Source organism: Tinamus guttatus, unplaced genomic scaffold, assembly GCF_059628265.1.
Source record: "Tinamus guttatus ecotype Peru unplaced genomic scaffold, ASM5962826v1 Tinamus_guttatus_pri_ptg000314l, whole genome shotgun sequence".
Classification (NCBI taxonomy): domain Eukaryota; kingdom Metazoa; phylum Chordata; class Aves; order Tinamiformes; family Tinamidae; genus Tinamus; species Tinamus guttatus.
The window spans coordinates 10331798-10403293 of NW_028288848.1; the positions used below are offsets into that span (position 1 = coordinate 10331798).

The window sequence follows — 71496 nt, forward strand, 5'->3', positions numbered from 1 at the left end:
TAACAGCCAGAACTAGCTGAACAATTTCCATCTCGTCAACAATTTGCTGGAAAACTCTAGAAGGCCGAACCTGAGGCATTTCTGTGGAAGCATATGTGATTTCATGGGTTTGCCCTGAGCTGGTGCTGTGTCACCACACATCATTATTACCCTGGCAGAGTAATTCCTATGTCCCCAGGAGACACAGGGCTGGTGGGTGCCCTTCAGTGGAGTGGGCCTGTGGGTCAGCTCCTGGCTTGCTGAGGAGACCAGCAGGCTGCCTGTGCTGTGGAAAAGCTGGAGAAATCAAAGGACACTAGGAGAAAGAGGAGAGTTAATGATAATTCTTGAGGTGCTGCTCAACTCCCTCCTGTTCCCATAGCTGCTTCATATCTGTGATAGATTAGAATCAGTCATGTAGCTAAAGAAAGGGTTGTAGGGCCAAGCTCAAGCTAATATCCTATCAGTTGCTCAATGCTATAGAGACACAGGGCATAGAAGGAAACTCTGGACTATTCTCTTGGAGAAGATACTTCTAAAGCTACATCAGCCACCCATCTGAATGCAGGGTGGGTGAGCTCTGTGGGTCTGTGTCCTCATTGCTTCCTGCAGAACATGGGAAGGATACAGGCACTTCTGTGCCTCACTCTGTGAAAGACAGAGCTGGGTGCAGTGACACATCTGGGCAGCACTGAATATACAGCAGGAGCAGTGGTGCTGTCAGCCCAAGATTTTTACCTGAATTCTTACTGCTACTTTTATGTGGCTCTCAGGCGATGCTATCATTATTCACCAAGATAAGAACAAAGTCAAGCAACAGCTTGCTAGTAACTAGGAGCTCAAAGCTTAACAGATCTTGTTTTAGGATGAAAAGAGTTTGTAATTAGCTACTTAGCATTTCAACTACAGAAGTGGACCAACTCCAGCCCAGCAGGGTCCTTTGATTCAGGGTCACAGTAGGTATCAGTAGACTTGTTACAGTCTGTCACCAACCCTGTCTAAAGGGTTAGACTTCAGGCAGTCAAAATACAGTGCCATTGAGCATGTCCTAGTGAAAGGATAAAAGCACATGGCTGGTGAGTTTTAATCTCTCTCAAAAGGGAGAAACACCTTTTCCTTGTGAGGTGCAAAATGTCACTGACTTGGGTCTGTTGATTTACTAGACATTTGCTGCACATTTTCTTTTGAAATACCTGGCAAGGTGCAGATGCAATAAGCCAGCCTCACCACTTTGGAGGGCATAGGTTTTGCAGAAGCAGTTGCATGAGATTCCTAATTGCACTCCAGGAATGAGCTAGGGGAGAGGGGGCTATTTAGTAGCCAGAGCAGCCTCTTACCCAGACTCCTTCTTTAGTTACTTGGTGGTGTCACTGAGGGACTGCAAGCGTGCTGGGATTGTCAGGCACTGAAATCTTACTATGAGCCTGGCAACAACTTATTTTACAGCTAAGCAGGCTGCTGAGGAGCATGATCTTCTTTTAATAAAAGTATGCTGCCTTTTTCCCTCACCCATAGCCTTGAACATGGTCTTATTTTGATTGTTGTGGTCCCCTGAGCATCTGGATCTGGCTGGTGACTCAAAAGGCTATTTTCCTGCCACATGCTCTTGAATAGAGTTGTTTAGCACAATTTTAGCCACTTGGGGCTCTGAGCCCAATTGGAAACATGTGTGGCATTTAGGGGCAGGTGGAGGGATTTCTTTTGTTAATTAGGCCTTGAATTCCATTGTTTTTCCTGTAACCAATGGCCCAGGCTCAGATCTTGGTAACAACAGACCAACTCCATTAGTGAAGCAATAACCCTAGATCTGTAATGCTTTTAAACCTCAAAAGTTTTTTTTTCTTTGTTTCTGCCTAAGATAGTTGTACGTGGCATTGATTCTTCCCAAAACAAAAGCTTCTTCAAGCCTGAGGGGGATGAAGAGGCACTTTCTGGGGCCTGCGGGGCTGCACAGCCCAAGCTGAGGTGCTCGGATCAGACAGGAAGAGCAGCAGCTTCTTTCCCACCAGCATGGTGCCCTCCCTCCCCCGAGCCGGCCTGCTCGCCCTTCTGCTCCACACCCAATTGCTAATTTGATCTCTGAATCTGTGAGCTGGCCTGGCGTCCTGAGCTAAGAGAGGAGCTGCGATTTGCCCTGTAGGCTCAACTAGTAATTAGAGTAACACCTTGTGTAATGGTTTAAGTGACAAATTCCCATAGCTCTAGTTTACCTCAGATATACCTCAAGTTTATTATCACTGTCGGAGCTCTGACATCAAGTAGTTTTGGTGCTAAGTTGATGGTTATGGAGCGTGCATGTATGTATGTCTGGGGAAGATAGCACAGGAAGAAACAGGAGCCTTCACAGAAACTAAGAGTTAAATCAAAGTGGGGATTTTTTTTTTCTTTTGGTACTTCAGGGGGCCTCAGTGAAGCCACAAATGGGCCACCCAGCTAACTTAGCTGGCCCTTTCTTTTGGACAGATGGCCTCAGGCTGAGCTCTTTAAAGGCATTTAGTCCCTGAGGCGCAAGAGGTTTCACTGCGTGTTGGACGCCTGAAATATATTTACTCACTTGGCTCTCAGGTACTTGCTTCTCATTAAAATCAGCACATCTGAGGAATCTACCTCTGAGCGTCCGGCCCCCTCTCTCTCAGGCTTTTGCTCTGGCTTCCTGTCAGCACTGCCTGACAAAGTTGCTGGTTGTGCAGAGAAGCCTCTGCAGCCTCGGTCTGCCCTTGTGGGGATGGGGGCTGGCCCAGGGCCTCTTGCTGCTCTGCCCCTGCTCTACTGTCACTCCCTTGGCAGGACTCATATTAATCCTGCCTGACTAGAGGGAAAACGGGATTTGGACCCATGCTACTGCAGGGAAGGGGAAGAAAAAGAGTGAGACTGAAGCACTTGTTTTAGAGGCCATCTTAAGAGGTTAGGACCATGTTGGAATTTGTCTGAGTGTTTCAGGTCCCTTTTCACTGCATCACTCCTGAGTGCCATCCAGGCAGAGGACAGGGATGGGAGGTTAATTTTCAGTGTGGGTGTGCCAAGGGGCAGTGATCGGAGGGGCTGCCATCAGCACTAAGATGGAGCAAAAGATGGTAAAACTTTCCCATTTGAGTATCTGTCTCCAAATGTTGAGGATCTTTGCAGATTGGGCTATATGAGAAAAGGAGCTAGAATAGAAAAGCCAAGTTTTGTGATGAGTCATGAGCCAAGTTCCAGACAAAGTCGCTGGGCTAAGCCTGTCTAACAGGAAAGTGACAAGGCAGTGGAAAAGGACCCACAGAAGTGCTCAGAGTGACAGTAGATGTAACATTTATGTGCTAGATCAGTTCAGAGTGCAGGTCCCAAAGAAGCCTAGGTAAGCTGTCCATTGAAATGCCCCTCACCCTGAGTGAGTTTTTGTAGGAGGGAGGATGGTGAGAGTCCTGCCCCAGCCTCATGCTTGCAAGCTGAGGAAGTTCTCAAGCTGAGAACTTCCCTATGATCTCTCCCCACTGTAAGGGGGAACTTACACATAAGGAAGGATCTCACAGTTCCTGCCTGTGTTGCTCCCATGGTTTGGGGCCCTGGCATTGCGACAAGCAGTTGCCTTTCACAAATATTTATCCATCTCCAAGGACCTCCAGCCTGAAAGCTCAGCTTCTTCGCTCAACTCTCTATCCAGACTGTGAAATAGGTCTTATTTCTAGTATAATGCACCCACTGCAAGGAAATGGTTGACATTTTCCATCTAAACTACTTTTGTTTGGAGAATTTGGGACTTAAATGGGAGGAAAATTTCCTGGGGAAGGGGAAGACAACAACAACAAAAGTCTGCTGCCAGCAGAAATTTATTTGTCAAAACGTGAATTATTCCTGATCTCTTGAATTTTCCGCAGTTGGTTATTCTGCCTGAGCATAGTATCTGGCATTTGTCATGGAATTACAACTAGGCAATCCTGAAATTACTTTTCAGGAACATTTTTTTGTTTTGTTTTGTTTTTTAAATTTAAATCTCCTGTCCACCCTCTGTTATCTCTGTTCCATCTCACTAGTTTGATTTTCAGGCTTTGTAAGGATAATCCCTTTTCTATTGACAAAAGCACAGGTAAAATAAAGAGCAGTGCCAGAGCTAGAATAGGCTGTTGAGTAATCCCTCTTAATATATCTTTCTAGGATGATCTAAGCATTTAATAACTATTCTCAGATTTTTTTAAAACCATTTTGGCATTGATTCTTGCATAGTTCCTTTAGATTGTTTCCCTCATTTGTTTATGAAAATGTTACATAGCAGAGTGTCATAAGCCTTACTGAAGTAAAGATATGTCATCTGTCGCTTCTTGCTTCGCACTTAAGACCTGTTACCAAGACAGGCTAAAGGTGAGAGCACCACATATCATAGGATATTTTTTCCCTCTAGGCTCCTTCCCAGGAAGATAACGGCAGTGCAATTACACAAAATACACTTTCATGGCAGGGCTAGTAAGACTTCTAGCCAAAGATTTTCAGGTTTTCGAGTTTTATCATTTAAAAAAAAAAAATAGGTGCGAAGAATGTTTTTTTTTAAGTAGCTATAATGAGCCCCCAGGCCCTGTATCCACATGTTAACTAATAACAAGTCCTCTATCACTGAGAACTTTAGTACTCTGATACCCTTGGTCCTTGGTGTTTGGTAAAGTGAAGTATGTATCAACACACGGAGAGCTCAGACACCTTATAAGGGAAGCTGTCAGTGACAGAGGTGTTTTCAACTTCTTCCATGATATGAAACGGCTACTGTGCATATATTTTCTTCTCAGTTCTGGCTGTATCTGGGACTCAGTATTTCAATCCTGTGGTGGATGATCACACTGAAATTTATCCTATTGTCCCCCCATCTGTATTTAATCCAGGTAATGCAAAGCCTGTTTCCCTGTTATCAGAAAGAAGAAAGTGTACTTTATAAGGGATGTAGTCAGGCAAAAAAAATTTGCTCAGCAAACAGTTAAAATGAGTTTTTAGGAGTACAGCAGAACTTTGGTTATCATATGTACTGCTGTTATTCTTGTTCAGCATCTAGGCTGTTTAGTACCTTTGGGACACCATCAGTCACTCAGCCCTGACTTTAACTGGAAGGAGGCATAGCAGGCCCTGCAGGATGCAGTTCCTCCATATTTAGGGGAAGGAAAAAGGGCAGGAAATGGCCCCCAGCTTGAAAGCTATATTTCTGTTTAAAGAAAACAACCAAAGAAGAACAAATGTAAAAGCTCCATCTCAATGCGTAAAACTTAACAGTATTTTTCATCTTCAACCTACTTGCCTAAGTAAGACTGGTGCAGAAGGAGCTGGGAAGGTCCTCCCAGCTGAAGGCTGGGAGAAGGAAGTTTTAGTTCTTCATTGGTTTATTACTTTTCTAGACAGGAGAGAAACTGGGTAGGAAGGAGAAGGATTCATAAGAGAGCCTTCATATGTAGTATCCTGTATTCAACCAGTGGTTTTTCAGAGCCATTTCTGGCAACACATGAAGGTGCAGGAGAAATGGCTCCAAAAAAGGCCTCTTGATTTTGGTCCTCTTCTGACAGTGGGGTAGATAAGACCACTGGTTGCAGAAGAATGGCAAAATTTGTATCTCCCAAGAGCCATCAACTTTGCACTGCAAACCAGAGCTTGGGATTTCTTATTTTTCAAATAAACCTGCAAGGGAAATGACCTGCACTGAGAGCACAAGTGGAGGGGGATGCCTCCATCTGAGTTTATTTTGCTTAGCGGGTAAAATCAGAAGAGGTCTAAACAAGGCTCTTTTTTTTCAGCAACACTGACCGTCTGCTTTGAAGTAAGCGCCAAAGAAAACAAACTCCCTCCTTCATCCCAATTAAAAAGCAATAAAGTGTTTTGTTTTGTTTTTTTAATTGAAGGTAGGAGATGTGCCAAAGAATCCATTGCCTTCATAGAGGGCAGATGTTAAATATTGTGTGGCCATATCCTCATCTGGTGTCAACCAGCATCAGTCCATTGAAGTTTGTCCAAGCTGTTCTGAGTTGTACTCTTGAAATATCTGGCCCTTCATCTTGCAATGCCATTCAAAGATGTAGTTCCTCAGAACTGACTTGACAAGGTCATACGCAAACACCATTTTTAGAGATAAAGGCCCAAACTCCTTCCAACAGTTGTACCCAGCCTTCTACTTTTTGATTATATCCTTTCTCATCTTGAAATTCCAGCCATGCAGAGCAGAAGCTCTTTCCAAACAGTGAGGGGCACTGAGATGATTGTTGCAACCTTTTCCTAGTGCCTGGCACAATTCAGTAGAGTTAGAAAAATCAGTCAGCTAAAATAGGAGAGGTCATGGAGGTAAAAAATAGCTTCCCACACTGGGATGTAGCTAAGAAATTGAAGTTGGCACCCAGTTTACAGAATGTCTCTGTGTGATTAGGGGTTTAGTTATAGCTAAGAGTAATAAATCCAGTTTCCTGCTGTCTTCAAGGCAGTTGTTCCTTTGCTTGCAGTGTATCTAGTTCCAAGTTTGTGAGTTCTCTGTGGCTGCACCTATTAGACCCTCCAGGGAGAATATAAATGTCTTGTAACTTAACTCTTGCAGTGAGCTCCTGAATAAAGGCCTGGAGAGCAGTGAGCATAAGAGAAGGACTGGGGTAAATGATGGATAGGAGCAGTCTTCCCTACAGTCATGACAGACTACTATTTCCAAGAATTATTTTTTTTCTCCAAGTTTCTGTGACTTCATAATTAATCACGGATGGTCCTAAAGCACATCTTTCAGGATAGCAATTGGTACCAAAGTTCAGTGAACCCCTCTCCTGTTTCTTTCTTTCCATCTCCAGTCCTCTCCTCCTGAAGCAAGAAAACATTAATGCAGCCATCCTCTGGTGGCTGGATGGAGTGATAAGGCCCTGTTAGTTCACTAGGGTAAAGCAGCAGCCATGACTGTCTTTGCTGTTCTGAGAGAGGTCTGCAAATGCTCCTTCCACTCATCCTCATGCCAATCAGCAATTAACCTACAGAATTCAGCAGAAAAGCACCAAGCCAAATCCAATAGGAGAGGAGAAGCAGAACAAATGACCAGTGCTCCAGGTCTATGTTAATTCCTAATAAGAAACCAGACCTAGTCTGAAATTTAATATAAAATCTGAAACAAACTTTAATATTTTCTGAGCCCCTGCAGTGATTTTTGAAGGGTACTTAGCGTCCATTCGAAAGTTACTCTGATGAGAGAGCACCAGATTGCTAGAGTCAGAGGATCATGATCTGCTACTTCTTCAGTTATTCTGTAATCAATAAGAAAAAAAAAACCTACAATAAAACTATGTGACTTCTATCTCATGTTGGCTTTAGATGCAGGCAAATGAAAACATGCATAAATCTTGCCAGTTTTTAGTGTCTAACTCAAACTCTGTTCTTTCAGTTGGAGTCAGAACTTAGGCTAGCAAAGCACTACTGTTTCAATGGCATTTTCAGCCTGAAGCAGGCTCAAGTAACATAAATAGAATCAAAGAATCATAGATAAATTTAGATCAGAAGGGACCTCTGGGGCTCATCAAATCCAGCTGTCTGCTCAAACAAGTCTCAACTTCAATTGAGGTTGATCAGGATCTTATCCAATGCAACTTACTTGACTACTCTCCCTATGAAAGGTGTTTGCCATATATTCAGTTGAAATTATCTGTCTCTTGTCCTTTTAACGTGCACCTCTGAGAATAGTCTGATTCTGTCTTTCCTACCAGCTCCTTCAAGTAGTAGAAGATGCAGATAGTTCTCCCGCTTTCTGACCTTCTCTTTCCAAACCTGGAAAACCTGTTTACCTCAGCCTCTTTGCTCTATTTTCAATGGTCTGTTCTAGACCCTTGAGTGACTTAACAGCATTGTTTTGAATTCTCTAAACGATGTCAGTATTTCTATTGTATTTCGTGGCCCAAATGTAGGCATTTCATATTTTGATCCAGATGAAATTACACCAAAGTTTTGTGATGTTCATCCATCACTTGTTGCATATGGAAGTCTTCTAGATGGTTGTTTTCCCTGTCTTAGTTTACCCTTTGTTCTTCTGATAATAAAATGTTGAGGAAACCTAAAATAGCTAGATATGTGATCTTTAAGCCACCAACAACCTCTGCACTGATAGCATCACTATTTTGCATATCTCTACACAGTCTGGATGGAGATGAACCCTGGTGTTGTCCTGAGATAAGCAAGAAGAGTATCAGACCCATAAACTGAACAGGATGCTAGGAAGCGGTTGGGTGCAGGCATTCCTCTCCCTCCAGTCCCCCTGGGTTATTTTTTTTCAGAAGGAAGCCATTGATCTTTGGCAGGCGGACACGGTTGGGCATTCAGTCAACCTACAATTGACAGGCTAACATAAAACAGTGGTAAACCGCCTCCAGCGATCTTAGGGCTGGGCTTTCTGGCTGGAGAAGCACAGATTCTGTGTTAATTCAAACTAACCTTTGAGGATTTTTTTTTTTTATTACAGGAAATAACAATGATAATCTGGGGAATCTGTCAAGGATGATCCTGTGGATAATCTCATGCCAATGACATCCTGGCAGGAGGCTCTCCTCCTTCTCCCCTTGGTTTTGTTCATTTACATAGACCTTGCAAGTCTCCAGAAATATCTTTTTTTTCTTTTTCTGAATAGAATTATAGCATCTGTAGTGAAATACACAGTAGTAGTGATTGAATTCACCTCTTATATAAATCTGAATGAGCACTCCCAGATGAGCCTGAATTTCAGAGAAACCTGGAGATGATAGATAGCAAAGTCTTCCTGGGATCTCTCTGAAGCTGAATACAGCTTGCTTTTTCCATCGTGTACATCTTTAGTAATTTCTCCAGTCTAGTTTTATGTATCTGAAGCAGGGAGGAGATTATTCCACAGAGTAATATCAGCAAATTCCTCTTGATAGTCATGCTGTTTTATTAATTTCCTTTCTTTATCCCTTCTTATCCATCCTTTTAGCACCTCAGTGAATTTGTCTGTCCTCCATGGTACTTGCACACAGACTTTCAATATCTGCAAATAATTGCAGTGTCTCCACACCTTCCTTGGGTGACTTTGCCAAGCTAAGCAGCCCCAACCCCAACAGAACATGACTGCACCTCAGCATTACAACACTATGGCTCTACCAAAGTCATCACCAAGTGATTATGTGATGAAGGACTTTAGTGGTTAATATGTACAGGTTCCTCTACTTGATTGCTTTTATTCAAGCGCAGGTCTATCCTTCCCAGGACAAGGTTGCTCAGATGCACTGAGCTGCTTTGTGGCCACATGTTGACCGTTGACAATTGCAGCCTGCTTGCAAAGTTACAGCTAGGCCAGTTTCAAACTCGGGCTGACACGGGGTGAGGTTGTGTTGTGCCTCCAGATGATACAAGCGCAGTCTCTGGGAAGGGTCATGGAGCAGCTGCTTTGACCACATGCGTGCCCACTCAGGTTCAGCGCGCTGCGGGAGCTGGAGGGGACCCTGCAGGAGCTGAGACTAAAGTCAAGGCAGCCACAAGTGAACGTATGTTACCAAGTAATGTGTAGCTCAGAAAGCTCTTACCACTCCTTAGGAAGTAGAACTGCCTAGCACTTATTTCTAATACCACCAAGCTCATCTGGGACATATTTGTTGCAAGAGCAAGGAACTGTAGGGGTTAGCCTGGCTATATAAGCAAGAATAAAGAGGAGAGGCCAGCAGGACTCTCTGGGCTAGAAAATGCTTGGATTCTCCTAATAAGATGAGGTAGCTGCACTATGGCTCCCATGGCATAGAATGAGGGAAACTTTAATAATCTGAGCATGTTGGACTGACTACACTGGCTTTTCTATCAGCAAGCAAGGACAGGGGATGAAGGCCAAGGATGGCACCCTGGGTTCTCTCAGCCAGCTTTTTCAGTTTGTGAATAGGATAGAGACATGGCTTGGTGGACTTGATGGTAGGAGGTTCCTTACATTTTGGGGGTGATTTTGAAGAATGGACTAATCTGGAGACTCATTCCTGATAATGAGAATGTTCATGGACAGTTTCAGAGGGTGATGCTGATGGGTGGTCACTTTATGCCTTTTCATTTTTCCTCCTTTTAACTGATAGAGTCATGGTCTGATACGTGAGCATGGATGCATGTTTATGTATTGATGGATCAGAACTATCTGCACAGGTTGTGTGCCTAATGGCTCTTCTTACACTTTGAAGCTAGTCCAATTGCATATGATTATGATCTAACATCAGAAAGAAATGGTGCTAAGTTCTCATTACACATTTTTTGGGGAGAAACCAGTCACATTACACCAACCTATGGGATCAGACTCCTTGGAACATAAGATGTGTGTGGGTGAACTTGGCCAAAGAGGCAGCCAAGAAGACAATTTACTAGCCCACCCCTGAAGAACACAATGGGACTCCAGAGGATGGAACCGGGAGGCCTGCACAAATACTTAGAGAAGTTATGAAGTTATTAACTTTTTTTTTCCTATTTCAGTGCTAGAATTTTAAGCCTCATATCAATTATCCTTCACCAAAGAGTGTTTTACTATGGAAAAACAATTACTTGCATAGTGGGAGCTTTCCCGACTCTGAACCGAAGCAGCAAGGGTGTTGAAATTTTAATGAGGACCTTCTTTTCATGCAGGATTTCTCAGGTGTTGAGTTAAATTACTGCTAATAAAAAACAAACAAAACCAAACATGAAAAAATGCCAAAACCCTAAATCCACTCTCTTTTTAAACCTGAGACAAGAAGTTAGTATCTTACACCATCCTAGCTATGAAGTTCTTATGTGGACAATGGGTCAGGCACATTTTCCTGTGCAGGAGAATAGGGATACCTTTTGTCTGATCATGCAGCTAAAAGTTAAGTTCCTAACAGTGTGTTTGTTTTTGTCCTTGATCAGTGTAGACAAGGATTGACACTGAATCAACGTGGAATCACTTTCCAGGGCAGCGCAACAGTTTCCATCAGCTGGCACCATCCAGATGGAGACACCTTTGGTAAATAGGCTGCAACTAGGTGCCTCATTTTTAGCTACCTGCATTTGGACTCTCAGGCTGTCAGACTAAAAGGGAGTGTTGGTCTTTGTCCAGCAGCTGATGTGCCTTGGAGTTTAGATTCTGCTGATTTTCAGTTGAGTTTAGGAAATGTTCGCTGCCCATATAATCTCATGATCATTCAGGATGCGGGACTGTAAGACTTACAAACACCTAGACCCAGCAGTTCCTAGTGGAGCATTTCAAAATCAAGGCCTGTGCTCTCCAATATTTACATTATTTTGAAATTTTTATCCAGAATACATATTTCTGGAACATAATCCTAATTCTCCGGAAGTCAACAGCACTTTTGCCTTCAGCTCCAATGATATCTACATGTCATTCCTTACAAAGAAATGAAATGAAGAAGTTAGGTTTACTGACTTGGAAAGATATCAGCTCTATTGTATCAGTAATAAAGAATCAAAAGTTAATTTATTTCTTTTTTAAGTAATTTTCAGGCTATTCATAAGCAAAGGAATTTACTAATAAGCTTTATAGATGTTACCTGCTTTTGATAAGTGTTGGATTCCAGGACACTGAAGGCGTATGAGCTTTTATCATGCGCTCTTGAGCCTTAGATCACTGAAGTCTCAAAGGTGAGAGGAACTGCTTATTTGACTAATTCAGAAATAACACTGTTTGAAATCAGTACTGAACTCACACACTTTAGTAGAAATCAGAACATTTTCCTTTCTGCTTCATATCTAATCCTAAATGATGATTCATGTAAAATAAGGTTTGTACTAAAGTCAGTGTTTGTCAAATGAATCTCTTCATTCTTCTTTGGGAACTATGAATCTAATATTTTTAGGTTTTGCTGTATCCAAAGAATATTGTCCCATTAAATCTAATTATCCACCTCTGGGAAAAATAGCCTATACCTTGAGGCTTTTGAGGAAGGGAAAATTCCACAGATGCACCTGGTCAACTGGTTACACGTGAAGGAAATGACCTCCTGACCCTTTTGGGTGTTCTGAACATAAAACTTGTTTAACCCTCTCCTACCTGCACAGTCATAAATAGTATTGCTGCTCACAAATCTATGCAAATCTTGAACAAAATCATGACAATATTTGACTGACCTTCACCAGCAAAGTTTCTTCTAGGTGGTATGAGGAAGAGCTTCAAAAATTAAAATTGACTTAATTCTGACATTCCTAAAGGGATAGGACCTGCCCTACGCTCTCTGTATTGGTGCAGACTTCAACATAGCAGGATCCTGGTCTATTCTGGAACTTTCTGGGATGAGTCCTGTGCACATGGTGCAAAGTCAGCCAAACATGCGCTATAGCCATGCTGTCACATCGAGAAGGCCGTCTTATTGCTCTTTCCTATGTGATGATAGTTTCTTTTTAGTATATTTTTGTCCTGATGAGGGGATCTGGTGGTTGAAGGCAGTAAATTCATTCTGAGTAATTTGACTAGTAGTTTATGGCAAAAGTACAACTATTGCAAACCTTTGTATGAGAAAAACAAAGCTGTGTTTTAAAGGAAGGCCTGGTTAGAGAGGTAGTCCAAATTTGTATGTCTCACCTTCCTTCAGCTCCCATATCGCATATGACACGGTAGAAGGTCTCTCAGTACTTTTCTGTTATTACTTCCACTTTGGCTCCCTTACATCGCTTATGAATCTCAGCTGAACTAGTTGTGAAATTAGGAGTTTGTGTAGCTTGGTATTGTTCATCACCAGAACGGGTCAGAGAAGTAAAGTGTAGAAAACAAGAGAAGAATGAAAAAGATGTCAGTCTGAGAAATCTTTCCTAACTGAAATTAAATTCCTAACTGAAATTAACTAATTATATACCCCAGGTATATAACTGACTGTTTTGCATATCTGTCTGAGGCTGTAAATGAGTGATAAAAAGGCATTAAGAAGTCCAGCTTACACTGTCTTGCACTTCAGCCTTAGAATTTGACCCACATGAAGAACAGAACTCTTATCACTGTCTAGAAAGAAAGAAAAAAAAAGTAAGGAAAAAAGTATTTTCCCATATAACCAAAATATATACCTCAGAATACACATGAATAATGAAGTATGAAAGCCCAGCAGTCAGGAGAGAAACTGTGAAGATGTGTCAGGCAGTCGCAACCCATTCATCGTGCTCTCGCGGCAGGGTTACAGGTCTGTGGTTTCCCATGAGACCCGCAGTGTTCTCAGGCTGCCAGCGGAGAGCCCGTCACGCAGGGCAGGCAGCATCGGTCCCGCCTGCGAGGCGCAGGCGCTGTCACTGCTTCCAGTACTTCTGTCTCGGCGTCTGCTGATATGGCTCGTCCAAGCATAGGGGATCTTGAGGCACAGGCAAAACTTCCTTTCCAATGGAATCTTTCATAGAAGGGATTCAAAATAAAATGAAATAAAACATAAAATGCAGCCATTCCCATCACAAAGCTCTCCCCATGCAATCTATGGTGACACTAAATGCCATATCTGGGAAGAGCTTTGCAGCACAGCAGGGAGCAGAGGGGCCTTTCTTGAGCATGACAACACTTGCCACAGCAGATGACACCAGCTGAGATTAGATTGGTACCTTTGGTGCTCTCTGCTAGGTGGCCAAAGGAATGTGGAGGGGCCACCATCACTGCTGACCGAGTGTGAGAGGCTGTGACATGGATGGTTCCGATCAAGTGCAGACTCCTCAGTGGGGTAAAGAGCTGAAAACTCACTGTTGCATCAAAAACATCAAAAGTTATGTCATGAAGCAAGTGCCTTTATGGAATGGTAAATTCATGAGCCAGCTGGAGACCTGTGAAGGTACCCAAGTGCTCCCCTTCATTACTGAAAGGCAGCTGGGGCTCAGTGCTTCTTCCCTGCTCAGGCCCACATGCACTAATGAGTGGACAGTGGAGGAATGGCGTGGGTGAAATTGTTTGCAAAGCAGTAACAATGTTGAGAACTCAAACTATACACAGCTCATTTCTATAGGATTTCTAAATCCAACATTGCAAACCTGGAGGGAGCTGGAAGATATGAGGCACTGTGAGGTTCTTTTTCAAAATGCATTCCTCATCTGGTGGGAATGAGGGGACTTGGACTGTATCTTCTGTTTGCTATATTGTACTTCTCTTCCCTCTAATACGGAGTTTCAGAGGTGAGGGAATGTCTTCTGATAATCCCAGAGTACAAACTGTAAGAACAACCTAAAGATTGACATTCAGTACTGAAAAGCCCCACTTTCTTAGTGCAAGAAAAAGAAGCAGCAGAACATTATGTCCCTCCCATCCCAACAAAACATTATGCTGTCATAAAAATGGTTATACAGGTTCCTTCGTAGCTTGGATATCTGACTAGCACGTGGACGTGGTAGAGCAGCTGGCTGCTCTACCAACATGAGTAAATATATTTGGAAATAAATGTGCTATTGCAACGCCTTACAAATACATCAAAGTGTGCTGCAGTACAGCTGGGATTTCTCTGCCTGCCTTTTGCCAGGAGCCTGTCAAGGGTTCCAGCTTCTTCTCCTCAGTCTCTTCATCCTAAATGTGTATTTCTCAGTCCTTTCTCCACCATTCAGAAAATAAGCTAAATACCATATTATTAATAATCTTTTAGTTTAATAGTCATACTATTATGGGAAGTCTGAAGAGAGGTTATTTCATATGTCAATAATTTGCCCGCTAATTCTTTTTCCTTAGTGTCACATGAGCATGCAAAGTATCTTTATTACTATTTCTGTTGAATGTAGTTCTCAGGAAAATAAGAGGCCCTGACTAGAGCTTGGGGATAGTGCTGGCAAGGAAAATGAGAAAGAAAACGGCATTTCAATCTCAGTCTTCATATTTAACAAGTGATATCACCTTGAGCTGTTGGCTGTTTTAGGACTGGCCCAAGAGCCATGTTTGGAGAGGAACAGGAGAGCAGAGCTTTGGGGGATTCTGTTCTGGACCAGGCACAGAAATTTTCAGGTCTCCTGTAAAAAATTTTAACGCTACATTGCAAATGATTTCCTGTAATCTTTGTGACAGGGTTTGCGCACCAGGCTCTTGAGAATCTCTGTGTCCAAAAAACTTCCCTTGGTAGATTTCTAGTGATGCAACTGGGGGGGAAATGGGGTTCATCCCATTTGTAGCAAGAATTACTGCAGCCTCCGTTAATTCTCGTTTCCTATGCTAATCATTTCTTTCTGACAAAGTGCTCCGTGCACTCTTGCAGCATAAAGGGATATGTTGTTAGCCCCACTGCCTTGGATCTGCTGCCCATTTCTGCTGAGCCAGAGTGAAGCTAGAAGCACGCAGCTTCTGTCAATCTAAACTTCTTGAACAATTGGTTTGCCCTATATCCTTCTTGGATAGTTCTTACACATTTGAAATTCAAATCTCAATGTTTCTTATGCTGGGACATACCACTGGCTCCAAGTACAGTTCTGCATGCAAAGTACATATAGAATTGAATGCAGGAACCAGGAGTCCTTAAATGCTTCTAGAAGCATCCTTATCTACTCCAAAGCAATGGCTAAATTTCTGGACTTTGGAAGCTTGTGCAAACTCTGGATTCATTGTAGGTACCCATACAGACCTCAATGATTTTCTTTTAGCTGACTTGCAACTATTGAGAACAGTTCCCTGTCCTCAGACATCCCCTGTCTGCATCAGCCTTGAAAAATTCTGCTGCAGGCAAGGCCTGGAGCAGAAGAAAGTTTCTTAGGGTCTGCAGGGAGACGATCCCCAGAGTGCACTAAAGAGTGGATCTTCAGGGTTCATTCTTGCCCAAATTGGGTTGCTTACAAGGTTGGTTATGATTAAGAGGAGTATTCATAAGTTTCCTATTGTGTAATTATCACTGACACTAATGCAGATGCCCCAAGTCTGCCAGGTCAAGGCTGCCTTTGCAGCGCCCTGTGAGTAAATAAAGAGGTGTTGCACTAAACATGCTCTAGTAACTGCCATCGGCTGCTGAGTCTCAGGTACAGTGTAGGTCTGCATTTCAGAGCCACGAGCCTCTGCACAGTGCCCATCTATAAGGACTGGTAGCAATTTCAATGTGTATTTCTGAGCAATGCTCTCTCTGAACAAGTGCCTGCCCAGGGTTTGCTGATTTCCTGGATCACAACTGTTCATTCCGAATAACTGCAAATAATTGGCTAAGGTCAGTTCGGAGTGAATGCCCTGTCCCCTGGGTTTACACTGGTATGAGCAGTGCAGGATTGTACCCACTGTGCTTAGCTCTGCTCTCAGATATTGGTGTAAATTAAGAGGGGTGTCAGTGGAGGGAAAACCAGATGGAAGTGAGATCAAAATAAATCATTCCACTTTTTCATTTCGACACTTCAGATCACAGATGGGAGAGCTGGGATGAAGACAAAATATGACAGGAGGTTACTTGAACATCTGGACCCAAAACAAATGCTTCTTTATGTAAAATACCATTTAGCAAAGGATGCCTAGGAAATATGAAAACTGGACCCTATTCTGGTCCCACGCTCCTGTTCACGTCAGCAGTCCTGTTCTGATGACATTATAAATGTCGTGTCTGAGGTACATCCGACAGTAAATGGAATTTTAAAAGCTTTCCCTGAATCTTTTCTGGTAGGATTGGCTTTGCCAAAACAAACTTTGCAAGGATTTTTCAGGCAAGACTCAACCAATATTTGAATTCTCTCTTCAAAACCACAAATATCTGAGGTGTCCAACTCCTCATGAGAACCACTAAGAAATGGGTGCCTAATTTTGACATAGCTGTTAAAATGACATGGCAGTTTGTCACTGTTGTCCAATTGCTTGTCACTGCACCTCTTTCAGTGAGAAGCGACTACTCCCCACAGAGCAGCTGGGATTTGGACGAGCACTCTTGACGCCTTTCAGCACAAAGCTGCTGCTGCTACTTGGAAATGGTGTTAGTGAACCTGGTTGAGCCCGTTCACATGGGCTGTTCTGGCAGTTGAATAGTAGGGGATACCACATCTGGCACAGGAAGCAGTACAAACCCGTGGAGTAAGAACTTCTTGCAGCGTTTTCTACTATGATTTACTGATACTAGTAAATGTGCCTCTGCTAAGAGCTTTTCTAGGTACTTTTTTGTGTAATCTGTATGATGAGGTAACTCCCCCATGGGTTTCTCAGGGTAGGGGCCTGTTGATCAACCCCTCTAGATCACAAGACACCGGTTTGAAACATAGACCATTTAGCTCAGCCAAGTGATACGTATGTTTTCAGAACAAATTGGACACATGCTGTTGAAAAGCTACTGCCTATGTAGTGGTACTCATATTCTTAAACTGAAACTCAGCATCTGGCCTTGTAGGGGCATAAAATAATCTTGTCCTTTTGGCTGGGGCTCAGAATCATGCCCACTGAATGTTAGTTACAATCTCTGCAAGTTACACTGCTGTCCTTACCCAAAGGACAATGTCTACATGGAGCCACAAAAAACAGCTTCCTTGAGAACCAGATTTTTTCAGAGCAGTTATTTGGGAAAAGATGAGAATAGGATGAGAACAGAACTTAGTTTGTATACATTTTTAGGAAACAACATGATAATAAAGAAGATCTTTGGTTTGCAGTGAAGGAATTTGGATAGCAGATTAGTGTGGACCAGCTCTGTGTATCTGAGTATGTGTTTATGTTTATACAGAGAAGGACAAACAGGCAGCCCAACCTCTACCCAACTGGATATCTGTATGTGATTAATGAAAAAAGTTGTGCTCTCCTCACTACCGTTAGCAGGGTTCTCGAGACTCTATACCACTGTCATTGACCAGGAACTGATTTAAACCATGGGCTGTAGCCAATAAGCTCAGATGATTTAAATCAATGCTTTGTGCCTTTCTAAGATATTGTTTGTTACTGAGGAATACTTAATACTGCCTCTTCCACCTTGGCTTAGGGTGGAGGCTGAAGCAACACTGACAGAACTGGTAACAAACGGTGGGAGTTATTAAAGTATTAAAGTGCCTGGGACCCTGCACTGCAGGTGACATTCTGCACGCACGTGGAGAAGGAAAGTCCTGTGTGCTGAAGGTCAGATACGCATCTGCAGACATACACAGTCAAACAGCTGATGAGCTGTGCTCAGGATTTTCTGCTGGTTAAGAGGTAGGGCGACAGAGCTTCCCCTAGATTTACACCACTGTAGGGGACCTGGCAAACCCAACTGGAAATAAAAGCTTAGCCTGAAAAATCGCAGAATGAAAAAAAAAACACAAATATGATGTTAGTACCTTGCTCTTTTGGACGCTCAGACATATATTAGTAAGACAGTGCTGATCTTGTAGATTCCTTAGGCTTGGATAGTTCTTTAATCTTTTGGTGGAACTGCCTGAGGGTTTATATGCTTCAAATTCGTAGATCACTCTTCTCATTTTGATGCAGACTTTTAAATAAGGAAATTGGATGAAATCTAGATTTCAGGAAGCTCTAGCTGAGGAATATTCTCAGCTGGATGCTCATTCAATTCCTGAAAGGGGCAGGAATGGGGAATTAGTACGGAGAACTTTTTGCTTGTTGCTTCTTCAAGTACAAAATCCTTGGTGTGGCCCAAGCGGAGATGCCATGTTATGCTCAGATGCCGTTCAGAGGAGGCACGTGCCTGCAACTCAGGTTGTTTCATGGTTGCTCATTCAGATTCAGATATAACTGCCTTTTTATTTTGCAGTTCAACTGCTGTCTATTTAAAGCAACCAAACTTAAAATACATGAAGGCCAAAGGTAGGCTCACCAGAAGAGACGCGTTGTATACAGTGTATGCCTGTTGTTAAATGCTGTTAATTGCCTTGACGGAGTACCCTGATGTTCTCTGATTGGTTTCTGTTGCAATCCCAGCCTCTGCTCCTTTTCTGCAATGGAAATATTTGTTCGTTATTTATTTTTGCGTGAGAAAACATGTTTCCATTCTGAGCCTCTAGATACTGCTCGGGTGCCCCCCTGACCTCTCCTTGCAGGCCCGGCCTGTGTAAATGACCAGATGAAGGAATGTGAATGAAGGAAGTGCCATAAATTAGAAATACTGCTGGCTCGTAAATTCCCTCCACCACAGCAAGATTTCAAAATAAACACAGCTACAGTCACATAGGACAGCATAACTCTGCGGTGCAAAAGTAATCACAAGCTCATGTGAAGGAGAGAATCCTAACATTGAAATGAGGCTCCTTCAAGAGTTCCTTCCTTGCATAGTCTTCTGCCCAAAAGGCCTACCAGTGTGAGTCCTTGGACTGACCTGTCTTAAACCTCCTACCAGTTTCACTTGTCACCTCTCTTCCAACAGTCACTTGCTTTTGATATGTCTTCCAAATAGCAAAGAAACCAGTGATATGGAATCTGGATATACTTCCAGTGTAACTTGTTTAATTTAGTATCATACACACGAGAAGTGCTCATAAACAACGTGAGGGAAACCTCTTCACTTGGCAATCTCAGGACAACATCAAAGCCAAGTCCTTCACAAGAAGTTTTGCCTCAAAAGCTGAAGTGAAGACAGATAAGGGTCTTTGTCCAGCCTTCCTCAATTCTTATGTACTCCACTAAAAAAAAAAAAAAGAAAGAAAGAAAGACAGCATGAAAGGCAATGACATATTTCTTCTAAGACCTCCTCACCTCCTAAGGAAAAGATTGTATTAGTCTGTATAGTGTTGCCCTTGTCTTTAAGACCTGAGAAGCGCTCGTCTGCCAGCAACCCTGTCTGTTTCTATCAGCTCTACCAGCTGGTCTAACGAAAGTCTTTGGTTTCACTGCAGATATCACCTGCTTTGCTCTCTGGGATTTTTCTGAACTCCACAGTCCAAATCAAACTGACTCCATCCAAGGTTGAAGCTGAACTACAATTCCTACTCAAGTCACAGGGATTTGGTGACCCTCATATTCTGGAGGATATTTTTAATAATGCCCAGGTTTTTATTTAAATGTGTTTCTGCAGTCTGTGCCATGTAAGTATGTATGTCTCCAGTGTTTGGAAGTCTGAAGATGAGTACTACCAGCTACTGGTAGCAGCTGATCAGAATTCCATAGGCAGATTCAAGCATCTTCTCAATGTTGAAACTGCTCAGCCTTCCCTGCCCAGCAACACTCTTGTTCTGCTCCAGAAAAACTTCTGTATCTTCTTATGAAGGCTCAAGGTCTCCTATTTCTGAAATAAGGTTACCCAGATACAAGAGAAATGTCATCTTCCTTTAAAAGGAAGTAGGGTTTGTGTACAGCACTTTTTCTGAGCTTCTAGATGCAGTATTCTGCTGCATCCTTCCATGAGAATAGGTTTCTGCTTGGATTGGGAGCTCTTGGAAGAGCTTTCTCCTAATATGACGAATGCCCAATCTGATGGGAAACGAGCACACACCCAGCTAACAACTTCCCCAAATGCCATAGGATGTTGAGAATTGTGTCCAAATTGAGTTAAATTCTGCAATATAGGTAAACCCATGTATTGCAACTTCAAATTCAGACACAATCCCAGTCAGAAACCTGTATTATTAATAGTAGCAATGGAATTAAACTCTCAAACAGAGAGCGATTGTTATTTTCCAACATTTTTTGGACGCTAGAGATTTTCAAAAGTTGATGGGACATTTTATGAGCTCCTACAGTTCATTGAAATTAGACAGAAAAAAAATATTCCATTTTGACACAAAACATATTGGGTCTCCATGGAAAGGCAGTATCCTCCCTCTCTTCTCCCCTGACTCTGCTGTTTTTATCTAAAAATAATTTGGGTTGTTTACTCAGAGAAAAATTTAATGTTTCGAGGACACTAAGACCTTCTTTTTCTGTTCATCCATCCCCCAAATGTCCACTGAGAAAGCTTTGATGAGAAATTTTCTATCAACTCCAATAAAAAAGAAGAGATGGGGGAGGAAACTATGACTTTTTTTTCTTTTTTCTTTTCTTTTTTCTTTTTTTTTGGAGGAACACACAGAGTTCCTTAATATCAGTTGTGGGAATTAAGAAAAAAGTGTCCCTTTGATCTGAAAGGAATCCTATAGTTTTCCTGAATTTTGCCAGCTGCTCCAATTCTGCACTTCCACTCAGACAAAACCCTACATTATGATTGATTCTGAAACCAACATAAACATTCCTGTGCCCTTTTAGCCCTGCTGTTAGAAGATAGAGTATCCGTGGAGCTGAGAATTTACTCAGTACATCTAAATGAAGTGAAACCTTCCAGAGTTCGATGGCACCATATAGATAAGCCCGTTCATGTGGCAATATGATGAAGGATGACAACCAAGATCGCATGATAGGGCCATAGCTAATAGGTCCTCTTGTAATTTCTGTGCTAATTTCTGTACTAATGCTTAACTAACTAATTTCTGTATTAACAATTTACTAGTAGTACTAGCAATTTTCTATACTATTAATACAGAAAATTGGACATACAAAACCCCAAAAGTTTGTAATTGCTAGTGCTGCAAAACCTCACAAAAGACTAGCTAAAAGACTTCCTCTTTAAATGAGGGAGAAGGATTTTTTTTTCTGCCATAGAATGTATCATGCAAGAATAACTGGGGATGAATTGAAGAATAAATTGAGTCAGCAAAGTAAGAGAAAGTCCATAACCATTCAAGTGTCCTGGCTCTGGAAGAGTTCTCCAGCAGGACTGGAAGATAGAGGCACAGAATCAGAGGGATCGTGTGACTGCCAGGCCTGGACTCAGCCCAAAAGATCCCTCCCTGTACTGTTATCTTGGAGTTCACAAACCTTGATGTACAGTTTAACTCACAGTTGGATTGTTCTTCAAGTGTTAGCTCATCTGAGAATGTCTGGATTATAAATTAGATGATTTCTGAGAGAATGTGAGAAAGGAGCTAATGCAATCTGGAGATCACACAGGGATGCCTCAAGAACCTCTGACAGGACAGAGATACTCCCACCGACCAGGTGATACAATCACCTCCTTTTCTGGGAACAGAGATTTCCAAGCTCCCCTTTCCGAATGCAGGGTCATTTTCTCATGCTTCCCATGGGAAATCATGAGCAGCAACTTGGAAGGGTGCAGGTTTGGTGTGCCCCAGGAGAGTACCAATTCATACACATCTCCAAGGGGCCACGCAGGACCTGCTCTTCTAGGAGGTTCTTCCAATGAAGGGGAGCACCTAGGAAGTGACTCAGAGAAAGAAAAGGCTCAGAAGAAATGGAAGAGGTGCAGAATGGTGAAATGGGCTAGAGCGTGCTGCAGATGAAAAAATGGAAAGGCAGAGATGGAGTAGGGCAATACAGAGAGAAAAAAGAGGGATAGGGAGAAATGAGAAGGGGAAAAAAGGGGGGGAAAAAGTCAGAAAACAGCAGAAAATAAGTGGGTAAAGTAGATGAAGGGGTGGGAAGGGGGAGGAGAAACTGAAAGAGATGGAAGTGAAGGAGAGTGGTCAGAGAAGCCAGCTGCTGAGCACGTCCTAAGCAATGGCTTCGCTCTCTGGCAGTGGAAATGGAGGCCAACATTCGTGAGTCAGGTGCCAGTGCAAGTGCCATGGTAGCTCTTGTCCAGTTGTCCACACTCCTGCCACACAGCAGCCTCCTGCTTGTTGCTCTGTGCTATTTCTCCTGGCAATTGGGAGCCTCCCCCTCTCTCTTCCACACTTACAACCCTGACGGAGGAAGTGCTTGGGGAATTCCTGTTCCTCTTGCTCTGCAGCATCTGGAGTTAGGGCTGAATAAAGCCCTTCAGGCTGGGAGGTTTTGGAAGGAAGCCCCCCACTCACTGGGCCCTTTGCCAGTGAGTTAATCTGTTCTGTATTGACCCTTCTAGAAGCAGCAGTCCCAGGCCACCAAAGATCTGATAGCCTTGAACTCTCCGTGCCTGGAACTGCGCTTGCTGCTTTGGAGTGTCGATCTCTTCCCAGCAATTTCCTCTTGAGGCCCCACGCGGTGGAGCCGGGGCAGCAGATTTCAGTCATATCTTTCTTCATTTTCTCAATCACTGCTCTGGTGCGACTGTCATTGTGTCAATCAGAATGGCAAAAATTGCCATGCGCTTCGGCTGCCTGTGTTTCTGTTGCTGCTGCCTTTGCATATGTACCTGCAAGAAACCCTAGCTATCAACTTCCCTGCAGACATCCAAAACACTTCTCCAGGCCATTGGATGTAAGCTGGGGAGACCATTGCAACACCCTCCGCTTGGCCCATACATGGAACTAAAATTAATAGGACTTGGACAGAATGGAAGGTAAACAGCAACTAAACTCTGTTTGCTGTGCTGTGTGTTTAAGGGTGTGTATGTTCCTGGAAGTTAAAAGAAGCACAGACATGTTAGATATTAGGAAAAAATTCTACATGGAAAGAGCAGTGAAGCACTGGAACAGGCTGCCCAGGGAAGTGGTGGAATCACCGTCCCTGGCACTATTCAAGAAATGTGGAGATGAGGCACTTAGGGACATGGTTTAGCAGGCGTGGTGGGGGTGGGTTTACAGTTGGGCTTGATGATCTTGAAGGTCTTTTGCAACCATTATGATTCTGTGTTCAGCACAGGAGTGCAATGTGCAAGTGCCTGCATGTGCTGTGTGGATGCTTCCCCTGTGTCCCAAGGAGGAGGGGGATCGCGGGTGATGTTAGGGAAGTTGCATATCACAAACCGGCTGCACAGGTGGGGAGTGTGGTGGGGGGGAGCCAGTTCCACAACTTGGAATATGTGAATGGATGACAGAATATTAATTATCCCTGGCACCGTCTGCAATCTCTCGGCTTTCACAATGAATCTTTCTAGCTGAGAATAACTCCAACTATAGCAGTGAACTGCATGAGAGTCCAGGGTTAACCTCAGTCTTTCGGTGTAATCCCCAAATCCATAAATTGCTATTAGTGCCATAGTGCCCCTTCAACAGCTGCTTTCCAGTGGTCGGAACACTTGTACCAGAAACTGAGGTCAGCTGGAGTTTCCAACGTTAAGCACCTTTAGCGAGTGAGGTTTAGCCTCCCAGCCACCGCTTCACCCAGAATGAGAGGACGCTCTCGCAGCCATTCTCCAGAATGAAGCGCTGCCTCAGTTCCCCCCATCCTCACAGTAAGAATAAAAGGCCAGGACAGAATCACCTGAGATTCAGGTGCTTAGACAGAGGTTCCAAGGGCCATTTGGAACAACTCAGATATCCAGCATACTGATGTGGGTCTTACAAGAGAAGACCTGAGTCTTTCTGGAGACCAGGCAGGCCTACAGTGACTAGATGTCTACACTTAGGGAACTGACCCCATCTATTAAGGTCTGTGTTGTGCTAAGGCATTGCCATAAATAATGCTGGAGCAATGTGTACATAAAGACATATTTTATAGAGCTAGTCCAGCTGAATTATTTTTCCATAATAGTGTAGACAAGTCTCAAGCAGGTTTGTACTCACTGGCGCTCGTTACGAAGGGTGCAGAGATGCATCTGCCACCTGTTTTCTTCAAAAATAAAAGTTGGGCCCAAGGGGTTTTATGACCTTTAAACAACTTACTCTTGCTCCTGCATCCCAGCTGCAGGCGGTCCACCTGGTTGTGCTTGGGAGGGAAAAGCTACCTTCTGTGGGAGATCTGAAAGGCTTTTGTTTCACCCTTTCTATGTCAGATGTCCTGTTTGAGAGTATGCAACACATCCAAGAAATGTAAAAGAGAAAGCTACAGCCCCCACAGAAACAATGAGGCTGTAAATCCAAGGACAGCCTTCCTGTGGCATTTAAGAGCTAGTATATCAGATACTGGCCAGTCATGTGCACGAAGGGTTGGTCTAGACGCATCCCTTTTCCTCCTTTCCCCAATTACAGGAGCAAAGAACATTTCCAATGTTGTTGTTTTGGGAACGGGGATTGTGAGGAAATAGCATTTGTGTCCTTAGATGGGCACACTGCAGAAGTTCAGTAGACTCTTTACAGCAAAGTATGGTTAGCCGCAGTTTGCCAGCTGGACACAGGAGGAAATGCCATTATAAACTCCTGGATTTAGCATTCTAGGACAAATTGTGAAAACCTGTCCTAAAGGCTCCCTTTGCTCTGAATTTCCTGGTTATCTGTCCTGGCAACTCTCCCATTTTAGCTTTCCCCAGGAGGTTATTGATTGGTTCGTTATTGCTGAGGGATACTGCGGTCAGCTCCTGCCATGAGGAAGAGGAGGGTACAATATTACTCTTGTTTCCAGGTGTTCCTAACTTTATCCTCAGGGCAGACATTTACCATTTCCACAAATTCCTTCTTCAGCTTTTCAGTTATTGTAGGACCCAGAAAAGGCTATTTACAAACAAGGGGGAAAAATTAAAGAGTCTTTTGTTTTTTTTCAGCCCCAGTGGAGCAAAATAGCTAACTAAGGGGGTTCATAGACAATGGTTTGTTTTTTATTTCTGCTGACATTTTCCATTCCTCACTGAAATCAAATAATGTGAAATGCTGAGTTAGGAGCTGCAGACGTAGAGCTCTTAACCTAGACTCTCGGCTATGTGTGGAGAGGGCATGCTGCAGGTAGTAGCAACCCTGCTTGCCCGCCACCCTTCAGCATTTGCTGCTGACGATTGCTGGGGACAGCACTCTGGACTACGTGGACCTTTGTCCCGAAACGGTGTGGCCTTTATACTGCTCTTACACACCTTCCTCTTTGTTCTTTGCTTCTGCCAGCTCTAGTGCATGCCAGCCAGCCATGCCCTGTCAATGACATCTCCTCCTTCTCAAGCCTCTAGTGGCTGTAACATGGCAAGCCTGGGTCAAACAGCAGCCCTGCCTCAAAGCACTCATCGTGCTGGGATGTGCATCAGGGCAGGATGAGAGCTCTTGCACCAGCTGAGCTTGAGTTGGGCACTTCACAGCACATGGCGGGGTTCACCAGCAGAGCTCCAATGAATGTCAACATCTGTGGGCTGTGTTTGTTCTGCAGAGCTGGAGCTAGGCCAAGGATCGGCTTCTCAGCCTGGAATATGCAGTCAGAGCTACATGCACATACTAAACTAACACACACCAGAAATAGTTTTAACTCAATTGTGATACAGATGTTGAGGAACTGATAGCATGCATGTGTGAAAGGAGTGACTATTCCAAATTTGAACACCTACTTTATTTTCTTGGGGGTAGCTAATGTCATAGAGCTTGGCTTAATGTTTCTAAGATGAAACAAGATTACTTTCACACATCTTGTAAGAGGGAAGCTCCAGGGTAACACGCAAGCGTTCTGAGCTATGTCTCTTTACTAAAAATGCGAGCAAACACTGCAGAGTGGAGAAAAGCAAAATTACCTCACAAATTTTCATCTAGTTGGCCATGTTGTTTAGATCTCAGCATGTTCTACTAAAAAAAAGCAAGTTTGAGGATCCAATTACAGCACTCATGTGGTTATGAACATATTGAGGTCAGAAATTTTGAATTTTTGCAACCTCTAAAATTGAGATTACAGGCCCTTCTCATACCCTTCTGACTCTTCAAAAACATTCACCATTTGCATGACTGTGTCCTAGTCTAGTTAACTAAACTAATAGCTAAACTTCTCAGCGTAAAAATCTCTCTAAATGAGTCTTTTACCTGTGTGCTCTTTGCAAAATTAAAACCAAACTGCTTTTAGAGAGTTAACGAAGCAGTGAATGCCTAAAAATATACAAACATCTCCATATCAGCAAGTATCAGACCCTATTTGTAAACTGAGATGCAAAACCATTTTGGGGGACTTGTGATATAGAACAATGAAATAACATGGACAGTTATGATTTAGCTATGGGGGTCAAAGGGAAAGGAATATTGTAAAACACTAAATGAGTATAACTAGAAATAATAATAACCACAAATAGAGTTAAAAGAGACGTTAGAGACATTAGGAAAAAAACAAAGACTACTGATGGTAAGGCCTATTCGACTTCAGAAAGGTCTCTGGAAGAAAGAGGTAGAAGATGAATTTCTAAAAACTTCTAAGAACAGATTACGACAATGGTAGTAAGTAGTCAGTCAGAAACAACCCTGCACTGTGAGAAAAACTGTATAAATGGCTTTACTGTCCTCCTGATCTTGTAACTGCATGACTCTGATTTTCTTTTTGACTGCTTGAATTTCTATCAGCATCTGGAGATCCATGAAGATGAATGATAGAATAGTAGTATCAGCTGGTTTCATTCACTGTGCAGCCCAGTATGCATGGCCATGATCCCCTGAAACATACACTCAAGTCCAAATTCTGAAGCAAAAGTTAAGAAGAATTGCTACAGCCCACAAGAGCAGACTCTCATCTGAAAGCATAGAAATGAGTAGTTGACATATCTACTAATATTTTGGGTGGAGATGGTGGTTATTGGTGTTCATTTCAGGGACTCATTTCTGACTGAATTATTTCTCTCCAAGTAAGGTAAAACTGGTTTGTTTTACGAGCTAAAAAAATTGAAAAAATTTGGTTTAGGCAATCAGCTATCAGTTATATGAGCAGATACCACTCTGAGTAAGATGCAGGTCTTGTGAGTAAGAAAATCAGAGGATTTGGCATGTCAATCTCCCAGAACCCAGTTAGGTTCAGCCCTGTAAGACACATGTCCTCCCTGTATGACTGACACATATGTTAAGTGATGCTAATGGTTGTTTATTGCAAACTAAACATTTTTACCATCTGGCAACTTTAGATGACAAATGTCAGAACAGTTCCAGCAAATGAAACGTTTCCGTCATCATAAACAAGCCTTTTGTTGGATCTCACTTCACTGTGTGATGAATACAGCTGCCTGCAGCCAGGAGAGCAAAGCTGTAAATACAGAATAGATGTCGTTTGCGTTAGGAAAGCCTGTGACTGGGGTCACTTCTGTGACTGGGGTCTCTTTGGGGCAGCCCCGCTCCCACCTGGCCACCCTGAGTGGCACTGTGCCACACCCACCATGAGGGCCTCCCTTCCCAGCCAATCCCCTGTTAGCTGCCCGCTTGCTGGCCAATCCGGGGCTGCCACCTCCCACCTGCTAACGAATCAGCTTCAGGCACTGGCAACTAGATAAGCTGTGTGGCAGCAGTGCAGGTGTGAGCTGTGGTGCAGGGCAGGGTAGTGCATCTGTATCTGCCTGCAGCAGGCAGAGCTGCCTCCCTGCGCCAAAGGTGCAGCAGCCCCACTCGCGCTGAAGCAAAAAATGCTCCTCATTGTGTGCTGTAGTGGGGAAAGGCCTTTCTAGAGTAGCCAAAACACTTTTCTTTCCGGTATCTCTGAGTACCCGGGGTAGCAAGTGTCCAGCAGGCTGCTCACCATGGCAGTATTTCCCACTGTGGCAGTGGAAGTCGTTGGCATCAGAGCTGAAAGAAAGTCTTTAGTCCTGACCACAGTGGCCTTCCACCTTCCTTAGACTACATGGGAAGTGTAACGGGTATTTCATATGGGAGAGCTGATTATGACCTGGTTGATTCTTTCGGGGAAATCATAATGGTTTTTTATTTAAAAAACAGAAAAAAAAAGAAATAATAAATACTTGTTTCGCTCCTTTTTTTTCTACCAAATAGTTTGGCTTTTATGTAGTCTTGTTCAGTGGTTACTTCTTTTTACAAAATCTGTATTTATGGATCTGTTTGTCAGCAAGAGCTCTTCAAAACTCAGCAGTGAAATAATGATTCTCTTTTAAGCCTTATAAAGCAATCTTTTAAAATCTAATTTTGAAGATTTTTTTTCTGATTATTCTTAAAAAGAAAAAAAAAGTCTTTAAAAAGCAGAAAAGACAAAAAGATGTTTTGGACTGCTCCCAAATAGTATAAGTGTGGTTTATAAAATTCGGTTTTAAAAAAGCGTCCAGTCTCCAGTCACTAGAGGGCACCATAATACATCAGAATCAGCCAGCGGCTTCTCCTCCCCTTAACCATGACCACGCTGTGCCGGGTTGGTAGACCTAGTTCTGCGGGGAGGCCATGGAGCTCGTCTTTGTGGACTCAGTTTGCATCTGCGTTAGGACTTCCTTTGGGAAGAGGATTGTACTTTTGGGATGGACTTCTTGAAGTGATATCGCTGTTTGCTTTGTGTCACAGAGCATTCTCTGAATGTGTGAAGCAGATTAGTTTTGCATGAAGCAAAAGATGAGGGCCAAAAGTTTATGTAGTCTAGTCACTAAATAGGCATCCAGTCTTTGAGACCAGGTTTCAGGTAGACTGAAGTAAACTCCTGCGATGCATTTAGTGTGGACCGATTGTTTTCCTTTGTAGAGCTGTCCATCTTGTACCACACAAGTTGTTAATGTAGACAAAACTTTGAGGCCCCTAGGTTTTGCTGAGAGAGAAGACAGCTGGAAAATTTGTTTCTGAGCCCAAAAATCCCCACTGTGCACAGATATTTAGGTCACGACTATTTAGATTCATGCCTATCTTTAAAAAATCCCAAGAGACGGACAAGGCATGTTTGATGAGGCAGAGAAAAGATAAGGCAAAGCCTGAAGGAAGTGAGATGGTGCCACAGGATCTCTGACCATTTTAACCTGTCTGGTCTCTGTGCTGTTCTGGTGCGCTGGTCTTCTGTGCATCAGTTTCCCATGGAGAGAGCATGAAAAGAGCTGAACTTTCCCCTGGCCAAGGAGACCTGGATTCCCAGGTTCCTCTTTTTGCCAGGAATATCGAACCTTTTTTGTTGAGGATGAGCTTCATCTATGTGGCCTGCAAGCTCAGTGAACCTGAAAACTCCAAGCGAAACCCAAGCAAAGCCACACAGTTTTGAACACTCTTGGATGGAATAAAATCCCCTCCACAGTGTCAGCTTCATGCTCAAGGGAGGAGGTGGAATGCTCCAAACTTGGCTCTGCTTTACCCCAAGCTTTCTGGAAACTCCTCACAGTGAGGCCAAGAGCTATGTTTGTAACAGAACTTAAAACCGAGCAAAATTTATCATGTTTTGAGTTTGTTAATGAAAGGTTAGATCAGCTTGGGATGTGCTCTGCTGGGATGAGATGAGAAATAAATTCTGCCCTTAAGAGCCAATTTTGTATCCACTGAAATGATACGCAGAAGTCCCAGGGAAGCAAGCTCAGGCCTCTGAAGGCTGTTAGAAAAGCAGCTACCACAGTTCTCTGTCACTCTAGTTAACCATCTATAAACAGTTACTCACTTGACCTCTATTTGATCTCTCCCTCTGCCCTCTAAGGAATCTTTTGGGGCCGACACATTATGGATATCTGTGTGCACATGAACGTCTGAGGCTATTTTACTGCAATGAGAACAGATTTCTTGGAACTCAGTGTGAAACCTGGTTATTTGGGGAGCCTTTTTTTCTTTCCTTCTGCAGAGCAGACAAATCCTGCAAATCACTTCTCTTAGTTTATATTACTTAGTTGTGAATACTTAATATTGAAAGCTTGTTTGTTATGCTTGTAAAAGGGGAAGGTTAACCTAGATATGGCAATAAGGAGGAAAAATAGCATTGGCACTTTTAACAAGAAGGCTAAAGAAAGGAGTCAAGAATGATCTTCAGGACTTTCTAGGGTTGTTCCCTTCTGTTTACTTTTTGGATGCTTAGCAAGACTACAAAGTCTTCAAGCTTTTACCTTAATAGTAAGAGTCTTGGCCAAAAAAAAAAATATATTCATATAGCATGGTTGCAAAAATAAAACTACTGCTAAGGAAAAAAAAAAAAAAAGGGGCAAAGTAAGAATGACCATGAGATGAATGTAAAGCTGAGGGCATACAGTCAGTAACTGAAAGGAGGAGAACACTGTGTGGATGCCATTTTTGCTTTTAAATAAAGGAGTTACGGTTAAATTACAAAAGAACATAAATATGTAATGATATTAGAACACTCAAAATCTCCAAGCACTCTTAACTCTACACCCTAAGGAAAAAGGATATCATGCAATAGTTACACAATATTGATACTAGCATTTTAGCCTCTTTCATATCTTTCCCATGGTAGCCTCATACTGTACGGAACAAAGCTTAAAAAAGTCTTACAATCTTCCAAAAGGAGCTACCTCTAAGGGCAGAGATACTAAACTGCTGCAGTCGTGGTCATGTGGGCCATGCAAAGGTGTTACGGCAAGGCAGAGATAAAGTCAATTTGGTGTCTTAATTGTGCAGTTCCACAGCCTAATACGTACAGAGTTGTAAATGTAATTAGCTAAGGTTAACTAAGGTTAACTCTATATCTGGGATTAAAACACTTGGTTTGTGATGTATTTTACTCCAAGCTGCTAATAGGGACTATGAATTTCAACTCCACTTAAACACAGATTCTGCCTGGATATTAATGACAGTTCAAAAAATGGTGTGTTTAGTTTGCAAACTAGCAAATAGCAGGTTTAGCAAATAACAAGTTTAGCAAATATTAGGAAGGATCACAGACAAATAATAGTGGAATACAAAATACAATCAGGGATCCTGTTTTCCCAACCTGAGAAGATTTAGTTTATTTTTTAACTCACAATAACACAATATTAATAATGCATTGTATCATACCAGCCAGAAATTGCTTGCTTTAGATAGAATCTATGGGGATTTAGAACGACTTTGGAGAGTAATGATTTCATTGCTAGGTTATGCCAGTCTAATATTCTAAGGAACAGCAACGTTGCCATCTCCCCATTTGGCAGGAAATGTAATTTGATTCAAATATACTGAAAATCTGGCATATTGTACTATTTTGTTAAAAGCTGTCTCAAGCTGTGTTGAAGCCAAAAGTCTATTTAAGGTCTCTGAATTCATCCTTCCTTTCTCAGCATTCAGATAAAACATTGGACTCAGTGTCTGTCAGGAAGCTCTGGCTGCAATTGGTTGTGTTTGGGGTGGGATTCAGTCACCCAGCTCATCGGGGGGTGCAGAAGGGGATTTCTGAGCATTCGGAAGAGCACTGGTCAATTCTGTGGGAGTTAACATGAAGTTAAAAAGAGCTTTTCAAGGAGTTTTAACACTTTCCCAGTCATTTGAGCATCTTTTAAGCGTACAATTCATTCAGATTTCCCCAAGTTCATAATTCTAGGTTTGGGGAGCAAACCACAAAAGTCTTGTTGAGTCTTTTCTTTATTTTTGTTTTGTTTTCTGTTTGTTTTGTTGCTGTTGAAATCTCAAACTGAGAATAGCTATACCACAAATGACATTTTTTTTCTCGATGGGAAAAGAAAAGCACTATTAAGCACAATTTATTAAAAAACTGCTTGTTGTTCGGATGAGCTCAGTTGTTTCGTGTAGCTCCCTGCTGCGAAGCCGTGGACGCGACCCCGGCGCGGGTGGTGCTAGCGGGTCCCCGCGGCGCTCGCCCGCATCACTGCGCTTTTCAGTGCCGCTGCCTGCGCCGGAGCCGCTCGCCTGCCGTCCAGGACGGCTCTGAGGTGAAACAACCCCGACTATTTCAGGGGGAAGTGCTGGGGGGCGAGCAGACTGCACCAGTTCCATAAACTGTCCTGGCAAAATAACCCGGAGGCGGTGCTCTCTGCGGAGATACAGGCAGAGCGCTTGTGCCTGTGCACTACACCCCTGCGTGGGTCTGCCCAGGTGTTACCCAGCGTCTGACCATTTTTCCTTTTGAGTTACTCAGTACAGCATGTTTGCACATCTAGGGGTGCAGATGGGGATACTGCGCTGCTCAGACTTAGCTCAGACTTAACTCAGCCCTCGTCCTCACCCAGTCTTTATGGTCAGGTCATGGGCTGGTGTTCTTCCTCTGAGCGCTAATATTCCTGCAGGGTGAGCACACTGAAGTGATGTCTGTGGGTCAGGTGGGGCGCTGGTGGGACAGCCGTGCTCCTTGCAGGGTTTGCAGAGGGACTGAGACCGAGTGCTGCCAGCCCTGATGGGTGTCACAACCGCTACAAGAGCAATAGAAAGGCTCATAACAGTCGTGATTGTGGGACATTGTGGGACATCGGGTTCATGCGTGGAGGTGTATTGCACACTGTGTAAAAGGGAAAAGGGGAGAACAAGATCAGCATAAATAGACTCAGGGGCCTTTGGCAGACAGTGACAAATACGGCTAATTAGATTTAGCGAAGCTGGATGTGAAAATCAGGTCTTTGCAGGCTTCAGGTGTGGGGATGGAGCCAATTCATGGCCCAGTGTTGGTATGAGCATTTTCCTGGGCTATCAAAAACAAGCCCTCCAGGTAAGGCAGCCACGGGCTAACATGGGTGCAGAACTTGGGTCCCTCTCCCCCAAAGATCATACATTGAAATAACCAGGGTGCAGGCTGGCTCTGCTGGCATCTGCTCCTTTAAACACCTCCAGAGCCAGGTTGGCTGTGGCGAGTCCGCCCCCTCTGTGCCAGGCTCGCAGGGGTGCCTGTTTCAAATGCAGCTGAGAGGCCTGAGTTCAACCAAAGCCCCCTGTTTATTTGAGATATTGAATACAGCAAAGGGCCCGTGGGCTGGGAACAGACAGCGAGTTTGTGCTGAAGTCAGTTACACCTGACCAGCCGCCGTAGCTGGGGTACGTGGCAGCCCTGGGACTACCGGGCCCGGCAAGGTCCTGGGGCCCAGCCCAGGTGCCAGGGAGCCCGGCGGCATCTGCGACACCAAGGAGGCAAAGTGGGGTGGAAAACGTGGGCTTGCGTTCAGCTAATATCGGGGAAAAGGCTGCTGTCTCGAGCCTTCTGCCACCGAAACTTCTGCGAGGAGCTTCGTATGAGGCCCCACAGCTGATGTGCACAGAGCCTGTGTAGGTCCCGACTGGCATCCACAAGATCAGAAGGGGTTTCTCCTCCTCCCGGTGTGAGTGCGGAGACATTGCTCGGTTTGTCCCGTGTTGCTGCCAGCCCTGGCAGCTCCCCCAAGACCAGAGGGGTCGGGGAGCCCAGAAGTGTGAGTGGGCGGCACGGCTTGGGGAAGGGGGGACTTTCTCATAGATGTCCCCCCCCACACACACCCCGGGGCAGATGGAGTGAGCGGGACGGGCCCTGTGTGTCTGTGCTGTGCTATGCGCAGCTCAGCCCTGCAGAGGCAGGTGCTGTGCAGGGGAGCCGGCCGAGCGCTTCGCCTGGGGGAAGACGGAGCGCAGAGAGGAGCCCTCGCGCTTTTTTGGTACCTTTCCAAGCATTTTTACCAGAGGAAGGATGTAATAACACGCCTCGGGCAATAAATCATAGGCCGGCTACTCCCCCTGGTTCCCCTCCCCCAGCGCCGGCGGTCCCGGCCCCTCTATAGAGGCCGGGGAGGAGGGGACTCCGGCAGAGCAGCCGCCGCCGCCGTCCCAGCACAGCCGCAGCCCCAGCATGGACGTGAGAGCCCTGGCGCTGCTCGCCCTGGCCCTGGCGCTCGCCTCCCTCTCGGAGGGTAAGTGGGCGAGCTCGCCCCGCGCCCCCTCGCCCCGCTCCGGGGCGGCTGCTGCAGCGCGGGCTCCGCAGGGCCGCCCAGAGCGCCGCGCCGAGCGCGAGCGGCCGGAGCCGCCTCTGGGGCGGCGGGGGAGCCCTGCTCGCGGGCCGCGCGTGTCGCTGCCCCTCGGAAGGAGGGCGCTGAGCGAGGCGCTCCCGCCGCGAGCCCGGCCAGGCGGCTGCGGGCGGGCTCCGGGCAGCGGCCCCGCTTGCCCGGGGCGGCGGGACCGGCGCCCACCTGCGCGCGGGCGGGCGGCCCCTTCTGCGCCCTCCTGGGCGGCTTCGCGGCTCCGTAACGAGCGCCCGTTCAAAGCTCCGCTCGCGCTTCATCCTCCCGCCTTGGCGACCGAAACTTGGGCGTCCCCCGCCCAGGGTGGGGAAGGATCCCTCTCCCCGGGCGCCTTTTGTTTAGCGTAAACGGCCGTTGATAATTTCGCCGGCTCTCTTTGGCGTTACTGTGCCAGGATAACCGCTTTCCAGGGAAAGGGCGCAAAAAAGCCAGCGCTGAACCCGCACCCACCGCAGAAGAGAAGCAGAGCCCAAGTCTGCCCAGCGGGGCTCTGTCCGCAGCGCTTAGGCTGGGGGAGCAGCCCGCGGAGAAGCGGAATCAGGGCTCCCATCGCTGCTCGTGGCTGCGGAGCCAAGCCCCGGGGCGCCCGTGAGAGGCAGCCCGGGCTCCCGCGGGCTCAGCGCCTGCCCCGGCGCGGGGAAAGCCGCCCGAGCCGGGTTCGGTTCTTCGAGGGCAGGGGCGCACGGAGCGGAGGATGGGAGCCGCCTGCGGCCCTTGAATTGGGGCTGATTTGGCTGCAGCTGGGGCAAGGCAGGATCTTGGTCCTCCTGCCCCAAGGACAGGTCCCACGCACCGTTTTGCAGTCCAGACCTCCCTTGCTCCCTCCGTTTCGGGAGCCCTTCCTCTGTCCTAGGAGCTCCTTCCCTTCCATGCGGCAGCCAGGCCGGGCGAGCGCCCCAATGCACCCCCTGCCCCACTGCTGCTGGGGCTGCAGGGGCTGCAGGGAGCAGGGCGCTGCTGCCAGCCTGAGGGAGGGCTGAGGCCCTGGCGGGATGTAGAGCGCAGGGGTAGCGCAGAGCAGGGGGCTCAGCAGTGGGGATGTCGCTTCTCTTGCCCCCTCTGACAGCACGCAGCGCTGGGCGAGGGGCTGTCCGAGCAGTCTGCACAGGGCTCCTTTGCTGCTTGCAAGCGGCGGGGGGTATTTTTATGGCAGGATAAGTGTGTGAGGGCTTGCCTACTGCAGAAAGTGAATGGCTTAAAATGTTTAGAAATAAATTAGTGAATGTAAAGAGACACCACAGGCTTGTTTGCATTGGTAAGAGGTCTTTTTGTCTGCTTGTTTGTGTATCACGTAGTGTTCACAGCTCTGCCCCAGATAAGCATTTGCAGGACTACCTGTTTCATTGAACAGGAGAGCAGTGAGTTCTTAGCCCTCCTGCTGAAGCTGTATCTGCACATCACAGCCTCGCTTACTAGGAAAATGGAGCTGCTCAGTCTTCAGTTGCCAAACTGTGAGCGCTCAACACCCTCTGCAGCAAATGACAAATGCACCTTTTGTGTGTGCCCAGCCTGCTGGCCTGGACATCGCTTCCCTCTCTGTTCCAGTGTCCAGAGCTGCCCGGCCCTCACATACAGTTACATACAGTAACTTCAGTGCAGAGCCGACAGCTCCTGTGTTGAGGCAGGGTGAAACAGGGACTGTCCACCCTTGATAGGCTGGGTATCACCTCCTGCAGTGGAGATTTTTGTGTATCTTGTCTCTAGTGAGTGTTTCCCAGCAAAAGTGGGTGTTCAGATCTAGCAAAAATGAACTTTGAATGTTAAAAAGTTCTTCTAGTGAGGACCAAAAGAAGGGTGTCCTTTTTGTCTAAGGAAGTGAGGGTGAAGAAATGACATCGAGGTGTCAGACTCTTCTTTAAAACACCTATTTCAACCTAGTGTGCCAGACAGTTAAAGTCTCAAAGACTTTATATACCACCAGCTTCACGAAAACAGCAGTTTTCTTGCAGCAGTACAAGGAACAGACCATACTAATGTGTCCCACAGAGGGAATGGCCTTAGCGTGTGCTCAGTGTTTTTTGAGTATTGGAGCACACATTGTTTCAATGCATGGCTTAGAATAACTAGCTTAATCAGCTTTACTATGCATTGAACAACTCGCTGCAAATATTGAAATGAGACTAGGAAGACACATCCATCAGCCTCAGGGTGGACTAGCGATGCCACTTCCCGAGTGTTCCCCTCCTTCTCGTTGCGGCGAAACCCACGTGCTCTAGATCTCCCTGCCGGCAGCTCGCTGAGAGCAGAGGGAGCCACAGCCAAACTCTCGGTGCCCGAGCACTGGAGAAGCGGTGGCAGGAGGTGCTAGTTCCCTGCTAATGATGCTGAGAGCTGCTCCTATGCATGTACTGCCTGCTTCCTGGCACTTGCTCCTCATCAGCAACCAAGCAACGCAGAATCACCAAAGAGAAGTTGCCGCTGCACCTCGCGTTGTGGTGACAGAAGGATGCCAAATGCTGGGACATTCTCCCTTCCTCTCGGTGCTGGATTTGCTTTGCTGTGTGGGAAATAGCCTTGGGATTCATAGACGCTTTTAGTGATGGTTAAACTCTCTTTGCGCCTGATTTCAAGTGACATGACATCAAAACTGCCTCTCCGTCTCAGAGAGGACAGGATTGCATTCCCAGGTCACAAATCTGAACAGTTCATCCCTTGCAAATTGTTTAGAGTAAAAGTTTGCTTAAACTTACTTTATTACTACAAGCTTGCAGAGACACTTCCTCTGCAGCTGCACTGAGCGTTAGCAGTTGCATTCAATTTCAGCCTCCTTTTCCTATGTAAACCCACTGATCCGTAGTTATCAGGCAAAGATTTACACTCGTGTCTAGTATTAGTAGCTACTTTTCTGGTAGCTACTGCCACATTAGCACTAATCAGCACCGTGCAAGTTTGCGTGGCTCACAGTGCATGGATGGGGCAAACTTGCAGATCTCCCCTCCCCATCTCAGATTTGAGCTTCTCCTCCCATTTCTTGACTTACAGATGACAGCACTGTTCAGAGCAACAGGATGCCAGGAACACTGAGGGAAAAAGTCCTCCAGGTCTCTTCTTGTTCAGATCATAAGCCATGGTGTGAATCTGGAGAAACTCTGCTTAGATTAATGAATTCCTCTGTGTTTTCATATTTGCCAATAGGATCAGACTCTGGCTTGTTGCTTGTAATATGAGGAGCTCAGAGGGGAAAAATGATTTTCCCTCCTGCGGAGAGGGTAACTCCACTGTGTTGCCTGTGGTTTTGTTTGCTAGCGAGAGGCATTTGTAAATGTGTAATATAAACAGATCAGCTGCACTTTGAAAAGCTGTCTCTTTTCTCACCTTCCTAGACAGCAGTTTGAGGATTCCAAGCCCTTCCCTGCGCTATCGATCTCCCTCTGTCTTTAAGGGAGTCGGATCTGGATGCTGTAAATGCTCCCGTGTAGCTAAACAAGCCTGGCTGCAGATTGCCACTCTGGATCCAAAGCCCGGTCAGATATGGAGCTGACCGTCTGCAGCATGAATCAGACCTCATGGGTTAGGTCCTTTTCTGTGAATTCAGTTGCCCTCAGAGGCTGAAAACTGCTCTGATGGGAAATGGTTTGAAATCTTAGTAATTTCTTTCTAGACATTGCTTCTACAGAGAGTAAGGACCTGATTTATTTACATGGGTTATTGCTTATTTTAGTCCTTACATGGAGAAATCAGGCAGAGGAAGCTTCGCTGCATCAGATGCCCTGATGAGAGCCAGGTTGCGTTTCTCAGTGCTGCATGTATATACATTGCTGCTTTCTAACCTTGGGGGCTAAGTTTAATCCAGTCCCCAGTGATGCTAATGATAAGATTTTCATCCTGTCTGGTGGTCCCTGATTAGCTTGTGGCGAGTGCTCTGCCTGATAACTGTCCCCTTGAATTGCTGTTATTTTGCCATAGGCTGGGAGTTCAAAAGACTGCAAATCTCTTCTTTAAAACCACTGTGATCTTGCGTGGCTGTTACACACCTCCTTGTGCGAATAGCTCCGCTGAGAGTAAGAGGTTGGCTGTAGTGGAAAAGGTCAGCGCTGGGCCCTGGGAAAGCCTCAAAGAGTCCGGCTTTTCTGTAGCCAGTAAGTCCCCCATGAAAAGCCTGCACCTGAGCCGAGCTGTTTTGATCTGTACTCTTTGGAATTCATGGCTTTCTTCTGGCTACCTTCTAATTTGGCCTCAGGTCAAAATCATTTGGCAAGAACAACGCTGAGGACAAGTGCCCCCTCTTTTGGCCTTTATCTTGTCTAATTACCAGGAGCATCCCTGTACAATGGAGTGGCTTCTTGCTCTAATCTCTTCTCCTTCTCTTATCTCCAATTTCTCTCCCCTTTCTTTTGTCTTCCAAAATCCCACGCACCAGGATTAAAAGGCTGGGGAATGGGGCAAGAGGATTGTACTGTGAGCTGTGGACAAATGCTGTTCCAAAGCTACAACTCTTCTATTGCCCTTTTTTTTTCTTCTTTTTTTTTTTCCACCTGCGTATTTGCTGTCTAGAGAAGAGTTTCTGTGAACCCTAGTCTATCTATGCTGCTCATAAGGAATAAGAGGGAGTAACCTGCCCTTTCTCTCCTTGTGTCCCACAGGGAAGCCTGTCAGCCTGACTTACCGATGTCCCTGTCGATTCTACGAGAGCAACGTGGCAAGAGCCAACATTAAGCACCTCAAAATCCTCTCCACACCCAACTGCTCACTTCAGATTGTGTAAGTCTCTTAAATCTCTTCAGATCAGTGCAAATCTTGAGCGAGTCACAGAGCTGGTTGCTGCTTCATGGGTTACTCCCTATCATTGCTACAGCTAAGTCTTTGTCTTGTGCAGTGATTTCCAGGTCATCTCATCACTCCATGAGCCAGATGCAGCTAGAACCTGCTTTACTCCACACAAGGGAACCCAGATGGATCTTTCCTAGCTCTATTCTGCCTCTGTGATAATGTGGTCCCACGTCCTGTTTTGTTCAAAAAGAAACAGTGATTTTCAGGAAGATTTTTATGTGTATGTGTTTTAAGAAAACCATTTTGGTTCCCTCTTTTTTATGGGGGAGGGATGACTCCCTTTCTACCCTCACAGAATTCAAAATCTTCAGGAAAAAAACAATAGTATTCATCTTTTCACTGTGAGGGAGCTTCAGTACTATCAGCTTCTACTGACCTCTGTGAGGGAGTCTCAGTGACTACATTGGGTGCCTGTGCAGTGCTCCTAGCACAGTTCTATCTGCTGACCTCTTCCAGTTCCAGTACAAATTTTGTAAAAGTCTATCCTTTGTCATCCAAAACATTCCTACATTTGGACAATTGGTGTGGTTTCATGAGATTTCTCAGGAATGTGCAGAGTTATTGATGGGCATGTATCCATTCATGAACAAGTATTTATTCATATGGATTCTTTCTTTTTTTAACCCACTGTGAATAGATCACACACACATTCTCATTGTGCCTCTGCCTTAGGATTTGGTGGAGGACAGTGAGAAAAAAATGTAAGTCCCAGCTGAGAAATAATTTCCTTTAGCAAAAATGGCAAAACCAGATGTGAGTAGTTCTGATCTCTACCTATATGTTTTGGGGGCAAGCATCCAAAGGCAAAGAGTGTACGGATTTATGGTCTTCTGGGACTGTCAGTGGATGTCATAAGGGTCCCAGTGCTATGGCTTTGTAGAGGATTTGGAATTATCTGGAGTATTTTCAAGAAAATGTCAGGCTTTAAATGGGATACAGTATGCATTTTTCTCTTGATTAATGTGGGATTACAGTTATTAGACATGGATAAGAGCATGAAATACAGAAAGAGAAGCAACCCATGTTCTCACCCATTTGTGGTCCAAATGTGTCTGGAATGTCATTTAATGATACTATAAAACATGGGCCTATAGTTCACCATTATTTTGTTACATAAAAAAGAGAAGTACCTAAACCAAAAGCTTACCTCCAAATGCCTGTGAGACATCACAGGTTGAAAGTAGGTCTTTACAAGAACACAGGTTGAAATGAACTCAAAACTAACATAATAGAGTCTCATCTTGGTGGTTTTAGCCACACACTGAATTCAGTGTATTATCAAATGAAGGTGTGAGTAACTTAAAGGCTACTGGGAGAATCCACCATTTTCAACACAGAATCCAACTGAAACCATATAGGTTCAAGGAAAGATCTTGAAGTTTTCTTCAAGTACATTTCCTTGGAATTTTACCTGAACAAAAAGCCTAGGAACAGAACTTTGTTGTCATCTCCCCGAATCCAGAAATCTCATCTATGGATGTCTACTTCTATTAAGCCCAGTGCAAGAAAATAGCACATAATAATTGAATTCTAAATTAGACATGAGCACTCCTTACAAGTGTCTAGTTCTCTCCAGTGACTACAAAGGAGCATGAGCCCAGTGGCTCAGAAATAAATATATCCAAAATATATCCATGTCTGAATGCTGGGTGAGAGGAATTCCACTGCAGGTGGCTGGAGGGTGGTTACGTGTGCTTTGTACTCTCTACGGCCAGCTTAATAGTATTCAGGCACTGCTAACATCTGCAAATTAATTCGCACTTTCTGTTGGCATCACTTCCCTGGAAATACTCCAGATTGGCACTGCTGTAAGGGAAATATGACTTAGGCCCATTCACTATTTCACTGGCATAGGGCTTGCAGCCTGGATCTTCCAGTGTTTATATTACAACTATGGTGTTACATAACTTCAGAGCAAGGAGCCTTTTGACCTGTTACTTCTTACACTGTATTTTTATACTCTTTGAATTTCTTTTTATAAAGATGGGAATATTTGGCTCCCATCCAACAAAGTCCTTAAGCAAGTGCTGAACTTACTCCTATGGACATTTTCATGAAATTGCTGTTCTTGGCACTTTTACATGGTAGGCTGCTTAAGGGGAAGAGGCTGAATGCTTAGGGAGAAATGAGAGATCACAGCACTCCTAAGAAGTCCTGAGATCCCTGAAGGGTGAGACTGCTGCCATCAGTGAAGAGCTTTTTGTACTATTTCTATCTGAAACATGTAGATAACCTAAATCGCCAGGCTGTCAGGAGTATTTTGCTTCAGATAGGTGTATGGGTGTTTTCTTTGCAACACAATCAGATTAGCTGTAATTTCTGTTTTTTAAAGTATAGCTTGGACATTCAGTAAATGAGAAGAAACCCGTAAAGAAGTTTCTGCTTTTATTTTTTCCAGTACTGACTGGAAATGAGGGAAAACTTGCCTCTTGCACTGTTGTACTTCCTGTTCTCTTCCTGCCTGCAGTCTACTGAACTAGGAGATGTAAACTAGAAAACTCAGATTGAGGTTCTTCATCTCTTCATCCCAAGTGTCCCAGCACAGACTCCCAGGAATCAATATGAGAGGGGACAAACTGTATCAGTCTTTCAAACTTGGGAAGTTTCATATTAGGTCTCTTTAGGATAGAAAGGATATCCTAGCCTCTTCATAGGTTATCTGAGAGCAGCACCAGAGCAATGAGACACTCCATCATTGTGCATTATAAAAGTGCACGTGGCAAACCTGTGTGCCAGGTAGAATGTGGGCTGAGAGTGTTGCACACTAGACTCACTCTAACTCTTTTCCTTTGACAGTGCAAGGCTCAAGAACAACAGCAAGCAAGTATGCATTGATCCCAAGTTAAAGTGGATCCAGGAATATCTGGAGAAAGCTTTAAACAAGTAAGGCAAGAGACAAATGGACTTAACAGCTAAAAGATCCTCAGTTTTTAAAGGGTAGAACATTAAGGGCTGGCTTTAACCATGCGGACAAGTACTCGTGGAATCAGATATTGATTTGAAGATGGGCTTGGAGTTGACCTAGTTGATCTGTATTAAAACACCAGCTTCTAGTATATCCTAAATGTGTAACTAAGAGCTTTGCTGGGATTTGAGGCAAAAACTGTCCTAATGAATCTGTTATGGGGTCCCCAACTCATCCTCTTTTAAAAAGAGCCGTTCTCCCAAGGAAAATGCTTCCTTTATGCACCCTTTTCCACAGCTCAAACCACAATTACTTCAAAATTTATATTGTTCCAGTTTTTTTGGAGCCCCTTCTCCATGTTACACTGGGAGCCTGTTTGCACAGGTAGTGAAGGCCTAGTGGGTATTAACAAATTTTTTTTTTTCCTTTGCTGGCCAGTATGGAGTGCTTTTAATATCTGCCAAAGCAAGATGCACTGCCATGAATCAGGCTTTCCCTGAAGGGAAGAGCTAGGGGAACACTTGCCTAGCAAATAGAGAGGTGTTTTTCCGTCTATTTTTATCTCTCTTGCAAGTACCTGTTTATGGCTGTCCTGAGATGGACCCAGTCTCTCTCTGCTGAATTTTACTGTTAGCAAAGAGCAGCACAGAGAACATTTCTGTGCTGAGCTGATGGGGAGGGCTACAGCCTTCCTTGGATGGAAGACGAGACAAGTGATGGGGCAAAGCAGTCCCTTGCCTAAGACCCTCATCTTGGGTTGACCCAGCGAGGACATTTCGGCCAGAAATCCCACCTGTGCACTCAGATTCCCTCCTGCCTTTGCCACCACATTCCCACCCCTCAGTAACCATGCTGAACCTTACCCCTGCTGCCTCTGTTTGTGGGGTAAAGGCAGGGTTGGAATCAAGTCGTCTGCAGGAGGAATGAGGAATTTCTTGCAGAAATCCAGGGAAGAGTCTGACCCCAAGGGGAAACCAGTGCAGGTGGTTGAATGCCTTCCACCATGGGCAGAGGGATACAGGGAAAGAAGTATTCTTCTCCCTCAATAAGCAAGACAAAAATGATACTGGGGCAAAGAGATCCCTCCCTCCACCCCTCTGGGGATCATGTTGGAGCTATGAATGAGGAGGGAAGGAAACCACCTAACAAGCTGACCGTGATTCCAACCCTGCCAGCTCTTCCCATCACATCTGATGCTCAGTGCCTTCCTTGCTGCCAGCACTCAGCCCTGTTGTCCTTTAGGCAAATTTTTCTACAGAGCTAATCTCTCTTAATGTGGCCAGGATGACTTTGGATTTAAGCACAGTTGAACCTAAGAGCAGGATGTGGCCCATGCTGATGATCCTAGGGTCTTGGCTACTTGGTTTCCCAACTTGGAAAAACTGCCAAGCCCATGCCTAAGTTTCTGCTTACTATCAGCCCCAATGAAGCTGTAGGCAGTGATAATCAGTCTTGAAATTGAGGAGGCACTTAAGAAAGGTGCAGTGTTGGGTTATGTGATTATGTGCTCAGATTCTGCCTGCCTCGATTAGGGGATCAGCCCCTCTGGGACACATTCTGCTCTCACTTCCACTGGTGAAGATCTGGGGCCAGTGAGCCAGCACCTGATCTCCAGCCAGATTCTGGCTTTCTTTTTTACCTAAATATAACTCAGAAGCAATTCTGTTAACTCAGTGGATTTCATCCAGGTTTGCCCTGAGTAACAGAAGAGAATTTGGTCCAAACTCTCTTAAATAAGAAGACAGAAATCATACATCTCCATCACCTAATCCTATAATCATGGCATTATTCTCATTTTTTCCAACCAGTAATGCTAGCACCAATGGCATTTTCATGCTTCATAGACAGTCAGGGCTCTGTCTGTAGCATTTTCACAAGGCACGTTTTTCATATATTTTAGTGCACAGCTTTGACTTCTTCAATGAAATGTATTTTGGAATATATTTATAGTGCATCAAACAATTCATATATTTGAATTGGAGCCATATGAATGTTGGTAGTTTAGAACACCGATATCCCTCTAAACTACTAACAGCTTGTAAAATAAATCTATATAGATCTATAAATGTTAATGTAGCTATCAATTTCAATCAGCCATATATTATATTTTTTCACTTGTACTGAAACTGTATGAAATGTGACATTACCCTATATGCACTAGCAATAAAATGGCTAATTGTTTCATGTTATGAAAACCCAATTGTACATGGGAATTTATTTTTCTGGAATAAAATTAATACATTTTGTAGAAAGGGCTCTTGTAATTGCTTAAGTAAAACCCAATGTCAAGATATCCTAATTTATACCAACGTTTCAGTAAAAGGGTATCTTTTGTGTATGGGCAGGAAAAGTTCATAGAATATAGTAGTCCAATACTGTTGACTGTGAAACCAGAGATGGTTTTAGTAGGAGTCATTTTGCTCACTAATTCTGCTTAGCATTTATTATTGCTTTGTATTCATCACATTTCCATGTAATATGCACACTTATGAGACATGAGTAAACTACATTCAGGCTGTCAGGAATCCAAATTCCTTAACTGGCTTTAGAAATCATTGTGCAACTGCTGTGGCCAACATCATTCAACACTCATCCATTTTATAGACAAGGGGCAAATCAACCTTCTTTTGAAATTGTTAACAAATCCTTTTCCACTTTCAAGCAATTCCAGTCATCATTTAAAGTCCAACATTGATTGCCTTTTCCTTCTCCCTTCACACAAGGATTTGTAAAATTGAACATTCATGGAGTTAAGAGAGCTGAAAGTAAACAGGGTTCCAAGAAAGATCCTTGTCCGTTGTCACATTAACATAGTCCCAACTCTAAACTTACCCAGCTTGAGATGTTGGAATCCATTAAGCTCAGCAGTTACTTCTGGCACAGGCCAGTGAGCTGATGGATCTGGAGAAGATAACAGAATCCAGCAGGAAAAAGCTTTTCCCTGAATCCGCTGGGAAAAAGGAAACTCCCAAACGCCAGGGGCTGGCTGCAATGGAAGCCAAGGTCTGCTGCTGCCTTCATCTGTGGTGCTTGTAAATCCAAGTGTGGCAGCACTTCTGTAGTTAACTGATCTCATTCATAGTAACTGAATTACAAGACACCAAAACTCCAACCCATGTGTTGGATGAATATCTCGCGTGCTGGGCCACAATGTGGGCAAGCATCCTCACAGCCTCATTCCAAGGCTCCATGTGCTCACAGATCCATTACAGTAACTTCTGGCTCTTGTTGGCATCAGAGGGAATGGTGGGTGGGAAGCCAGAACTTCAGCTGCCCTCTGCTTTCATTTTACCTCCATGAACACCATGTGGATGGTGAGGCTCCTGGTTTGTAAGTTTTGGCAGGTATTTGAGATGTCCAAATGTTCGGGGGCAAAAGAGTTGTTCTGGACTCAGAACATGCAAATGGGCTGTCCTTGGGGCACTTTCATTTGCCCACTGTCCCTCTGAGGCAGAGGTGTCTGAATGGGGATGTTATCTTCATTTGTTCCCTGCTAGAGAGATTTGAAGGGACCATAAGATAAATGTAAATAAGACCTTTGTATATAGATAATTTATGGCAGTCTCTTTGTATTTTTCTTTTAATTTAGACCACGTCATCGCACGCATAAAAAAAAGCAACAGAAGAAACGGGGCCTACGCTGCCCTTCCCGTGCAACACCACTAAAGTCTCCAGGGAGAAAGAATGGTAGGAGGCACTAGTTTCTGAGTTGGGAGAACCCGGGTTGAATTCCCTGTTCTTCCACAGACCCATCCTGTGTGATCTTGGGCAAATCTCTTAGCCTGTCTGGGCCTCCATTTTCCCCTATGTTTGCGGAGATAACAACTGTACGCTCCTTCCAAAAGATTATTTTGAAGATTAACCTCTCAAAGCAGGGGGAAAATTCAGTCACAGCAGAGGTGGGGGTGAAGGGGATAGAATATCTTTAAACCCCAGTTCAAATCTGAAGTGTTTAGTTTTGTTTAACCAGGGATGAATTTATCCCAGTTGTTGTAATATGAGGATGATTGTGAACATCGATTTGTTGTTCTCTTGAAGTTGGCCACACTATAATGGCACTGCATACTTCGGTTCCCTAAGAGATACTAGGAGTGCAGCAAAAAGTCTCAGTGTGTCTCACTAAGTTGACAATGATATGTGGAGCAAAGCCTGTTGATTCCTGTCCAGTCTGTACCCCCTTGATTTCCTCCACACAGAGACCCAGGGCATGGAGGGGGCTGGTAAAAGACATGTTTGGGATCCTGTGTTTTATCCACTTCCAATTTCCCAGACATATCTTAGAACTTTCCCCATGCTTTGTATTGTCAGCAGTGGCTGGGCAGGAGCTGCTTCATCCTTGCAGTCTTCATTATAGAGATGCTGGCTAAAGTCTGTCATCCTCTTTTACAGCTGAGGAAACAGATCCAAAGAGCCAAAATAGCCCTGAAGCAAAGCCAAAGTTAAAAACAGGGTAAAGATTTGGAAGCCCTTTGTTTCTCGAAAGAGGAGAATTTTCTATTTCTGGATGAGCTGTCTGAGGCTACCCTCATGGAGAGTAGCCATAGCTGTCTCTGGCTCTGCTCACACAGTCTAACTTGCCCAGTTGGCATTGAAACAGATGTGTGTTCTGATCCCGTAAGCTAGACAAGGCTTGCGGAGGCATCAGGATTTTCAAATGCCCGGTGTTTACTGTCTTAAAGTAGTTCTAATTCTGCCTTAGTGACTCCATCTAAGTCATAAAAGGCTGATCAGTCTGGAGCAGGAATTGGGGTCACTTCAGACAAAACCTGGAGGCCATCAGTACAAAGTGACCATAGTCTGGCTCCTTGTTCTGAGTGAGCCCCGTACACATCTGCACCCACAGTGCACTCACACTGCCTTGTGATCCTAAACCCACTGCTCTCCCTGGGTACCCTGCTCACACACTGGGCAATGCAACTCGTCTGCCTCCTGCCCTATGCTCCTGTCTTTGCACTGGTGCCTCGTGTTAGCTGTGCATAAGCAGTCCATGGCTGCTTAGCCCCCCTGTGCCCCCCACCTTCCCTGGGCAGCTGCCACCGTGAGCCATGGGCTGCTGGCCAGCTGCTCTGGGCATGTGAGGGTGCTGGGCAGGGGAGAGGAGCTGGGAGCTGATGGCTCTGGCTCCTGGCTGGGCAGCTTGCTCAAAGGGGACTCTGCTCTTCAGCCACCCCATCGCAGGAGCTGAACACAGACAGCAGAGCTCGGGCTGTCCCTTACAGCTGACCTGGGGATCCCTGCAGACCTCTGTGGAGCACATGGACTGGCTGCTGCAATCCATGTTCTCCAGCAGAGCTTCGGGTGGGTGGGGAGAGGGCATTCCTCAGGGGAAAGCGTGGCATTCCTAGTGCTACCCATTCCACTCCTGAGGCTGCTCAGGTATGTTTTAATCCCTCCTTTTCCTGCTACGTTTTTTTTTTTTTTTTCTTTTTTTCTTTTTGCCCACTGATACTTCTCTGCTCTGGCTTTAAAGTCCAGAATAAACTTCCCAGCCAGCCTTTCTCCGAATACCTTACTAACTATGAGCAGCACAACCTGCCAAAAATAACCCCAATTGCTGGTTTTGCCCTGCTAGGTCCTAGTAGGTCCTTGTGGAGAACTTCCCCCAAACTGTTTGGAACATGCTGGTTGGAGGGGCTGCAAAAGAAATGCCTTTGGGTTAGTCCAGACACAAACTTGCTGTTTGACTAGGCCTGATAGCAAAGGTTTTCAACTGAAATAAACCTAAATAGTATCTCACTCTGTTCTTCATCAACAGGAGGTTCAAGATGTAAGAGGCAAGCATTGTAAGCCGTCTGCAGGATTTCTTACTGTAGGACCCAGACAGCAGATAACCAGTATTAGGGAATGAAAACATTTCACTGTTATCATGCTACACAAAAGCAACGCTTCATGCATTTACATTTTTTCCCCACCAAATTGGCTTGCTTTCACAGTGCTATTTTCATATAGTAAGATGTATTTGTTTTGAGAAAAATGTCTTTATATACAGGTTGGTTTATTACCTAGCACTGAAGGCAGATATGAATTTAAACTAATCCTATGTTATTATATAACATTTCATTTCATTTTCTATGTAGAGGTTCTGCTTTATTTAACTTTCTTTTGGTTCATGCAAGTCTCCTGGAGATTTAAACCTAGAAGGAAGGACATGAACTGTACAGTGCAATGATGTTGTGTAAGTAGTGGTGGAGCTCCCTGACCCCTAAAGTCAGGCCAAGAACATAGGAAGGCTCTAAAAAGCATCAGACATTGGTAAGAGTGGACAGCATTATCAGGGGCACCGATTACAGGTATTTTGACTAAGGGATTAAACTCGGAGCTAGAGGACTAAAGCTGTGAGTAGGTGGCTCAATATATCTGCTATTGCAAAGTGCTGGTACATTGATTTGTAGCAGTTGAGTGTGTTAGCAGCCACAGTACTGATCTGATGTCACCTGGCATTTCCTATGTTCCTGTGTTTCTGACAACAAGTTTTAGCACAAAATATATATATATTTTTTAATATCTAACTATGCGATCACGTTGCAAATTGCCGGAGTAGTCAGAGATGCTGCCATGCACTGGGTGTCTGTTACGCCCATGTGCAGGAGGTGGTCTCAGCCACCAGCCTGGGTGGAGGTGTGTTGATATGATCCTTCACCAGCTGTGCAGGACTGTAGCCGCAGCTAACTGAGTGCCCTGGCATCTTTGAGTGCTCTGGATAGATCCAAAAGAGGATATCTGGCCATGTCTTTGGAGAAAAGAGATACCTGGGGCAAGAGAGGAAATAGTGATGGTCTGCCCATTTTGCCAAAAGAGTGGTGTTTCATAGGTGTGGAAGTGAAGGCTACTGTACCAGTAGCAGTGGTCTGTTTGCTCATGAAATAATATATCTTCTAGAATTTCCTCTGCAAAGTACATCCAGGAAGAAATACCACTCTTGCACCGACCGCCTCTCTCAACCAGAAATTTCTTTTTCTCAAATCTTACCTGTGTAAGCAAGTATCTTTGCTATATAACCTATGGAAAAAGACACCTGAAGTACTGCAGTTAACATATTACGCTGTGCACTGTGATCTGGGGGAAGGACACGTTGTCCAAACGGTGTGTGCCACAGTACCTATATTTGTATGTATCTGTGTGTGTATTGTAAAGCAACTGTAACTGTCTAACATTGTATGTTTTTGTTGGGTGGGTTGCTTCAAAAGGAATCTTCCCTCTTACTCACAGCCTGTGTCAGGAACACTGAAAAGGATGTTTCACTAATCACTCCTTTTTTTGTGGCAGGCATTTTTAATGCCAAAGAGCCATTTTGGCTAGCCCGGGACTGCCTTATTTTCCATTGGATTCAGGTAACAATCTTATATGTATTCTCCTGTCTGTAAAATGGTGCTATTACAGAGTCCTTCAGTTGGGACCAAATCGCCTCATTTGCTTTTAAGTGGAAATCAAGTACCTTACCTTAAAATATGTGGGTGTGAGTTTGTTTTTCCCTCTATTGTTACCATTAACAATTACTGTTGTTACCAAGCAGGTGCTTTTACTATGATTTGTCTCTGTTTTATAAGGTCTGGTACCACTGTACCTGTGGAGAATTTGACTGTTGATTTTAATGGGAGTAGAATCAGAGTCTCTACTATAGAGGTAAAAGCAGAAAGAACTTGTATGAAAAAATCAAGAGTTTTTTTGTATCTTTCCTGGACTGCACTTTATATCCTACAGTCCATCTCCTGTCCTCACATGAGCATCTGCAACTGCTAATAGTTTGCCAAGAGGCTGACATGTGAGTGTGAAAGCCAAGAATGACTTTGGGGAAAGATGGAAGAGTTTTGGATCTGATGCAGACATGGAACTCGTCTTTCTCACGCCCGGGAAGGGCCATTCCTCACATGTGCTTGCCATCCAACAACAGCTTGAGGTCTGATATGTTCCCCCTGGAGTTGATGGAGAATTAAATAATCCTGTTTTTAATTCAACAGCATACCTTGCTGATGGTAGAGGCCATGGAGATTTCATTTCTAGGGGGAAACACTGGCTTTCCCTTAAAAGCAGCAGTACAGAAGAGATGTCACCAGTTCAGGCTTACTACCTGAGCAGCCCACAGTGTTGGGTATGGTATTTGGGCACCCAAGCAAGATCGTTCATTTGTGCATATCCCTGGCTACTTCATGTCCCTCCATTCCTTCGTACGGTCTCAAATTCATTGTATTTCAGAGCCCTATACTGCACTGACCTGATGGGGTGGTCGATGAGGCCGTGCAGCCCTGGCAGCATTCTGCCCCAGTCCCCACTAACAGGGAGCACACGGGGATCGGCATCGGCAGGGAATGCTCTCTGGGCACATCCCCACATCCCTGACTGAGTGAACACACTGCCTTGACAGAGGGCAGTGCTGGAGCGTCCCGGCAGACCCCGAGCTCAGCTCCGGGCAGCATAGCTATGTGGTGAGAGTATTGCAGGGAATGGGCAAACTTCCTTTTGTGGAGGCAGATTAGTGGGCATTGCAGGAGCAAACTGTGCTAATGAAAGGGTATTTGCTACTGTGAGACGGGCATCAGTCGCAGAAGGAGAGAAAAGGATCCCTGCAAGGCTAAGGAGCACTTGTAGAGAGGTGATGGGTGAGGCCTGCTGCCTTGTGGGCCTTCCATCCACGGCATTTCTTGGGAATCCCATGGTGTGCCCTGGGCCCTGAGACCCCTGTACTGCTGAGGGTTCACTACACACAACTAAGACCCCTCGGCGAATGGGGCTGCTCCTAGAGTCTGATTCCACTTGCTCTGCTTGCCGGAGCGCAGCTTCCCTTGGGCAAGCTAAGTAGTGTGAGTGCAGGGGTGCAGCAGGCCTGGCCACGAGTCCCTGAAGATGTAGCTAAGTGAGAACCCGCTAAAAGCTCTCTCTTGCCTCACACCAAACTATAACCTTGAGAGGAAAGCTTTCTTTCTGCCTAGCGCGCTTTGCTGAGAAGCACTGAATCGAGAAGAGCCCTTGGCTTTCAGTTACCAGGCTGCTTCAAGCGCCTTGCGCTGCTCGCGGCCTTGCGCCCCGTTTGTCATGTGCACAACATAGACTGAACAGGTTGAGGCAGCACTAACAGAAGCCTGCTCGGGAAGGCACTAGATTTCCCTTTCTGCTTTTAACTGTTGACCAAGGAGCAAATCAGGGAAAGGAAGGATGGAGAGATGGGAGTGATATACAGGCCACATGTGAACAAGAAGAGGGAAAAGAGATAACACTGAACCAGTGCTGAAAAGAGCAGATTCCGTAAATGTGAAGTAGTCATGTGTGGTATGTTCCAAACTGCAGCTGTCGAATCCTAAATTTGTTTATTTTTTAAGAATAGATGGTATTTATTGCTGTGCCAAATTATTTTTATTTATATTAGCTTTACACTTGTATATATGAATATCTTATCTGAATTCTGCCTGAGGAAGGATGAAGGTGACTTTTTGATGTATTTTTAACTAATGTGTTTGAGAATAGGTGACTGTTCATTGGTCTTTTGCAGTGAAGGCTATATTCCAAGTTAAATACATGTATTATACTGAAAATGCAGTTCCTATGGAAGTTTCTGTTGCTGTTTTCCTTTTGCTATAACCTGAAGGGTCTTTGTTTTGATTAATGCAATTTATAGTAACCAGGGACTTCTGAGAACTCATTACCTAAAGTCTGGATTTGTTATCTACCAACTCCACATGAAGCCAGATCTTACCTGCAAGCATGAGGCTCTGATGGCGACAGAGAACATAATTATCATGATGAAAGGGCTGCATGAACCTCCCATCTTGTACTCCTTAAGAACTCAGTGTTGTCAGAATGTGGTATATACTGTATTTTATATTTTTATTAAGTAAAAAGAAATATCTTCCCAAATAATGTGAAAAAAAAACTTTTGTATTTGTTTTCCTATAAGGCAGCTTTTATGGAGGAGTTACATTATGCTTTTGAAATTACTTCTTTCATAGAATATTTTGAAAATAAACACATTTATATTGTTGTAATTTCTCTGATAAATGTATATGCACTTAATTTTTTCTTAATAAAATTGCCTATCTGAATTAAATGATTACTTGTTTCTAATTTTTTTTTCAATAAAAACAGAATGGTCCCTGCTGGTCCCCCTTCCACAGAGGGAAACACCTCCAGTCTCGAGGTGGGGAATGGCTCTAAAGCCTTGGCCTGTAGGACTGGCTGTGGAGAGCTCAGAGATTTGATGTCCTCAACACCAGACTCTGATGATGTCAGTAGGTATTTGGTGTGAGTTTCCAATGCATCAGCTGAAACCTGGTTTTGTCCGTGCCCCCCTTTCCCTGCCTGAGTCCCCAGGTTTCCCTGTCCCCTCCACCACTGCCTGCTCCAACGGGCTGCCCTGGGCCTGTCCTTTGCGGCCCAGGTGAACTCCAGCCCCACATACCCAGTGCTCTGGGCAGAGCAAAGGCCTGGGGTAATTAAACATCTCTCAGCAGAGTGAAATGCTGCTCCAACCTGACAGAGCCCCTTCCTGAGTAAACGTTACTTGGCCAGATCAACACAAGGCCAAAGATGTGCAGAAAAGGAAACTCAAATGACTGACGATCCCTTTACAGATCCAACAGTGATTTAGTAACTGAACATGAAAACCTGAGCAGGTAATTGCTCATGCAGATGGTCAATGAGAGATTTCCAGGCCACAGGGAAAGGCAATGGGAGTAATTAGGTACAGAATTGTGCCTTGTTCGTAAGGAAAGGCCCCATGTTCTGTGGAGCACTTCACTGCATCTTTCATCAGTTCTTTCTTAAACATGGAAGTTTTGGATCTTACTTCCTTAGCAAAACACTGTGGCAATGTATCTGTAAACTGTGTGAGCAAGCGGCTGCCTCGGAAGTAACGATGAAGCCCCCCTGTTAGCACAGCTGGCTCTCCTCATGGGCAGCCTCCCCGTGCTAACAAGCTGCAGGAAATCAGCTGCTTTCACAGCTTCAGCCATCTTGACATTGATTACGGGCTGGCTTTACTATGCCTTGGTGTAGTGTAGGTTGGGAGGCTGTGTGGGAAATGCTTCTGCTTCTTGGGGATTAGCACTAGCATGGAGAACTGATTCTGGAGGTAGGTTCCTTGTGGAAGGTGCTGGTGGATTTTTAAGAGTACTGCTGGAGGGAGGGAACTGAGTTTGTGACTTGTTACCTTGTGTGGGTGTCTTATCCTGCCTGTGAGTGCAGGATGGGGTTTATGGCTGTTGGGAAGGAGTGACAGAGTAGCTATCTCCAAATTTTATAACAGAAGCTTGTCTCTGGGGGGTAGATAAGCTCCCTGGTTTTGTGACTGACTTTGTCTCTGGTGCAGATTTAAGAGCCCTTCTCTCTCATTCTGGTGGTACTGTGGCTTGTGGATGTGTGGTCTGAATGGCTGAAGACCCCTTAGGGGGCTATGTATTTTAGGATTTTTTTGACTTAAGTATTAGTTAATCCTTTTGGAAAAGGAGATTTGTGGGTTAATAGTTTCCTAAAATACTCTTGATCTGGAATTCTTAATTGCTATGAGAGTTGTATCTTCAGTGTGAAGCCCATCTAGGAGGATGTCAGTGTTAGCTGTGTACTAGAACAGGTCAGAGGGTAATAATAGACACTTTCAGACTTGTTATTGGTATTAAATTGCAGAGAAGGTGGTTGTTGGCAGCTCAGATATCTGAATTCCTTGCCCATGCGCATGGGCCATATTTTAGCCCAAGCTGTTTTTTATTATGCCTGCAGTTTAAACGTGATGAAGTACAACTGGAGCAAAAGCACAAAACAACTCCTGGAAGCTTCAAAGTGCCAAATCCTTCTTGCTCGTCAACTCTGTGGCAGCTTTTCCTTTCTGCTCAGGGAAATCTTTGGTGGTATTGATACTAAACCTGATCATGACTCTTGGCCATGTCCCAGTGGAACATGCCTAGTCCCTCTCTTTCCAAGGGAGGAATGCTGCTCTGGAGCAGCATTTGTAAGGTGATGGCTCTGATTAAAGCATAAATGAGTGCAGACTCTGCTTTGTTGCAATTCTCTGCAAGTGTATCTGTCCCTCCTATCTGTACCATAATATGGGATGGATGTGGATTATTTGAATGCAAATTATATGGTGAATCTTAGCTGGGAGAATCATCTTGGTTTTGTAATCAAAATGTAAAAGGGAATTTCAAAGATATAATATGCGGTCAATTTTCCTTTCATGGTAGTCTTCACTGGAGTTTCGTAGTGTGTTCATTGAGAATTTATTCAGATGTAATCACTTGTGCTGGCTTTTGTATTCACTGGTAGTTACGTTTCTTATGGGGACCAAACAAACACAACAGTTGTCTTTAAAAAATTTTAGGCTCCCTCGCAAATACAGAGAAGACATTTTTAGAGAAGTAGCTTAATTTTTCCCTCCCTCAACTCTCCAGCATAACAAAGAGGAAAGTGTGAAGAACTTCATTCTTAAACTGGCACAAATATATGAACAGCTTCATTGGTTCCAGATAAGCTATTTGTTGCTAAAAGCATGTTTTCTAATAATGACATCTAACCTGACTTACAGTATCTGTATTCGATACAGTAGAACATGATAGGTGAAACTGAGGCACATGGCTGTGGTCACAGCACCTTAAACAGGAGTAGGAGCCCAGACTTGAACTCTATCTTCTGCCAGACATCACTTTTCAGAAGAACTAGGAAAAGTTGCAGTTTCCTGTACTGCGGTGTGTGTAAGCCACTCTTCCACATGGAGATGGAACCAAAGAGGAGTGACAGCATCTTCTGTTCTAGCTTGTAAGCTACACAACCTTCCTGACTTCCAGTTCTCTTCTAACCCCAGTGTGTTGATGCCCTATTCAGTGAGGGGAACACCAGTCGCATATTTTATCTTCTTCTTTGTAGCTTATGCCCCTCGAAGTTGAAGTCAATGGAAAATGCTTTCAATGGGCTCCACATCATGCCTTATAATTGCACCTTTATGTGGCCTGTATCCACCACGACAACTTCTGACATTTATTCAAAGCTCAGAAAAACTTTAATGACCACTACTTGAGGACTTTCTAGGGTGAAAAAGGTTCCAGTGACAGTACAGGTGTTTGCTGGAAGCTGTTTCCTATTTAATGAACATTGATCAAGTACAGAGCAAAACTTAGCAGTTGTCTAGGGAGACATGGGTGTGGAGGAAGGGCATTCCCTGATGGAAGAAGCTTCTAGATGACGTGAAAGATGCCATATCACAGCTTATCTCTAAGAAACCTAGATTTCTTGACCTTATTGGCAAGGGATAAATCTCCTGATATGAGAATGCTGTAGCTTGTAGAATGCATCATGCAGACAGATTTTTTTTTTCCCTTAAAACTTACCCCCCCCTTTTTGTGGAAGAAAAAAAATTATTTCACCAGTGTATGTGGGCCTCAGATCTCAAAATGGGTGCCAGTGCTCTGTTAGCCCAAGTGCTCCAACCGTTATTTTATTGCATGCCCTTACCTTGGAGTGATATTCATAGAGAGATGCCTTTTACCCTGGGGGAGATGCTTCTGTCCCAGCAACCTCCCAGACTTCCCACTGGTATAAGAAGTACCTGGTTACTTGCCATTTAACATAGACTTCTTTAGTACTGCTGTTGCTGAGCTCCAGCATTCAGGGAAGCAGGAGTGGACCTGAGGCCAGCGCTCAGCAAAGGGCTGCTAATGCTGGGCTGAGATCATGCATCTGCAGATGCAATGTAGCACTGCCGAGATCAATGACCACCAGCCTGAACAGGAGGCTAAAATGTCCTGCTGTGTTTCCTCAGCTGCTTGCTTGTATTAGGGGCACTATAAGCAAAGAATTGGATGGTAATACTGTTAAAATCAGAAGCATGGTATTGCCCAAATGCTGAGTGCATTATATAGGAGCCTCTGTGATGCTACATGTCAGAGGTCAGTCCTAGCTTCTGGTGAAGATCTCCCTGTTTTATAAAGCTACTTGCTTTAAAGTTGTCCAGAGAGTGTCCTAGACAAAAGATGCTTCTATCTTTAAGACTAGCAGAAAAGGCAAAATGAAAACAAGCCAAAAAAAAAAAAAAAAAAGGCCAGCTAGAGAAAGTCGAACAGAAAATAAGATACAGATTTCTAAGTGCGGAATTGATTAGACTTTGGAACCCGTTCCTCTGGAGAGGAGGGGAAAGCCCCAATCTGCTCCGTGCCTCCAGAACCAGACCGGGCGCCGCTGGTGTTTGCCACATAGAGCTTAGAGGGCCCTCAGGGGACGCTGGGTGGAATCCTCTCCTCTGCTACGGAGAGCATCACACCAGATGAGCTAACGGTCCCTCTGGCCTTAAAAACCCGTATGCAGAAAGTACTGGTTCCAGGGAGCATTCCTCAGCCTGCCTGTGATTAATAAAGCCAGTGCATTGGCAAGGCCGGTGCTGGTTGAAATGAGGCTGGGTTTGGCCCCTGCTGTTACACAGGAGACAGCTTTGGGGTAGAAGAGCCCTGTAGTTTTGGTTATGGTGGCTCAGCAGCTGGTGGTGCAGAGGCATACCAGAATGAGAAGGTTGCAGCCTGGCCACCCGCTGGCCCTGATCTGGGTGCCTTGGTTCAGCTGGGAGCAGGGTCTGCTCAGGCAGCTTCTCTCTGGCTGGAGCACTCACACTGGTACATTGCTTGTAGAACCCTCCGAGTTTCTTCCTTCATTCCCTTTTACCACTCCTTGTATTTGCCCTTCATTCCTTCTTCCTGCTCTCAACGGATTTTTCCCCTTCCCAGTTGTTCCTCTCCCCTCCTGAGCTGACCAGACCAAACCTGTCGCAGCTTTGGTGACCTAAAGCCTTCTGTCCCTCTGCCAGTCATCCGTATCATCCTGCTTTCCCTGCCTTGTCAGTGTTCTGGCCTTGGGCAGAGCTTCACTGCCGCTATCTGGAGGAGACAGCAGGGCACTTCCTCTTCTGTCCCTTGCATTGGAGCAGAGCCCAGGGTCCTTGTAGAGCTGAGCTGGCTGAACGCTGCTGCTGAGCTCTTTGGCTCTGGGCTTGTTCCCATCAGCTAAGTTTGAGATGTCCTTTTGTTGCCTGCCACAGCACCACCCATTGGCACATCAGCATTTCCTCAGCTCATGTTCTTCCTTATTTCTTCCTTCACTGCCAGAGGTTCCTCACAGTAGCCATTTAGGGAAAAAGTCAATCTTTTATTGTTTCCTATCACCAGTAAACAGCTTAACCTGAGCACGCTGGCTTTGAGAGATGGCAGGGACAAGAGGGTGCTTTAAACTTTTGGCAAACCAAAACAAGACCACTCAGCATATGTCCAGCCTGGACTTAGACTGTGTTTTTTGACAGACACCCTAAGAACAGAGGACAGAGGCTTAGAAAGTTGCTGCAGTTGACTGAAACCCCAAACTAGTGTGTGTGTGTGTTTTTTTTTTTTTTTTTTTTTTTTTCCTCCCTACCCCAAATATCCACAATCACTTCCAGCTGTTTAACGTGCAGTGTGTTTTACTGCAGTGCCCGGAAGAATATTTTGGCTGTGGTGATGCATGTTTGTACATTGCCTGTAAAAACAGAGTCTCTGAAGAAAGGATTCTCTGGATGTTGCTCAGTGTGTAACCAAACCCAGCCCAGGCACACGTGCAACAAGGAGGGAAAGAATGGCCAGGTTCTCCTGATATACAGAATTGCAGCTACACATAAAATCAATAGAAGTTTAATATCTAACACACACTATCTCTTTGCCTCTGAGAACCACAGAGACCCTTAAAATACTTCAGATTATACTGTACAATTCCTGCTAAAAATGGAAGACCGTTTATGTGAGCAAATGCCAAGCCCCACTGAATAGCTTGGCCTGTGCTTCCTAAATAGGAGCTTGCCCACAGGGCAGAGCACTAGCAAAATAGCTCTGCCCAGGATATTTGGGGAGGAGGAAGAAAGGAAATACTCCTGTCAAAGTACAAATAGTATGAATGCAAGTATAAGCCAGACCCTGTATGCCAGCTCCATACCCACAGAAGCTGCTGTTAAGTGTCCACATTGAAAATTAAGGCACTCAAGATAACCCTCAGCCTGTTTCTCAGTGCCATGAGCCTGGTGTTTCTACTGTCTGATTGCCAGCTGAGCCATCTAGCCCAGACAGTTGCTGAGTGACAGGTTCATCTCCCTCCCTGGAGCTGCTCTGGATTCCCAGAGAAGACATCTGGTCCTCACAAGAAAGGAGGCAGGGAGGGGATTCTAGGGGTATTTCCAGAGTGTACAGATTATCCTGGTCTGCACTCGCCTGTTCTCATATCCTGTCTATTCTCCCAATCTAACTTTATTTCTGTCTGTTATTGCAATTCATTTTATATGTGGTCACAACTGTTAGAGATCAGACTCCACTGTGCAGGATTGGCACAAGCCGCATGATAAAGACAGTCCCTACCTGAGAGTTGATGGTTGAAATTCTGTTCTGCTGGGCTCTCACTCAAATATGCATGTTGCAAAGAATGCAAGTGTCTGTCTCTCCACCGGATGTTGGAGAAGCATTACACCAGATATGGGGTGACTTATCAAGCAAGTAAAGAAGTACAGATCAGCTACTTTCACGTTCACCTCTTTTGCCATACTTCCTGCTAAACAAATTTTGCGTATCTCAGCTCCTTGGAGGGTGGAATAATGAAAATAGATAACGGAGAAGCGACAAGGAGAAGCCAGACCTTGCAGGCATTCGGCTGCAGGAGATAAAGCCTGCAGAGGGATGCTGCGCTGCGGGAGAGCAGCTCTGCGCGGCTCCCGGGGGACTTGCTCCCATGTGAGTCTTAGCAGTGCTCACCCCATGTATCACGGATTTGGGCACCCTGCCATCCTGGCTCCTCCCCTCCCTTCCCTTCCCCTCTCTCCTTCCTTACTTTTAACTCTTCTAAGATTTCTCTTTCCTACTGCCATGTTATTTGTTGCTGACTTTGGACATTCTTTATTTGCCTTTCATCAGGCGTCCCAGTGCTCACGCTGCGAGTTGGTTTGGCCTGCTCTGCTTTTTCTTCTCATTTGTGCAAAAACAAAAGCTTTATCTGTTGCTCAGAGACCATGGTGACTTCAGGGCTTTCCCAGTGCCAGCGCCTAATTGCAACCAAATGGCAGTCCCCAGCCCCGTCCCCAGCAGTGCTGTGCCTTGGGTGGGAGGACTTGCTCCCCGTGCGCTTTGGGAGTGCTGTAGTGCCCAGGACTTGCTCTTCCTTCACTGCAGTGCATCTCGGAGCACTATCTGACTGTCAGCAAGCCAGCTGCCAGGGAGGAGGAAGAGGAGGCACAAGAGTTGTGTGATGCTCATGACATCTCAAGTATGCATTTTCCCTTAACCTCAATAAATAGCACTGGTTGTTGATGGCAATGAATAATCTGGATGCTCTTCAAAAATCCTCACAGAATATGGAGGCAAATGACAACATTTCCATTCCATTTCTGTCTCTCTTTAAAACCCACAAAGGCGTCACTGCTCTGTGACAAGGACTGCTAGAGCTGCATACGAAATGGGGCACCACACTTGGAGTATGTGGCTCACATGCTGGACACATGCTCCTCAGCCCAGGAAGTCATTGGAGCTGCCTGACAATGACTTTCTTTCAGGAGAAAGAGGGAGAGATTCCCACTTTGACACTTCTTTTTATTCCAAAGTAGCACAAGAAGGTCTGGATGCCATATTTTCTTGTGGAATGGCCTTGGAATGGGAGGAATTTCATCAGGAAATGACAAAACAGTTTGTTCTGCTCTAAGTGGCAGGAATTATATTTGCCCGCTTGTCACAGCAACTCATAAGAGTTTTAGTTCTAGCAAACCCACCCCATTCTGAGGTTCCCAGCCTGGACTACATCCCATGTGCTACATTGCTGCTGTGGCCTGTCCATAATTTACTGGAACATATCAGTCAAAGATGCTTTGGCAGCTTTATAGTTTTTGAGGGTTTTTTTCTTTTTTTGCAAGAATACACTCAAACGACACTAAGGAAAACTCTGGAACTTGGACAGGCAAAGATCAGGTTCACTTTCATCTGAAACCTTCCATTTGTGCTCTCTCCCCCTGCCCTTCCCTCCACCAGAAAGCTTTAAAATGTCTGCAAATTTCCCCTGGAAAAAAAAATCATTTTAATGAACTATATTCCACCCTTCAGCTTGGTCTGCTTTGCTGAGGGAGTCATTCTTGGTTATTGATCAGCAGACCAACAGTCAGAATCCTCAAGTGCTTCTCTTCCCCCTTGAGTGTTTCCCAGCCTCCCTGTGCAGCACCCAGTGCACATGGGGAAGTGACTCCTGCACCTGCGCTTGCCTGCTCTCCAGCAAAGAAATTGCCATAGGATTTTTTGTGGGGAAAAAAATCATGGCAATGCTTATCAGCCTTTAATGGAAAAGGCAAAATGCCTGTGGTGATGCTTTCTGTCCTTTTCTATAGTGCTCAAATGTGTGTGTGTTTTGTTTTGTTTTTTATGTTGAAAAGTGTAACTAGCTCTGATAAGGTAAAATGCCTTATTTGACTTCATTTCAAATATGATCTAATAATATATTACAACAGAACAACATCAAAAGTAGATTTTTTTTTTCTTTTCAAAATGGAATATATTCCCAAATCACTTTTTTTCTCCGGATATTTTCTTCCTGCTAGAAATTACAACATTCTGATTTAATGAGCCAATTAGTAATGGAAACAAAGGAGTAAATGTCAGCAGATCCCAGGGGAATTTTTTTTTGACTAAAAAATTGACTGGCCAATCAAAGCCATGGCTTGGGAGAGAGGAATTGCAGAGGAGCAGAAGATCTGTTCTGCTCGTGCAGAGTCCCTTCAGTGCTGGGCCTGGGATCTGTCTCTAGCAGCAGTTTAGCCTTGCAGTTTAGTAGGGGAAGGAATGAGGGTGCCCAGCAGTGGTGCTTTGCCTGAGAACTGTGGAAAGAATCATGTGCAGCAGCCAACGTGGATGCGTCTCCTACGTGCAGCTCTCTTCAGGGGCCTGTTCTGTCATAGATCTGAATTAGACTCAGGATATGAATCTATAAATGTAGTATTTTGGGTCCTGCTGCCTGTTTTACATTAAATCTTTGCAGCCTGTTTCTTTCTTCTTTTCTCCTTCAGCAGCTGTGCAGGGTGCAGAAGTGTCCTGACAATATCAGAAAAGAAAGCAGAGGAGGCAGTAGAGTGGGGGGAAGGTTCTGTATGTTCTGTTATTGACACATTATTTGGGGTCTCACTAGTGCGTGGAATGGAAAAGTGGAGCAGCGTTATTCACAGGAAGCAGGTAAAGTCCTAGATTCCAAGTGTTGTCCGTGATAGGAGGTTGTGATGAGACTTGCACTGTAAGCTCATGACCTCTTCCCGGGTTTGTAAAATCAGGGTCAAGAGCACCACAGAACTAGGCATTGTGCAAGGTCGGGGTTCTAGGCCCAGGTAGATTGGTCTTTTTTTTTTTTTTTTCCATCTTTGGTGCAAGATTTCACTAAAACCAAAGGTGAGGATATAGTTTTTAATACAGCTTTATTCCAAAATAAGAAAAATGGATTAAGAAGCAGAGCTAATGCTTGATTCTTAAAGAATTTGCCTCTGGCACAACATGTGCTGATGCTCATATGCACCAGCCTCTTGGAGGAGCAGAATCAGGTCCAAAAGACTACAAGTCACTTCATCCATTTCATAACTGCTTAAAAAAAAGTGCCTAAGTAATTTGATGTATGTGGACTTAATGACAGGGAAGACAAAGTCTGTGGTTTTATTTTGGATTTATACTGTCTAACCAAGATTAGAACTTGGCCAGGCATTCTTCCCATGGACTTTTCAGTTGCCTCTTTGTACTAGTTACTTTGGACCTGTAGATCTGAACTCTTTGAACACTTGCCTTCAGAGGAATTAAATTAGATTATATTTAGCTTTCATCTTGCAGTCCCTGTTGCTCAGACTTTGGCAGTTGTCCTTCAACAGAAGAGCAGCCATTGGGAGCTGGAGAGCACCTCACCGCAGGCTTTCCTGCACGGAGACACAGAGAGGATTTCTTCTCAGGCCAAGCATATGTTCAGTGTTTGCTAAAAAGTAAAATACAGAGAAGGCTGAGACAAAACCCACAATAACACACCATGAGGAGCTTGTCACTTGTAACAAAACAAACCATTAGAGCTGGAAGGCTTGCTATTTCCCAAATACAGAAACTAAGAAGGAGTTACATCTGTCCAGAGCTGAACAGATTGAAATGAAAATGGCAATTATGTGGAAGATGACAGCAGGAAAAAATACTCAAAAGGGAAGTATTCCCCTCTTTTATGGAGGCACGTGGTTCAAAGCAACTTTAAAAAATTTTATCAAATTCAAAAACTGATTTTTTTATCATTCCCTCTTTTTCATCCTTTTTCCCATTGGGAAAAGGAAATGTGTGTGTTTAAATACTTAATTTAAAACAAATTCTGGGAGAATCATTCAATAGAAACAAAGGGAAGGAAAATGAGTCTTTTCCATATGGAAATACAGTGCTTTTGTTGTGCATTATTTATAATTTTATGTCAATGTACTTTTATATGAATGTCGGTAAGGGGGGAAAAAAATGAAAGAACCCTCCTCCCATTCCTTCCAGAAATTACTAAAAAGGAGGAATAGAAAATGAAAACTTTGGAAAATCAATACTGCATCTTAATTTTCAAAAAAATGAAAAAGCCCAAAATTTCGCAAAGAAGGGAAATGAAATAATTTGTTGTCCCCTTTTGACCTGCTGACTGTAAACAAACTGAACACCCACCTTTTCCATTAAAAACTTCCAGAACGTTTTCTGACAAGACAAGCTTTTTGCCAGAAGGATATTTATCATCCAGGGATGTTATCCTATGGTTACCGGATCAGAAACGTGGAATTCCTGAAGGGGCAGTACAGCCTGGTAAGCAGCATGCTAATCTCAACTCAGTGCTGAGATTGATACCCTACTGCAAGCAGAGTAGGGCAACTTTGAGGAGGTCTTTAAGGTCACACATGCACACAAGGGTGGCAGTAGGCTCCATAATCCTACCTAAGTTACTCCAAGGCAGGTGGCCGCAATACCTGAGTGCCGATATGCCCACACTGTGGTGGATCCTGGGCACTGGGCTCTTGTGTGTGGCTCTGTGTGTGAGGGCGATACGGTCGCACTTCACAACATTGCTAGGAGCAGTTCTCTCTGCAATATGTAAGTAAATTCTGCAGCAAAATTTCCAGTATGTGGAAAGATTATGAGTGGCTGTGTAAAGTAACTCAGAAGTTTTCTAATAAAATGTGAAACACTGGCTTGGCTAACACACAGCTTCCGCAGTCCATATAAGAGACCAAGAGCTTCTGTTACCCTCTTTTTTTTTTTTTTTTTTTTTTTTTTTTTAATGAGTTTTGATATAAAAATGAGATTTTAAGTAGCTGGCTTGAGGAGTTGTCATGAGTGAAGATTTTACTTTTGGTGAAGGGATTTGCCTAGAGAGTGGCACAAGCCATGTGAGAGGTGTCGAGAATAGTTTTGTCTGGTTCTATTTCTCTTGTGGTGCCTTTATATTGAAAAGGGGCAGCCATGTGCTAACCATCTCTCTGCTTTCCCTCATCACTTCTAATTACTGTTACTGCTTGCTCACGAGAGTTCGCAGAGAACACTGAGTCTGCTGCTTCGTGCATTGTCCCAACTTGCATGAGCAAATCACTCTAAAGATTTGTTTAAGGAAGTCATTTAGGAAAATTCCTGTAGAAATGAAGTGTTGCCTGACCTCTTCAGTGGTCAACTCGCAAGTTTTGTGAGGCAGCGGAAGCCTGTGCTCTGTCCTCAGAGGCATCTTCTCGCAGAAACTGGCCCAGGTCTGGGTAGAAGCAGCCAGGGTGCTTTGACAGGGTTTCTCCTGATCACTCACTAATCTGAAGAGATAAATCAGTAACGCCCGCAATGGTAAAGACCAGACCATACTGCCTCAGAAAGGGCCATTTGTAGCTATAATTCATATGGTGCATCCTGCAGCAGACTTATCAGCTTCTTCCGGATCTTTCCCTGCTGTCAAGAGGTGATGCTGGCAAATCTGTAAAACAGCAGGAATTGTAGTTAGTGAAATTTGCTGGCTGGGCAAAGAGTAGACCTTTTTGTTTGCTGCTTCACCATGCAGTTATTAAGCTCTTAAAATCTCCTTTAGTTATTTCCAGTGGTCTGGAACAGCATTTCTCCACTAGAGAAGAACTACCAAAATGGTTATGTCATGAAGTGGATGTTGAAGCTACAAAGAATCGGGAGCCAATGCACTCAGCACAACCATCAGCTGGGAGCAGTCTGTTTCCTGCTCTTTGAAAGCCAATGAATAGATACTTTTTTTTTTTTTTTCCCTCTCTGAAAGACCATTACCACAATCTGCTTGGTCATTTTATTGCTAAAAACCATTTATAACTTCACCTGCTCACACATGCTGCTTATACCAGACAGGGCCCAGACGCAAACCAGTATGCAAGGCACTGGATTTGGTTCTGCAAAAAAATTGTGGAGAACACCCTTCTGTTTGCTCTGCTGAATGCAGGCATCCCTTTGGGGAGCCTGAATTGAGCCTGACAGAGCAAATGGCTGAGCAGCCCAAAGACAGCAGTGTTTTGGAGGGGGGGGTGGACAGGGAGACATTCTTAGCGCTTATTCCCTCATGGGAGGAACAAGGAGCAGCTCATGGTTGTGCCTGGTTAGGTCCAAGTTCCTGTGCAGAAATTGAAGGGAAAAGGCAGGTTGTAGATAGAGCATAAACTGTATTCACCTACCTTTTCCCTTGGCTGTTGGTTTTCAAGGTCCTCCAGCTAGCAAACTCAGAGGATTTTATTAAAACTGCTTGAGCTCAGTAAGTAAATCAGCCCTTACCTAGTGCTATCCATCACACCACAAAGAAATCTGGCCATGTTCAGCCCTATGAAGGGACATATAGGAATCTATATTAAACCATCCAGCAGGGGCATAGAAGAGACTGAAAATTGCCAGGCAGAGCTGTGCTATGGGTCTGCTGGAAATTAGCACTTTTTCTCATTGCGAATTGGAGTTGTGTTAATCTGTTTCCTCAGATGCCTTTGATCTTGATTTTGGCAGTTTCCCTGCTGGGAAGTGCCTTGTTTGGAATCCACAGCAGTGGCTCATCTGTGTCAGTCATTGCAGGGCCTCTCAGTCTTCTTCCTCATGAGACACTGCATCAAGACTGTGACAAGAGGAATTACAGGGCAGAATGGGAAAGGGAGGACAGCTGAGACTAAGTGGCATATGAGGAAGCTATGGAAATGAAGCGTTGCTGCAGAACAAGCAGAGAGCATCACCTTGGCCAGCAACAAATAGTTCTCCATAGCCGCAAAGGGCTCTGGAAGTGACCTCACATTCTAAAAAAAATTACTTTTCTTCCCAGTTTTAGATGAAATGATAGAGCAAATATCAGTCTCCTAAGGGACTATGTTTCTCAGTTAGCCTTTAGCTATTAAGGCATTTCAAAACTTAAGTTATCCATACAAGAATATTGCTTGGGAAAGGCTCACTTAGTTTCGAAGTGAACACATTTTGGAGGAGGCCCATGTTACATGGACTGAACCAATATGCACTGAACTACTAGCAAATGGAGTAATTAAGCTGGAATTTGGGATATCTTTTATGTGGATTAGGAACAAGTGCCATCTACTAGCAAGATTTTCTGCAGACAGAGAGTTACTGAGTTATTGGAATGTTTTGGCTGAGCTGCACCCAGCTGTTCTTTCTCAGGTTAGCACGATTGTCCTGCTGAAGCTAACACCAGCAGGACGTGGTTTAGGTGCAGCCTGAGTACGTGCATACAAGAGCTGCTCGCCAGACTCTTTTCAGCTTTCAGCTCTGGTCTGTGTCCCTTGTGTGCTAGGTAGCATTGATTCCAATCTCTCTACTTTTTCCTCATTGCAGGCTCACCCAATTTGCTCTGTAGGCCCTTCTGCCACGTGCCTTCTTTTTGGACTGTAGCTTGCTCTGCAAGGAAAGAAAAGGGGGAGGAAAAAATGTCTGCAGGAAGGTTATAACATATAACACTTACAAACCAGCTTTTATATATATTCTATCAGGTGGGCTGTGATACGATGTGTAACAGTGGCAGCAGAGCAACTCACTGCTGCCTCCTTTAGGGCCTGAGATGCTTCTAGTCACACGCTACCCATTTTCCCAGCAGGTATCTTGAGGGCAATCAACTCCTGGTAGGAACTGGCAAAGTGGCACTGAAGTGAGGGGAATCAGGCAGCAGTACACCATATGATGCCTTAATTTCAGGGAGAGTAAAGAGCCTTTCTGTTCAATGTGCTTGCCATGAGCTTGGTGTCTGGTGGTCTGCCAGGGAGCTGCAATGTCTGGCTGCCCTGCATGGGAAAAAGAGGCAGATGAAAGATACCTAGTTTCCATTTCTACATTCAAGCTGTGACAGCCTCCTCCTTCCTCTACTAATTTTTGGAAAGGAATGATGCAGTGAGGAATAGCAACACTCTCAGTTCCCGTCCTCAGTCTCCTCATGTATCACGAATTCAGACTCTTTAATTCCTCATCCAATGTGGTGTGTATTAACATACCCAATGCTGGTAAAACAGATCCCTTGGCATCTTTGGGGATTTGCTGCTATGTCTTGGTTTGTAAGTTTGTGTTGGCAACAGCCACTCCAGGTCTGTCCCTCAGTTCAGCAGGTTTGTTTGTTGTTGTTTTTTTAACATATAGTAAACTAAAGCTCAAGGGGATTGAAATCAGTCACACATTTGGTTGAATCCAGTAAACACTTTCAGCTGAGGGGGTGTGGTGGGGGGGAAACAAGCATTAAAAAAAATGCCTTGACATTTCAGTTTGCCCTTTTTAAATTAAATGATTTGATTTTTTTTTTCCTGTTGTAGGAGCCTTCTCTGTCCAAAAACTAATTTGAGTCAGAAAAATAATTTGAGATAAAACAAAAGGTTCTGCATTGATTAATCTTTTTTTTTTGTTTCATTAAGGAAGTTCAGATAAGTCTATATCAATTACTTTATTACTTCCCTAAGTTTCCATATTCAGCTATTTTTCAACTACTTTGCCACTAAAAGCAATCGCTTTTTAACTCCTCTGAACCTGTTTCCAGTCAATAGTGTCTTCCTGATCTCACCAGGTACTCTATATCAAGGCTGAACTACTGGACATCAGTGGAAGCTAAATTACTCTATGGGTATTTTCCTTCTTCCCTTTCTTGTCAGCAAGTTGTATTTATTTCCTTTGTTCCTTCTTTGATGGATGTGTCCTTTCACCAGTCTCCTAGGTTTCCTTCAGTCACTTCTTTTCTGAGGCTCAAGTCTTTCTAACACCTTCAGTCCAGCTTGTGTGTCAAGCTTGTCTAACTCATCCCACACCCCATGCCAGAGCGTGCCTTTCCAACTGCTCCCTCACAGAAAGTCCTTTTAAGTGTATGTATAAAAATGGCCAGATCCTCAAATATTCTACACTGCTAGAGCTCCATTACCTTCCTATGGGTTTCAAGTGTTGTACTCTTTTTTTGAAGAGAAGGCTCATTCAGAAAGACCTCAAGATGTTTTACAGAGGGAGAGCTAAGGGTCACTTTGCCTGTGGCTGATGTGTAGCCAGCTCTGTTCTGTTATGTCTGTCACTTTAATTAGTCTTGCTTCCCTTACAGGCAAGTCTCTTACAAGGCTCCTATTTGGGTAATCTGCTCTTCATCACCCTGTGCGTTTCAGCCCGCCGCATATTTATACGATTGGGGCTATAAGGGAAATAAGATCCTCATCACCCTACATCAGTACTCCCACTTTGGAAAATATTTCACTGCGAGGCTGTCAGGAATCATTACAAACCTGAGGAGCCAGTGCCCTTGTATGAACGCCTTCAACTCGCCTGCAGGAACAGAGACGATGTATGAGCTGTGTTAGTCTCCCTGCTGTCCCTCGTGCTCTGAAACACGGCCCCTCTCTGGAAACGAGGGGGCTTCATGCTGCAAAAGTCTAAACACGTCCGCTCGTGAGGAGCAAAGACAGCTAAAGCCTGAGCCTCCGTGTCTCCAGAAGTGTTCAATGCGTTGTGGAGCGCAACACACAGAGAGAGGAATTAACCGAGAGGAAATAACCGTGTTAGTGATATCCCCGGGTGGGCAGAGCAGAGCAGCCGAGGCAGTTACGGGGCTCTGCGGCTCTCTCCTGGCTCGCAGTGTGGTGCTGGGGCTGGCGAGGGCTCTGCCGCGGGCGGCCGCGGTCCCGGCGCTGTTTGTGCAGTGAGTGGTGGCGGCTGCGCCCCGCCGGTGCTGACAGGCGCCCGCTGCCGCTGCGGCCTTCGCTCCGTCCACAGCCACCGGGCGAGGCAGGGCGCCTTCCCCCGCCTTCCACAGGCCAACCCTCCCCTTCCCTCCACCTCATGGGTAAGACATGGAGGGCAGTATGTCCTCACCTCACAAGGATGTCACTGGGAAGATAAATATCCTAAGGAATAGGAGAGGCTAAAGCCCGCAGGAGTATTTCAGATTTATGCCGTTTATGTTGAGACCTAGTTAAGCAAGGCATGAAAACACTGGAGTCTGTTTTAAATAGTGTTTCAATACTCCCCCTCCCCCGATAAGTGGATTAAAAAAGGAGGTGGAAAAGGATTAGCAATAGGAAGGGAAGGCGAAACAGTTCCCTAGGTCATTAGCCTTAATGTTCATTTCTTCACTGGGAAGAAAAAAAAAAAGCAGAAGGACTGAAAAAAATAATGTTTTTGGTAGAATTTTGGTAATTATGTTTTGGGGAGGAAGGAGAAGCATCCTTAAAAGCACATGCTTTATCACAGACCGTGCTCTAGGAGCCAGATCTCTTTGGGAAAGCCCTGTTTGCGGAGCCCTTGGCAGCCTGTGCCCCAGGCCCTCAGCTCTGCGGCAGCAGCAGCACTGAGGGGACACGCTGGCTGCTCCCTTAGGGATCACATCTGCAACAAAACCCTCCCATGCTGAACCTCGCCTTCCCTCCTGCCCCAGCATCGCACCTCCAGCTGGGATTCGCACTCTCTTCCTCGCGGCGACCGTGTGAGGGCATTAAAAAGAAAAGGGTTTAGGAGTGATTTGGAAGGGACTCTAATTCAGTGACCCTCAGTTTCCTATCAGTAACTGAAATCCAAGACGTCTTTTCTCTGTGTTTATTGCCTGTTTAAAAGGGTTTTCCTGTTCTGTGTCAGCTCATGGATGACACAATGTCACATTCAAAATTAACGAGGCCAATGAGGCCTAGGGACAGGGATTAGACTAAATGCAAATACAGTGCTCAGAAGTGGCCCAAAGCAGAATGAAATTGGGGTTAAATCTTGGATGCAGATAGCACTGGGCATGACCCAATTCTGACTCGGACTAAATCCAAACCTTGAGAGAAAACTTTGTTAGCTTTTGCTTTTAATTTTCATGCACTACTTAGTCTCTGTCTCTATGCCAGATATGAAAGAAGAAATGCAGAAATATTGCAAAGGAGGTTGTTCTTCAGCTCCCTCCAGTCTGATCCAAAGGGGAAGTGGCTAAAAAGTCTAGAAGCTGTGTTTGAAAGATTTCCAGTGTTCATTTGCAGACTCCTCAAATCTGGATCAGCTCCCAGTGATCATCCAATCTGCTAAGTCTTTCATACAAATTGATCTCAGCAAGGCCTATTCCACTGCATAAAAAGACTGTATCTTTTTGATCTGTGTGATGTCTCATAGGACTGAAACAAAAAAAGAGTGAAAGGTTCCCAGGGAACCATAGGCAATTTCTGTGTGACATGCTGCATCTGCAATGGGCTCAGCAGCCACAGGCCCAGGTAGTCCACAGCTTCTGTTAAGGTGTAGGTGGGCACAGGGCAGACTTCAGTTTCCATAATTCACCTTTTTCTTTTCCATTCTGAAATGAACCAAGAGTGGAAATAAACCAAAAAAGAGAGAAGTACTGAAAAATAAGGCTGAAAAGGAGAGATGGTGTGTTACAGTTTTGCGAGACATAGAAGTTCCTGATGATCCACTTTGCCAAAAGTTTCACTTTGAAAAATGCCTAATTTCAAAAGGGAAAATAATACTATGTTCTCTTCGGTGACATTTTATCTGCTAGAAAATCATGGTGGCTGAGCTTACCTCTTCCTCCCAGTTCCTCATTTCTTCTTATCTTTTCCTCTCCTTATGCAACCTGAGTACTTGCTATCTTGAAATAATTTTCTTTGCCTTTCCAATATGTTATTTTCCCTTCTTCTTGCAGAGATTTCTATTGCAGCACCAGGTCTGAGTATATGATCCCCATGAGCATCCCCAGTTGCAACTGACACCAGCATCATCACTGAAGTTAAACTGCAAAATGCAGAATTAAAATTAGGTTCAGATTTCAGCTATACTATTTGGAAGGCAGTCTGACCTCTTGATGTATACAAAATAAGGGATCAGGCGTAGGGCTGTCAGCTGTTAGATGCCAACCTGCAAAAGCCTTGTATAGTATTGCCCTCTGAAAAGAAATCTTACATCCAGGGGCCTGTTAAACAAATAACTCACTGCACGAGGAAACAGGTTTCCTCTGAAAGCGGTGCACACAACTTACATCTGTACAGATCCTTCTTATTTTCAGGTCTGCTTTTATTCTTGATGGCTTGTTGCCAGGGCAGGGTTTACTAGTGAAATTCACAGGGGAGCAGTTTTGAGAGACTAAAAAGCAATCAGGACTTTAAGCCTTTTTTCTCTTTTTCTGTAGGAATAACATCCCTCCATCCCCCTCCCCCAGCTGGCATAGCTCTGGTAAGTTATTTATCAATAAAAATTCCTCAGCCAACACATAATTGGATTTCTATAAAAGCTTTCAAAATTGAGCTGTGCTGCAGTGTGAGAGGTTGACAATTAGCCTGACAGAGGAGTTAGCACTTCCAGCGCTGCGTCCGTTTCCACCGTGTGCTTCTTTCTTTCTGAGCAATCATTTTCTTCCTTTTTCTGCTTGTGGAAGGAGCAGGTGAGAATAAGCCATGATGTCTACAGCAGCCAGTTGTGGTGCTTGGCTCATACTCTTATCGAATACTTGGGAATGGCTACTGGGAAAAGCTTTTTAAAATGGATCTTAATGGGAAGGGGTTGGGGTAAAAGAAGCATTTTTAACAGGCTGCAGACTAATTTCTACCAGGTCCTGTTTAAGGGTGCCCCTCCTGTGGATGATCAAGTGTCACAGACCTGCTGGGCCATGGAGGCTGGGCAGCATGGGTGATTTGGGGTTTACGCCCAGCACGTGGCCTGGTTTGAACAAAAGTAAGCCCAGTGCAGAGCGCTGCCTCCACATGTCCATGGTCCCAGCTACTGCACAGGAAGGCAATGGAAGCACTCAAGCCAGCTAAATCAGCCAAACCAGGTCAAACAGTAATCTTTCCTTCCTGTGGCCTTGAGTTTTGCTGCACTCCATCTTTTTAAGTCTTTGTACTGGACTTTGTACTGTGCCCTTCCCTGGTACAGGGAGGCCATGGAGATGGAGACTTCTAGACTGAGTGGTGATGGATGGGATAGTGAGCCTGACTGTTCTTTTCTGTCACACAACTTCTTCCCCAAACTCTCCTGCTCAGTGGTTTATGCCCCAGGGTAAAGGCCCCAAGCTGTGGGATTTGTACCGAAGGTACACAAGGCAATTCAGGTGCACCATATAGCAAAAGGCACTCGGTTCTTGTCACCAGTCGCAGAGCTGACAGAGATACCTATCACTAACCTTACCATCCTGTGGCCTTCTGCAAAAGAGGACAAATCTCCTCTCCAATCGCAAGCTGGGCTTTGCCTCTCTTCCATGCACAGGTCTCCTGCCAAGAGCAGTTTCTCGGCCTGCAGGGCCACCCTTGGAAGGAATTGCAGGCAGTTTCTC

General features: G+C 44.6%; 1 protein-coding gene across 1 annotated transcript; it reads left to right on the top strand.

Moving 5' to 3' along the window:
- The first annotated feature begins 33908 nt into the window (after window positions 1-33908).
- CXCL12 (C-X-C motif chemokine ligand 12) lies at window positions 33909-48083 on the top strand. The gene is made up of 5 exons (XM_088528739.1): window positions 33909-33995; window positions 38687-38804; window positions 41670-41756; window positions 45368-45465; window positions 47534-48083. Exons 1-5 carry the CDS (start codon window positions 33935-33937, stop codon window positions 47563-47565), a joined length of 396 nt encoding a protein of 131 aa, XP_088384865.1. The 5' UTR covers window positions 33909-33934; the 3' UTR covers window positions 47566-48083.
- The last annotated feature ends 23413 nt before the right edge of the window (window positions 48084-71496 follow it).

Excerpts from the sequence above, each read along its gene's own strand:
- CXCL12 (XM_088528739.1), top strand. The coding sequence starts at position 33,935 with ATGGACGTGAGAGCCCTGGCGCTGCTCGCCCTGGCCCTGGCGCTCGCC. Across the intron at positions 33,996-38,686 it reads GCTCGCCTCCCTCTCGGAGG|GGAAGCCTGTCAGCCTGACT; the intron begins GTAAGTGGGCGA and ends TGTGTCCCACAG. Across the intron at positions 41,757-45,367 it reads CTGGAGAAAGCTTTAAACAA|ACCACGTCATCGCACGCATA; the intron begins GTAAGGCAAGAG and ends CTTTTAATTTAG.